The 50,647-nt window shown below is 48.2% G+C and overlaps 4 protein-coding genes across 5 annotated transcripts in view; all 4 read left to right on the top strand.

The window, feature by feature from the left end:
* LOC308045793 (E3 ubiquitin/ISG15 ligase TRIM25-like) overlaps window positions 1-3,780 on the top strand; it is a gene marked incomplete at both ends in the record, with an annotated part of 5,546 nt that extends 1,766 nt beyond the window's left edge. The window contains 4 exons of the mRNA XM_080353302.1: window positions 634-867; window positions 962-984; window positions 1,848-1,990; window positions 3,275-3,780. Of these exons, the coding sequence (XP_080209428.1) occupies window positions 634-867; window positions 962-984; window positions 1,848-1,990; window positions 3,275-3,780 (906 nt within the window). The remainder of the gene's footprint in view (window positions 1-633; window positions 868-961; window positions 985-1,847; window positions 1,991-3,274) is intronic.
* A 1,669-nt stretch (window positions 3,781-5,449) lies between these two features.
* LOC308045983 (uncharacterized protein) lies at window positions 5,450-13,239 on the top strand. Of its 2 annotated transcripts, XM_080353569.1 has the most exons (8): window positions 5,450-5,863; window positions 8,199-8,294; window positions 9,305-9,538; window positions 9,661-9,683; window positions 10,847-10,983; window positions 11,417-11,447; window positions 11,663-11,694; window positions 12,839-13,239. In XM_080353569.1, exons 2-8 carry the CDS (start codon window positions 8,217-8,219, stop codon window positions 12,934-12,936), a joined length of 633 nt encoding a protein of 210 aa, XP_080209695.1. In that variant the 5' UTR covers window positions 5,450-5,863; window positions 8,199-8,216; the 3' UTR covers window positions 12,937-13,239. The 2 variants fall into 2 exon arrangements, with proteins under 2 accessions (XP_080209695.1, XP_080209694.1); XM_080353568.1 differs by lacking the exon at window positions 11,417-11,447.
* A 3,784-nt stretch (window positions 13,240-17,023) lies between these two features.
* Window positions 17,024-26,514, top strand: LOC308045868 (sulfate transporter-like; the record flags this gene model as incomplete). Its single annotated transcript, XM_080353377.1, has 3 exons — window positions 17,024-17,095; window positions 22,165-22,818; window positions 25,009-26,514. Exons 2-3 carry the CDS (start codon window positions 22,186-22,188, stop codon window positions 26,512-26,514), a joined length of 2,139 nt encoding a protein of 712 aa, XP_080209503.1. The 5' UTR covers window positions 17,024-17,095; window positions 22,165-22,185.
* A 10,099-nt stretch (window positions 26,515-36,613) lies between these two features.
* On the top strand, window positions 36,614-39,683 carry LOC308045792 (sulfate transporter-like; the record flags this gene model as incomplete). Its single annotated transcript, XM_080353301.1, has 2 exons — window positions 36,614-37,291; window positions 38,088-39,683. The coding sequence occupies 2 exons, from the start codon at window positions 36,614-36,616 to the stop codon at window positions 39,681-39,683; spliced, it is 2,274 nt and encodes a 757-aa protein (XP_080209427.1).
* Window positions 39,684-50,647: the final 10,964 nt, after the last annotated feature.

The following is a 50,647-nucleotide window of genomic DNA, read 5'->3' as shown; positions in this document are numbered from 1 at the left end:
GTAGGCATGAGGTTGCCCCAAAGTGTCTGGTTTTCACTCCAAGCATGCAAATGCCCATCTAAAAGCTCTGAAGGGGCAGGGAATTTAACGGCAGGTCTCCAAATCCTAGCTCATTCTGCTCGGGCAGAATTGGCACTTGCCTTTGTCCCCCAGTAAAGTGATGCGACTGGAAGTCCTGGCACTGCACAAAGAAAACGTTCCCTTCTGTTCTGAAGACAAAACTGCACCTGTTGGCACTGTCCTGTGTCCGAACAGAGAAGCTTGGGGGGGAGGAAGGAAGCACACAAACTGTTTTTCCTCACCATCCTTAAAAGAAACAAAAGCAATGTGCCTATAGGAAAATACCGGTATAGAATAAGGAAATATATGAATAGCGGGAAGTTTTCAGCAAGCATCCTGCAAGAAGCACTGCTTTGTCATCTTGCTCTTGTCAGGTGCCACAGGGAAGGCAACCGATGTGGCTTGGCCTTTCTGCTGCCTGTGGGACACATTGGTTTGCTGTCATATGGAGAGGCACAAAGTTAGTGGTTACTTCTTTCAGCCCAGAAGAGACCAGGCTCTTTTCTGAGTGAGAGTTAGCATGGAGAATGTAAGATTCAGTCCCTAATGCTGTTGCAAGTGTTTTCTTAATAGGCTGAGGAGAGCCTGCGGAGGAATCAGCTGGAGAGCCTCTTTGAACAGATGCAGCTGCAGCTAGAGAACACAAAAGCAGAGGTCCTGACAGCTCTCAGGCAAAACGAGGAGCAACAGCTTTCTAAGATTCGGACGCAGATAGAAAAACACCAAGAGGAGAAGGATGCAGCCAGCCGTGACATACAGGAGCTGAATGTTCTGAAACATCAGAAAGACATGCTTCTTTTTACCAAGGTACCCATCAGCATCTCCCTTCTGGAGATACTCAGCTCTTGGGCTAGCCTTTCCCCTCACTATGCTAATTCTATGTTCAAAATATCTTTTACAGGCTTTTGAAGCAATTCGCACCAGGTAAGTGCTTCCTGCGGTGGTCGAATCTTGCATTACACGCTACTCGGGATGCCGGAGGGTCCTGCGGTGCAGTAGGACTGCACACGGACCACACACGGACCACATGCTGACCTCGCTTCCTCGCGCACTGCGAGCAGCCCCGCGCTATTCACAGCGGTCTCGTGTGGCTCTTCAGATACCACATGGCTGATTTTTCTATACCCTCCGCACCTGTTCTCAAAACCCATTCTGAGGGCAATTCCTGAATCTTCAGGTCCCTTGTGAGCACACAAAGGACGGCTGAGCTTAGATATCCTGAGTCGTCCCCCAGTTCGCATTGCCTTCAGCTTGCAAGAAGCAAATGCCGTAGGAGGCGAAACATGCAGTTAAGTCACGAGTCTACGAAGTTCGTGGCTTTTCTCTGGCCCAGCGCTGCGTGCCCACAGGCTCCCCCAGCCCTGCATGTTGGGTGCGGTGGTTGTCCCTTGGCTGTGACAACACAGCCCTTCTCATTTGCTGTCCCAGAATCTGCCCCGACACCGCGTTACCTGCTGCTGCAGGGAGGCAAGGACTGCAACAGCAGACGTGACGCTGGGGCCCGTCCTGGCTAAAGCTGCGGCTGAGGGGGCTCAGACAAGGTCCTCCGGGCACAGATACTGTCCACGGAGTGAACTTCATCCTAATGATGTTGAAGAGATTTGGGGATTTGGGAAAAGATGGGTCAGAGGGGGTGTCCCTGGCAAAGCTGCAGAGGGAGCGGGGAGAGAAGCTGCTGTCTGTGCGTCCCGTCGAGGCCGGGCGGGGAGCGCGGGATGCGGTTGTTGGCTCGGTGATGGTTTTCAGGTGACTTGCTGCTCTCCTGATGTCTTTCTGCACATGTTAAGGAAACGCAACGCAGTTCCGACGGCAGCCGGTGTAACACTGCCAACACCACCCATTCTTTTCGATGAATTAACAACAGACATTACTCTAAGGCTTTTCCAGCAATTCCTCTCAGACACGAAGGCCTTATTTAAAGATTTACCTGGTAAGTGACCATTTCACTGGGTGACAAGCAAAACAGAGAAACTAATAAAACGTATTTAAGAAAGGACTGTAATAAGACACCAGGTACACCAAATACCTCTAGAAGAAGTGATAACTAGCATTGTGTGGTTATTTTCACATATGTGTACATAAAAGGGTGCTTGCCCTGGGCTTTAGTGCTTTGGGACATGCCTTGGATAGACTTTGTTAAAATGGGCCCTGGGTAAAGAGGTGCTCATGTCCCAGGAGTTTTCTGGGAGTATTAAGAGAATAGCAACACCTGCCTGTAGGATCACTTTGATTCAAAGCATGGGGAAAGCTGAGAACTCATCACAGCAGCAGCACATAGAGGTTGTCTGATGATGTAAATAATCTACTCTTCCCATGTAAATAATTCCACTCTTTTGTAGTGTTTTCTAAGATCAACATACAGTCCTGGTGCTGTGCATGGTGGGATGCTTGTCCAACTGAACCAAAAAGATCAGGGTTCCCTTGTTCTTGCATGCTTGATGATGCTCGAGCCCTGGATGGCAAGACGCACCCTGTGCTCGTGGCCACTCGCCAGCTCAGCCCCTGTAAACGTAGTCCAGACCTATTCGGGCTAGAAAGCCCCAGATCCGAGTTCTCCTAATTTTCCATGCCATCCAAGCAATTTTGGTTAGTTGCCCATGTCACTGCTGCTGTTTCAGTTTCTGGAAGGAGCAACTCCAAGAGCAGAAAGTGTCACAATATTGAAGTGCATTAAGTGCAAGAGAAGGTCTGAATAAAATCATTCTGCATGTTCCGGAGTGTATAATTATCTGCTTGTGACCGGCCATGCCAGGAACTTTTGAGAGTTCTAGAAAATAGCCAGATGTTCCTAAGGAAATACACCTTTATAAAATGGCTTTGCTACTGTTCACATGTTTAATCTGGAAGGTTTTTAAAAATGCATAATGAAGCTCTGCAGGGCAATGACAGAAAACTAAAATCTAAGAGTTGCTGTAGCTGGAAACATAAAGCAAAAAGACTTTAGAATAGTGAAAGAGCAGCATTTCTTAAAATGTGCTATCAAGCCCCTTTAGAATTACCTAGGAGGAACCAAGAGAGGTGCAGAAGGTGTTTCACTTAACATGTGCTTGTAATGACTTGGTTGGGTTGGATTTGAGTTGGATGGCTTGGATAGTATGACCGGGATGGCATGGATTGGGAAATCCAGCTTTCAGCAATGGACTTATATGCAAATCTGCACAATTACCTGTTAATCATAATGTGATTTTTTGTGTGTGTGTGTGTGTTTCTATAGTTTGTGAACATCTGACTGTTTCAGTAAAACACCTAAATGGATTTCATAGCAATGCCACCAGAGTCTATGCACCCCCACGCATCCTTTATGACTTTCTACATGACTTACATGCCTTTCCAAATAACCAGAGGGCCACCGAACAAGTGCAGAGCAACCAGAGCTTCTCAGGGGGCCGTCACTTCTGGGAGGTGGACACCAGCAATGCAACTGGCTGGAAGCTTGGAATTGTTCAGCCGTCCGTTGAGTGCTACCTGCAAACGTTTGCGGATCGCCTCTGTGTGTTCAAAGGTCAAACAATGATTGCAGACAAGGGCTGTCCTGTGGCCCTCAAAGTGGTCAGGGTAGAGCTAGACTGCAGAAGGAATACGCTGGCATTTTACAATGCCTCTGTCAAGGATGGAGACCCTGCTGAGAGCCTCAGGCTTATAGAAACACTAAGCATCCCTTCGATCTATCCTGCCTATGCTATCTTCTACACCTCTGATGGCTATCTGCAGCTCCTGTAGTGATGTGAGGACAAGGTGCTGGTTTGTAATTCCAGGCCTAGGTACCGGGACTGCTGCTGTGCGGAAGCTGTGCTAAGCTGGCGTATCAGAAATTGGGTTTTGGGCTGCTGTGATGGTTCATCAGTCTGAGGGCAAGGCCTCTGTGGGGCATCTCACAGCACACTTCTGCTTGCTGCAAGAGCTCCTTCTTTGTTCTGTTAATCACGATAGAAAGACTGTTAAGATGTGCTTTTTTTCATCGACTGTATCAGATGCTGTGCAGGTTATTCAAGTAATTTAGTTTGCAAAACTCAATGGCAATTTAGTTTATAGAAAAGGTGACTATCTTTGCTCTAATGCATAGGCTTTTACCTCTGCTCTCTTCCAGCTGTTACGCACAACCTAAGCCATCCATTGCAGAAGCAAAGCTGGCCTAGGAGGCGAGTAGAGACATGGCAATAATATACCTGGTTTCCCTTGTTCTCTGCTCTGTCCTCTCCTGTGAGCTCTCTGATAGATCACTTACCTACTTCTTCCCTCAATTTTGATTTTCTCCTCACCTATGCAAAAATGTCACAGCAAAGGAAGTAATAAAGAGGAAAACTCCTGTGCCTTTAGTCTGTGCCTGGATTATTTCAGTCTTATGGTTGTCCAAACACCTTGGAGAGGAAGAGATTAAGTTCCCACCTGCTGCCTGTGGTTCTTCTGCCTTCAGATGGAGCCAGAGTATTTGTAGAGTCATAGAATCATTTTGGTTGGAAAAGACCCTCGAGATCATCGAGTCTGGCGGTTAACCTAACACTGTCACTAAACCATGTCCCTAAGAACCTCATCTGTGCATCTTCTAAACCCCTCCAGGGATGGTGACTCCACCACTGGGCAACTTGTTCCAATGCCTGATAATTGCATGAAGAAATCCAGGGAGGAGTTCTTCACCCTGGCAGGAACAGTGAAGGACCTTGAGGGACACTACGGTTTTGCATATGCTAAAATAAATCTTTGTTCAGTCTTAGAACTGGCTGTGTCTTGTCTTCTGCATTTTTATTCACCAAAATGATATGGAAAACCACACAGGTAGAGATGAGACTCCCAAACACATCCGCAGCGGCCACTGCTCTGCCTGGTCTTGGGTGCTATGGAGGCAAAGCGAGGTAAGCATGGCTCATGACATGGTGCAGGGATGGACCTGTCCTAGTGTGGCTTTCCAAGAGCCTTTCCTGGCCCCTGCTTCCCTGTCAGCTGGCTGCAGGTAGGACACCAGCCTCCACAAGCTCCAGTAGAACTTTTTCCTGGGTTGTCCCTATTTTACCTATAATCGTTGTGGAGAAGAACCAGAACTCCTGGCTTACCCTTGCCAGGTCCATGCTCTTCTCACCCAGGGTTTATCCTTCATTCGCAGCCCCTGGCGCGGGACGGAGGATTCTCCTGGGAGGGCAGAGGGCTGTGGCAGCGTTGTCCACCTCGTGCCCTGCTGGGGCCATGCTGGAGGCTGAGGGCAGATGTCCACAGCGGCACTGCAGCCCTAAAGAGCTGTTTGTGGGTGGAGCGCGGGACGGGGAGCGTGTCGACATGTCACGGGGCAGAGAGGAAGGACTTGCAGCCTTTGGGCTGGGTTTACAACCCAGGCACAACGCCCAGGGTGTCTTTTTGGTTTCGTTTCTCTCTGACTGACTAAGACGCCATTTTTGCAGCCATGGCAGAAGAATTCGGAGGAGGTGCCAGCCTGGAGGCTGAACTCAGCTGTCCCATCTGCCTGTCAGGCCAACAGAATGAGGGCTCTGCAGAGGGGAAGAAGGACGTGGTTCCCTGTGACTACTGCCTGGATTAGTCCCAGCCGGTGGTGAAAACGTGCCTGAGCTGCGATGTGTCTTTGTGCCAGGCCCATCTGAATAAACACAACGCCAAGGCTTCCCATCAGGACCACGTCCTGGTGGAGGTGGGCGCAGGCGGCGGGGCAGCCGAGCGGCGGTGCCCGGAGCATGGCAGGCTGCTGGAGTGCTTCTGCCGGGACGAGGGGCTGCTCATCTGCGTGCTCTGCTCCATCGCGGGACGCCACAAGGGCCACAGCATTGTCACCCTGAAGGAGGCACACAACAAACAGCTGGTAAGGAGCTCTCCTCTCCCCACAGCCCTTGCAAGGTTTGCTCCAAGCTCCTGAGCCGGAGGAGGCTGCAGGAGGGGAGGAATGGGGCTGGGGGGTGAGGGCAGGCGGGCAGCAGCTCCGGGGCTTTCATGTCTGCCCCAGCGGGAACTGGAGCTTTGTGCTGGAATTTGCTTTTCATTTGCCCCTTTGTGTTGTGAAATCAGCCAGGCAGGCTAAGCAGAGGGAGAAGAGCAGAGAAGGGTGTTTGGGGCTGACCGAGACGAGGGCGGGTAAACCCTGCAGCGTGTGCTGAGCTGCAGGGCCCCCCTGCCACCAAGGACGTGCCCCGGGCCACTGCAAACTGCTGCTGACAAGTGTATTCCTGGCTGGGATTAAGAAATATTCCCGCAGGGGTTAAGAAGTCTCTTCCTCCTGTAGGAAACAATTATTTTCCTAATATAATAGGCCCAGGCAGGATCTCTTGGCAAAGCATATTTTAATAAAGATTTTGCAAGACCGAGTGTTCTACCTAAAGGCAGGCACACCTAATATGGCAAAAAGTCCCTGCTTATATCTCCCCAAAATCCCCGACGCAGTTTCCCTCCCCTGTTCCCCATTGGTTGGGTACTGCAGAGTTTACAGACTATCCTGACCTGCACAATACCCTTCCCCTATCAATCTATTTAAGATATGGATTCCTGGTACTTTGGCTACACTTCCCCCTAAATTAACTTATCAATACAGTTATCAGTATGTATACAGGTGTCAGTACATATTCCGGGAAGAGACTGTGTATTACATTAAGAATTCATAGTCCGATGTCTCTCGGTCCTTCCCTCCTGCTGGGGTCAGGTGCCAGGTCCTCAGTTATGTAAAACCAACAGTTCTTCGTTAAATGTTCCTTACACTCCACAGAGCCCCGGGTCCCCCACCGCTGCTCAGCTTTGGGTCGCTGCTCAGCTTTGGGTCGGGAAACAGGTTTCCCCACTCGAGATCGTTCCCTCTGGCTCCCTCCACACTCGGCCCTAAATTGTGCTGAGCCAGCATCCCATCAGGCACAGAGGTGTGGGGCCTTTAAATCCCCTGCTGTCCCTGAAATGCTCCAGAATCAGCTGAGACGGAGAGGATAAAATGCATTTGCTATGCTCACTCACTGCCTTGCGTTTGGAATTTCTGGGGTCAGTTTAGAGCCCAAGCAAAACACCCCGGTGCACTGGTAGGAAACACCTGGCTCGCCCTGGGCCTCGGGACAGGTCACAACCTCCTCGGGAATTAGCATCCTTTGCAGTTATATGTATGGCAAACTAACTTCCTCCCCCGCGCTACATGGAACAAATTCAGGGATGCCAAAGAGAAGTGAGTTGTGTAGGACAGCAGCCATTTCTTTCATCCCTGGAGCTGGTAAAGCAGCAACGCTGCCCTGTCTGTGGAGCAGCCGTCTCCATGGGTAAGCTGAGATTGCAGCTGCGTATTCCTCTTGTGGTTTGGGTCGTTTTTAACTCCCCAGGATAGCCAAGGAAATCAGAAATGCAGCTATTTAGGAGGAATGATAAAAAGGGTTTGATGCAAAGAACCTCAGCCAAATTTGATTATTCATTTTTTAATTTTTCAAAAATTAAAACTTTTCAGCTGTGACAACCGTCTTGTGGAAAACGTAAGCTTTCTGGCTTCATTTTTATTAAAGAAATGGGAATCTGGCAGCTGTGTCTGCAGTGGCCATTCAGGGGTGCTCAAGGTGTGAAAACGCTGCTGGAAGCAGCCAGGAGCAACCAGAACCTTGCAGAGACTGTCTAATGTCTAAGGTTTAATGTCCCCTCTGAAATGTGCTATTGTGCAGTGTAACAGCACTTAATGAGCAAGGCATCTGTCAAAATAAACAGCTCGGTGAGTAAGTACCACTGTTTCACCGACCTTCAGAAACGATGGCTTGCTTCTTACCTAATCCCAGATCCCACAGTTGCTGACAGATGTGAAAACGTAAGGATTTGGATCACATTAGGCGCATGTGAATATTCTGGCAGGAACAGAGCTTTAACGGATAAAGTGACATTTTTTTACTTAAAGTGACATTTACTTATTCAAAGGGTAAGTTGTTTATTAACTTACCACATACGAAGTTACACATAAATAAAAATTACACATCAGCTTGAAAGATTTTGAGATCCTATCAGTGCTGCCGTTATGCTCTGACTGTATGAGGAGGCGAGGGACTGCGGTTTATCACAGGGCTCGCTGGTGGAAGCGGACGGGTAGAAGGTGCATGTGCCATTTCACCAGCTCCACAAGCCGATAGTCTGGTTTAAAGCTACCTGTGCTGCTTCCCTGCTACGAACCTCAGCCCTGTCTTTCCTTCTAGGACGAACTCTCGGCCACCATGACACAGCTGCAGGAAGATAAAAATGCTTTAACTACTGCCCTGAAAGAGCTTCAGAAAAGTGAGAATCAGGTCAAGGTTGGTACCCAGTTTGTCACTAATTCAGAATATCTTTCCTCCACAGTTTCCCAGAAATAAGTGCCAGCCACCTAAGGGTTAGGCTTAGGTTAGGGTTAGGGTGAGGTTTAGGGTTGTGGTTAAACTTAAGTTGGGGTTAGGGTCAGGGTTATGGTAAGGGTCAGGGTTAGGTTAGGGTTAGGGTTAGGATTCGGGTTATTTTAGGGTTAGAGTTAGCGTTAGGGTTAGGCTTAGGTTAGGGTTAGGGTGAAGTTTAGGGTTATGGTTAAGCTTAAGTTAGGGTTAGGGTTAGGATTCGGGTTGTTTTAGGGTTAGACCTAGCGTTAGGGCTAGGCTTGGGTTAGGGTGAGGTTTAGGGTTATAGTTAAACTTAAGTTAGGGTTAGGGTTAGGATTCGGGTTGTTTTAGGGTTAGACCTAGCATTAGGCTTAGGCTTGGGTTAGGGTGAGGTTTAGGGTTATGGTTAAACTTAAGTTAGGGTTAGGGTCAGGGTTATGGTCAGGGTCAGGCGTAGGTTAGGGTTAGAGTTAGGTTTGTGTTAGAAGCAAATGAATAGGGATACAGTCCAAAGTAGGGAAAACAGTGGTGTCAGAAATCACAGCCTCCCAGTGCAGCTCCAGGGGAAGAACCAGCTGCGAGTCTCCCCCATTTATTGTGGTTGCACAGACCAGGCTGCAGGACTGGCGGACCACAGATTGTACATAGCATTACCTATTTTTAAAGTTTTTTATCTGTTAAATGAAAGAAAAACAATTTGAGTCTACAAGTGGGATTTTCAGTGTGTACTGATACAGTTCTCACATTGCCAGCTGGTATTTCTCTGATTTTGTTACTATATTGGGATTAATTTTCATAACTCTGTTTAACCAGATATTCTAAGCACATCTTTGTCCATTTCCTTTGGAGGCCAGTGCAAAGGATAGATACAATCCTGATTAACAAACAAGAGACATTAAGCTGAAGTGTTGAGTTCCTGAGCCAGTGCAGCATTTTCTTATCTGTTCCTTTAGACCAATACAAAAACAGTGACTTCTCAGCTGCAAAAGCTGTTTGAAGAGATGAAGACAGCGATGATTCAGAAAGAGAATAATATCCTGAGTGACATTCAATCCATTGAGAAAAAACAACTGGCAGACATTACCAAAGTGAAGAAGAAAATGGAAGAGAGGAGAGATGAGGCTATGAAGCATCTTTGGTCTTTGCATAAGATGAGAGAGGAACCAGATATTTTCCTCTTCTTCAAAGTAAGCAGCGGTATTCTGCTTTTCTTCATTAATATGGCTGATTTCTCAGCCAGCCAGCTGCTCTTTCTGGAAATCACACTAACAATTTTTTCCCTTTTTTTTTTTTTTAATCCTGTTTGTAGGAATTTAAAGTGGCCAAGGACAGGTATGTTCCACCTGAAAACACCTGTTTCCTTCTTTGAAAGAATATGGTGTTCGTAAGTGGGATCAAACCCCACTGCCCATGCCCCTGTGAGTCGGCACCCTACACCACAAAGCTGCTCCCTATCCCAGCCGAGCCCGCGGGCACCACATCACACAGTTCACAATGGAGAGACCTCTGCCTGCTGTTCCAGTTGTCCCTTTCGGATTCAGTTTTCTTGGCAGCTACACGGTGGCCGGATTCTGATGAAAACCACTGGCTTTTATTACCAGAAAAATATTTTTAGAGATGGAGCCCACGGGGTTCATTTTACAGCAACGCTCTTGGGTGCGTATTGGTGACCCTCACGCAGCTAAGTCCCAGTGAACAGCCTTTGCCTGCAGAGGTAGCTGGCTCATTTCCCACCCGATTTTGCTGCTTCTTGTGGACAAGCTTAATAGCTAGACAGATTTATTATCCCTTCTCTTGCAGCTGATACATTTACTGTATAACTTACAACTTATTAATTGACGTCTGGGCATCAGCAGTAATGCAGTGGTGCAAAACCACTGCAATAGTAAGTTGCAGATCCGCAGGAGAATTTGCTGCAGCACTAAAATTGTCAGGTGCATGAAGGAGCAGCTCACACATCGACCTGTCGTCTCTGTAACTTGTACAAATCAAAGCTGACTTTGAACTTGGGTTGTAAGGATAACTTTGAATCACTGTGTACCTGGGGTTACACTGGCAGCAGAACAGTCCATTATTCACAGCCATGCCACAAGTCAAAATCCAGCCTGTAGGATCCAAGTCATTTTCCAGAAGCCTGGACACCATTTAATATGTTTGGCATTTTCTTTTGATCATGACAGCAGTTGTGCTGGAACAGCAACAGCCTGCCTGCAGTAGGACAAAGCACTGTTTGCACAAGGGTATTAGCAAAATGCCTCCTCCTTTCTCATTTTCAGCGTTTGAAAGTGCCCATCCAGGTTTGGTAAGCAAGAGGCATTGCCAAGTAAACAACAATAGATAACAATTGCAACTCAGCCTTTTTAGAGAGCTGTTTACCTGATGCTTCACATTGCCAAAGCACACTCCTCTTTGTCGAGTCCTCGCTTAGTGAAGGAGTTTGTTAACTTTCTAATGACAAATGGTTTTCCTTGGTGAAATGATTCCCTGCACCCTAGGGTTGCGAGTCAGGATTTCAGCATCGCCATGGTGAATGTGGTGGTGAGGCAGCTGTACGACGCCTGGATCGACAAGTACCGACAGCAGATGCAGAACTTTATGAGTGAGCTGGACCAGCAGCTGCAAAGCGTCAAGTGTGAGTGACCCGTCCCCAGCGACAAACAGCGAGCCCTGCGGCTCAGCGAGCCGCGTTGGTGGCCACCGCGCGCTGGCTCCTTCATATGGGGCGTGTGCGAGGCCGCGAGGGGCTGATGGGGGTTTGGATGGGATCTTGGGGGTGTTGGTGAGGGGAGGGTGAAGGGGGCAGAAAGACCATGTCTGGGGATAACAAGGAAAAGGTCTGTTCCCAGATGGCTAACGCCAGCATCTCCTCTCTCTGATGGGGTTTCCTCCTCCCACCCACCTCCCGAGTCTTTGGGTGCTCAGTCATGCTTTTGAGAAACATCCTTTTCACTTGCCCACCCCAATCCCCACCTAGTTTATCCCTGACCATGAAATCCAGGGCCACAGTACCAAGTCCCAGGCTTGAATGTATTGCCACCTTTGTAAAACAATCTTCTCCATCTTAGATGAACTCACCAACCAAATATGGAGCAGCAGGTAAGTCCTTTTCTTCGTGTACAAGTGTTCCCTGCAAATTTCTCCAACTGTTGTTCATTTAAGGACTGTGTGTCCTGTCCTCCTCTGCTTCAGTCTCAAACCCATTCTTCATCTCAAAAGAGGGGGTCAGAGCTATTAATGTGTCTTACTTCGTTATTAACATGATGTGACTTGTGTTTTACGAGGAACTAACACTCAGCATTGTTTCTTTCCAGTGGGGCTTCACATACTTATACCTCTTCAAACTGTAAGTGTTCCAAGATCCTAGTTATTCCTGGGGACTCTGGCTATGAGTCTTGCAGAGAAAATACCTAATAACGTGAACAGCATTTTGTTGCGTGCATCTCCTCTGCGTGCCAGGGGCGAGACCAGCAGGAGTGCAGCCTGGGGGCACAGGTCTCAAAATCTGCAGGGGGTAGATTCTCTGGGAACTCAGCAGAGACATCATTGATCTTCAGCCCCAGGGAGGCGCTGGGTTTGCTTCAGTTCTCCAAGTCTGAGCCGGCCCCGAGGAAACACCGTGAGGGTTCCCACAACCGAGCAGAGCTGCAGCAAACCCAGCGCCTGGGGTATCCCCAGACAAATCCAAGTGTTGCGGGAGTTATTCGATCTGCAAACAGCATTTCTCTTCAGACAGTACTAGGCCACTGGTCACATTTCTGCCGGCTAGAGTGGTGCATTTTTCCCACAAGCTTTTGGAAGAAAACTTATTTAGAAGTTATTAGAAAGACTTTTTTTTTGGTTTTTTTTACATTTTTTAATTACTGCAACTAAAGTTAAGTTTGCAAACATGTTTTTCTTAACTCATAAATTGCAAATTAAACCCTGCTTTCTTCACCACTTTTTAATTTTGGGAGGGGAAAAGATATTCTCTTCTGACAAGTGTTTCGCAGGGGCAGGTTAACGGTAACAGTTTGCTTTGGAAGGGATGTGTTTGAGAACAGCTGGTCAGTGAGGGGGTTGAGGACAATGTAGCCTTGCCCTAAATACAACCATATTTGTTTTACCAGACACATTCGAAAAAACAGCAAAAAATGTTTTCTTTTTTCATTAATTCATGGTTGGAGAGCACAAGAGGTGTTCAGTGCAAGTAAACAATTAAATGAAGTTTTAATTACACAGCACAACTTAACAATACAGTTGCTTTCACTTAACATAATTCAAGCCTCGAATCTAGAGGTATGTTTTTAAATCAGTGTACATGGCCATTTATTTGTCTTGTGAACGCAGTCCTCTACAGTCATATTAACATCGATGTTCTGTACAGAACCCGTTACTGAAAACAGGGGAAGGCGGAGAAATACTTTTTCTGATGCAATGCAAAGCTCTACTTGGAAACAGGTTGTCAAATGTCATTAGCAGAGCAATCAAATATTACTTTCTCATTACAGCAAGTGGAGTGTTTCTATCTGGATTCCTGGCACAGCCCCTGTCACTCCCAGTGTGCCCTGGATTTAGTACAAGTGAATCAAGCTTCTCGTTCTCATAGGCGCAGGAGTGAGGGAAATATGCAAAAAAAGAAGTCAGAACTGAGATGGAAAGAATAAGTTAAATATTGACAAAAATGTCCTCTAATACTGGGGACCTGCCAAGTTTCTGGACTTCCCCTGTATTCCTGCTATTAAAAGCAATTCTGTAGCATATGAAAGCTTAAAAATGAAGTTCTGAGAATTAACACGAGCATAAGAAAACTTCCAACTGCTGTTTGCTTCCAAACTGCGGCGTATGTAATCTCACGGTACTAATGATACTTGTGCACTATTAATTCTGGTGACTGTGTTGTCACTATGTGGCTGGATAACCAAATAAATGGCTATAGACAGAGATAAGCAAGGCTGTCTGATTTTGTACCGTCCCCAGGAATTCATCGTCGAGGGCACTGTGGGTGGCTGCAGCACAGAGCTCTTCAGGACCATGCCCCACATTTGGATTATCACATTTAACACAAGTAGTCCTTGTAGCAAAGAATTAATTATCTTCGTGTGAAATGAGCTCAGTCAGCCTCCAGGCCACGTTTAAACACCTCTCCTACGGAGCACTCGTAGAGCCATGCGAAATACTGCGGTCCACAGTGTCCAAAGACACTTCACTGGCCACATCTCCATCTGTACAGATGTTCTTTGGCCATCAGGCACATGCTGTGCATCCCAGATGTGGCTGTTACGGCACATGGCAACTCCACGGAGGGATGTGGCGGTCACCGCCGCTCTGTGCTGCTGCCGCCTGCTCCGGGCCCAGCTGTGGTTCGGATTGAACATGTAACTTCACAACCTCGGTGTTTCTCCTCCAAATGATAAAAATATTCTACTGCAAACTAGGGTTGCCAACATAAACATGTTTTAAGAAGAAAAGGCTAAAGTTCCGCGTGCTTCTATATACATTGGGTTCCATGACTACAACTCTATTCTGTCACTTGTGATAATCAACATATACCTAATTGCAGGGATTAAAAACAAGAAACTCAGCAAAATCCATCTCGGATTTAGAGTAACACCTCCCTTCATGCTTTAAATGCCAAGCTGTAATGGATCCGCAGCCCTTGCTCTACTGCGCACATCAGTTGTCAGCACAGCAGAAAGTGTGTGGCCAAATTTTGGGAGCTCAGCACTAGCTCAAGGTGACTTTGCAAATATTCGCTGCTGCTCGAAGCCAGTGAGACATGACAGGCAGCTCTCAAAGGAGGCAAAAGAAACGAGCTTGTCCTTTGGCACTTTTATTACCTGGGCCTCTCTTGGGCTGCTGGGTAGTTATGGCTTTCGCCTCACGTGAAGGGGCCGTGCGTGACCCGTCAACGTGCTTCAGCGCGGCTGCTGCCGACAGCGCGTCACCGCACTGCTGCGAATCACTATGGACAGCCAGAGATTTACACCAGCACGGTGTTTTAAATCGCTCCCCCCTCCCATCTCAGAGCACATCCCACATTGACTATGCTTAGGAAACGCCAGCAGCTCTGTAGCCTGTTCCAAAATGCCAGTGCAGCGTTTCCTTGGCGAAACCCGCGTTACAAACGTGGATTCAGCCACGGGCTGCTGTGGGAGAGCCGCGACACCGCTGTCCCCATCGCTAGCAGAGCGAAAGGACACCTGGCAGCAGGGTGCTGAGCAATTCTTGTCCCCACCAGCACCTTTCTGGGTACAGAATCATAGAATCATTTCAGTGGGAAGGGACCCTCGGGATCATCAAGTCCAACCATGACCTAACTCTAGCACCATATGCAGCCACCTCCTTGCCTGCAGGCAATTCTCGTTTATTAAACACCATTTCTGACAGTTTTGGAGAAGCCACGATGACGTTTTCTTTCCGCAGGGAGGATGAGGCACTGACTTCAGCCTTCCTCCAGGCCAGCCATCACCTCCTGAATCTCTGAGCCCCTGGCACAAATGTCTGTGACTTTTCCAGAGAAGGATCCTCCCAGCAACCTCCTCCGCAGCCGACCATCTCACAGTCACGTTCACAGGAGGCTTTCAGAAGCCTTCTGACCCGCAACACCACGTATTAACGCATTGTTAGTTTTTGACTCTACGAGACACTGACCGTGGCATCCACTGAGAGCGTAGCAATTGTGCACACATATTTGTACAGAACACTCTATCTTGACAGCAACACATGGACAGAGCTTCTTTCTTTTCGATACCTTATTTTGATTACCTACAGACTCCGATTCCTTGCATCTTTCCTTATTTATTACGCTTCTTTCCCCTCCATCCACAGCATTTTTACTTGGAATTTTTCTCATCCTTGACGGAAAATTTTAGAGGGGAGGAGAGTGAAGTAGCTGATTTTATTACTCTTTCTTTTCTTTTGCTAAGTATTGCGTGAGGTGGCTGACTTTATAATCAAATGCATAAAATTGGATGCATTTCAAAAGCTAGGACAGGGTGCGGGGGCTGTACAAGGGCTGCCCGGGTGTATGTGGAACAAAACGGAGCATTTTTCAAGATGGTTTTGTAGTCTGAGAAACTGGCCTCTGGGGATTCGCTGTCATAAAGATGACGGCGCAACCTGGAGAAGCAGAGGCAGCGGGTTCGACGGGCAGAGTGAGCGCGATGGGCGGATGGCAAACGCCGTTTGTGTGTCAGCATCCCCCAGCTCACCCTTCCTTGGCAGGAGATTCTGGAGCGTGAGGAGCACGTTTCTCCAGGGCCAAAGGTTCCCTTAGCACAAAAGTACATTAACCATAAAACTTAATATACCTGGAGAAGAAGAAAGCAGTTGGAAGTAAAATGGTTTACTTATCTTAAATATTTACTTGGATTTTTCCCTCCTACTTTTTAGAAAATCAGTGTACAGTAAAAAAGAAAAACAAAACCTAATAACAGCAGTGATTCAGAAAAAAATAGTAATTTTTAAAATATAATGTTCTTTATCTGCACTCCAAGAAGATACCATGTCCCTGCTTCTTCCATGAAGACATAATGTACTTGGTGATCCGAGTTGTTCCACAGCCAATGCCTCTAGAACGACAATGAAAATGCTTTAACACCTGTTGCTTGGTTTTGTGGTTTCTTGTTAGATTTCGGCAGAGTCCCTACAGAAAAGGTTCTTTTGGATGGTTTTGTCATAGATGTCACTCCCCTCAGGGATTCGCTCTGGTAGTCTTGGAGTCACCACACGCATGTAACCCAATTAAAACTCCCGTGGAAGTCCCTAAGAGGACTCGGAAGGCAAAGCCACTGATGCTTTTGACGGTGGGTAACGAGGGGAAAGGGAGAGAGAGTTTCTTTTCCTTCCTTTGCATCTTCCATGTTGTAGTTACCACGACATGTAGTTAAACCCTTGTGGAGATGGCTAACGTTTACCATTGGAAGTATTCTGTCTTTCTACAGCAGGATTTATGGGATTTGCCTAACGCCAAAAGACATGAGCATGGATTCTGCAAGCCCAAAACTGGTCTCGCCTTCTCCGATGGGAACCCAGCTCAGGGTTCCACCCAAAATGCAAATATTAGGCAATGTTCAACTTCAGAGACTATCAAATCGTCAAAGATCCTCTGTCCTTCCCAGGTGGAAGCAGCTCCCCAGCAGATCTGGACACTGGAAAAAACACCACTGAGGAATCTTAGACGATTATTTTTAATGAATAGTAGTGGTGCCCTAAAGCAACATCAGGCCATTTTCTCTCAAAAATTGGGACCGTTTCCCTATGACAGCCATGGGAAGTTGAAGGTCACTTTATCACAAGTTAGCCACACATAATTAATCTTTCAACTTAAAAGCGTGAGCGTGACTTAATTAACAGAAACACGGATTCTTCACTAGAGTTCCTCTGGTTTGTTTTTTTTTGCTTCAGGGTGGAATTTTTTCAGGGGTAAGGAGAAGGATCAGTGAGTCGCTCTCTGCACCAGGTTTTTTCAGGCCGCTCGTAATTCACAACACACTTGGAATTAATTAGCAAATAATTAATTAATTAGAAAGTAATTGGCGCGTTAGGGTGGAGGCGCCGGTGCTCGCCGCGCTTGCTCCGGGCCCTTCCGTGGCCTCTGGGCGGCCCGGCCCTCCCCTCCTCTGCCCGCCGCTCCGGCGGGGAGGCGGGCGGGAAGGAGCGAGGGGGCCGGGCCGGCGCTGCCCAGACGCGGGGAGCCGCTGCAGCCGGTCGGTCCCTCCCTCCTGTCCGCCCCAGGTCTGTCTGGAGCCGCCGGAGGCCCCGCGGTGAGTGGGCGCTGTGGGACGGGGGCGAACGGGCGGGTCCCGGGGGAAGGGGCGAGCGGCGCTGCGGCGGCCGGGGAGGCGGTGGGGTGTTGTGGGCTCGGCTCCTGCTGGCACCCCGGCTCTAGGGAGCGGCTCGTAAAATAGCGGAAGACAGAAAGTGAGCGGCGGGGTTGGGGTGTCTGCCCACCGCGGGGGCTGCGTGTGAACGAAGCGGTGCTGAGGTCGAGAGGATGAAACTGAATGTTGTATCGAAAGCGTTACGACTTCCCTTCTACTGTCCGGGAAACTTACATGTTGGTTGGTTCCCGAAGCGATAGACGCGCTCTCGGCAAAAAAAAACCTCGCGGTTTCAGGAGTATAAAAAGTGCGTGGATTTCTTTGTGCTGTGTGTTGTTCTTGGGGATTTTATTAAAACAGAAAAATAACAATTAAACACTCCCTTAGGGCAATGCAAGCCCTGTGCGTGGCGCTCCGCTCGGAGCTGGGCGGGTCTCTTGCCCAGCCCTCTCCCGGCCACACGCACCCGCGGCCGCTGCTCCCCCCGCAGCGGGGCCGGGCACCGAGGGCCGGCAGCAGGGTTGGGGTTCGGCCGCCGGGCTGGCGGCGGGGCCGGGGCCGGAGCCATTGCCCACGGAAGTGCCCGTGGGGCAGAATCCTCCGCCCGGCCTCACTGCAGCTCTCCACAGAATCCCGGAGTGTCAGGGGTTGAAGGGCCCTGGAAAGCTCATCCAGTGCAATCCCCCCATGGAGCAGGAACACCCAGATGAGGTTACACAGGAAGGTGTCCAGGCGGGTTGGAATGTCTGCACAGAAGGAGACTCCACAACCCCCCTGGGCAGCCTGGGCCAGGCTCTGCCACCCTCGCTGGGAACAAGTTTCTTCTCATATTTAAATGGAATCTCCTGTGTTGCAGTTTGCACCCATTGCCCCTTGTCCTGTCACTGGTTGTCACCAGCAGAGCCTGGCTCCATCCTCCTGACACTGCCCCTTTCCATATTGATCCCCATGACTGAGTCCCCCCTCAGTGTCCTCTTGTCCAGCTCCAGAGCCCCAGCTCCCTCAGCCTTTCCTCACACGGGAGATGCTCCACTCCCTGCAGCATCTTGGTGGCTGCGCTGGACTCTCTGCAGCAGTTCCCTGTCCTGCTGGAACTGAGGGGCCACAGCTGGACACAAGATTCCAGGTGTGATCTCCCCAGGGCAGAGCAGAGGGGCAGGAGAACCTCTCTGACCTACTGACCACCCCCTTCTAACCCACCTCAGGTACCATTGGCTTCCTGGCCACAAGGGCCCAGTGCTGGCTCATGGTCACCCTGCTGTCCCCAAGACCCTCAGTGTGTTATCGAGCTGGCTAACGGTGAGCGTGGGAGCTGCCTGAGCCCAGTTTGCAGCTTCACCGCTGCTGCCACGCAGGAAAACTTAATGTTTGAAGTAGGAAAAGGGTGAATATTTCACACCAGCAATGTTTTATTGTCTGGCCTTGCAGGTTTTCCCACTTGAGTTAACGGCTGGTGGTTTTTGTGCCAAGAATAAGGTGGCTCTATTCCTAAATGTGTTGCATGTTGCTGTATGGATTTCAGTGTTCATATGATTTTTAAGTCTCTTGTTGAAATCAGTGTTTGTGGCCTGAATGTTTTGGCAGAGGATGTTAAGGAATTTGTCAAAAACCTGACTTTTTTTTTTTTCTGAGTTATGTGAAGTGTTCCAGCACCTATCTCGGTGTTATCGTGGCAGCATTGAATTTCCTTATTGCTCCACAACTGTTAAGAGATTACATGGAAAAGGCTGTTGTCCAACAAGAGTAGAGACAAAGAATTAGTTATTCATTATTTGCTTTCCTTCTATACTCTGAGTGAGACTGTGCAGGGACCCAGAGGTAGTTGCCCGATCCTGGTTCAGTTTGTGTGGAACTTGAATTTCTGATTCACCTGCTGCTTCTTTACATCTCTTCAAAAGTCGTTCATCTCTCTTTATATAATGTGTTTATGCATTAGTATTTAAGTGCATGCAACTTCTCATGTATAGCAAGTGGGTACACAAGGGTGGGTGGTGATTGCATACGGTGATGACTCGTGCATGTGAAATTTAGAGAAATAACCTGAAAAACTGAGATCGGTGTGATAGAAAGAATACTACCTGTTTGGTTTCTACTCTTAAATGCTCATGTCTTTAGTTTAAGCTTGTCTTAAGTTATTCCAGCGGGTGAGTGAGCTCCACAATCCATTATTCTCTTACTGTTAAGGTGACAGAAATGGAGCTGGAGCCGGCACAGCCCTGTGCATCGGGTGGTGTTTCCCACAGACTGGTGCTGGGACGGTGCTGGTTCACCTCTGCCGTGCCATGGATCGGTGAGGAAGGCCCAGAAGGGATGCAGAAGTAATCTGTAAAGTCATCAGATCTCAAGAATGCAGCACCTCCACATATCTTTTATTTTATGGCAGTCACTTGATAACACAGAGATACTGGAAATTTCCTCAGTTCTGGGTTATAGTTTCTTTCTTTGTGTCTTAAGTAAAGCTTTGTGGCAGTCAGACACCCCTGAAGATCTTAGGCCAAAAGCAAATTCTAGACATACAAATTAGTTGCGTGTCAATAACAGCTTTCAAAATAAAAAAGCACAGTAGCTCCTTTTCCAAGTTAGATATACAGAGTGCCCTTGAGTATACTGAACTAAAGGCTGTTTTCTTTTCAAAGAAGAAAATCTAGTTTTACTAGGCAAACTTGGGCTCAACGGCTACAAAAGTAATACAGAGCGTTGCTTTCAGGCAGAAAACGGTGAAACCGATGCTGGAAATTGTGTCATTTCCTGGTGTCCTGACGTGGTGAGAGGCAGGGACTGTGTGATCAAAGGCCCTTTTCACGCTGCATGGGGAAAGCTGTGGTGCAGGTCAACACAAAGACCCAGTGTCTGCTCAGAGCTTGGGAGCCAAAAAGATTTTCACTTAGAACATTTCTGTATTGTCTACACAGGACTAAAAAATCCCGGGTATCATTTACCATGCAGGTGATTTATGGCGCTGCACAGGACTAAACTGAACTGTCTGGGGTTTGTGTTGGTGTTCCGGACACACCGAAAAGCTCGCGGGTTGGTGAACTGTCTGCAGGTCTGGGATGAGGGAAAGGCGAACTGGAAGGATTTTAATTACTGAAATATTTACTAAAATCTCAGAAAACAAACTCAGTCGAGTAATTTGCTTTACATAAAAAGCAGCATAGGGTGAGTCCTTCCCCCAGCTTTTACAGCATCGAATTGCCTAGCTTTGGATGAAGAGCTTTTTGATTTGTAACTCTTGTTGTTGTGAAACTGCTTGAGCAAATACAACTACAGAATGTGCCTATGCAGAGTACTGTGGACACATGGGTTTTTTTGCGTGCTATATTTGCTTCGTTCTCACTGTGTAGTGTTTGCCTTCTTTTTTTAGCGCTATAAATAAACCCTGAGCAGACTTTGCGGTGTTGTCTGGGTGGGTGAGGTTGGATATCTGGAAGGGTAGGGATGGGTTCTTCTCCAATGGTGATCACTGTGTGATCTTGAGTGTGTGACTTCTGGCAGTGCACGTTTCTTTATAAATATCCTAATTCTTCATACAGTTCTTCTGAGCCTGGAATTAATCTAAACACAGTAAAGATACTGAACCGGAAGGCCTTAGCTAAGGGAAGTTCATCATTATAAGGTGTATCTAGCTATGCAATACAATAACTTTTCATGGCCAGGGGATTGTAGGATAGATGCTTGGAACAATCAAACATACAAGTATACAAAATGGAAACTTTCTTCTCTTTCCTTCCAGTGTACTAAGTGATTGACTTGTATAACAAGCAAAAATGAAGACAAAGAAATACATTTGAAAATTTACCCCTAAAAATATATAAGTACTAAAGTTCTGGGTGGGCTAATCTTTGGATGCAGAGCTCTTGGTTCTCCAGTTGTAAGGACCAGGACCAAAAGGAGGACAGAGATACCAGGACTTGTGTTCAAACTATACAACTTTTCACTTAGGTCTCTCCTAACCCAGCAGTGCGTTAAAGCTTCATTTTTCCTTTTGTGAGTGTGACTTTCCCTAAGCAGCTCCTCTGCCTGCGCTCCGAACAGCAGCCGAATGAGGCATGTTCTGCTCAGGTTTTTTTAGAGCTATTTTCATCTTTCTGGTGTGCAGACCTCACGTGTGGTCCAGGTAAGTTGAATACAGAGTGGGAGGTGTGGGCATATGGAACAGAACAGGAGCTGGAGAAAAGCATCGATACTTTGCTACCTGCCGGCTGGGGAGAGCCAGAGGTAGGTATTAATTAATAAGGCATCTCATATGGAGCATGAGACCTGGTAATGCGATTCAGTCTGCATGGGACAGAGCCTAGGTTGTCTGAGTTGTGGTAATAGAAAGGCACACAGTGTCCATCTTGTGCAGAAAATCCATCCCTGCCGATGTCACTGTTCGCAATTTTGGAGCCAGGGAGGTCTCTATTCTGGACGTGGTAGCCATCTGTGCCAAAGGGAGCTAGCTGTCTTCGCTGAGCTGGAAGGATTCAGGAGCTCACCCACCACTGTCTCTGGGTAAACACCTTTTGGGTTAAACATGAATGCCCACCTCTGTTATTTTCTGTTGGGCAGCTGTCAGCATCTGCCCTGTGTGTTCAGATAGACCCCGCGCGCTGGAGCGTGGTCACTGTAGGGAGAAGCACGCTGTGGTGTGAGGTGGAAGAGCTGGGTTACTTGGCTTGAATTGCTTTCTAATCACGAGGCTGTTCTAGAAATCTGAGTGTTTTTATCTGGAAAGAGAAGCCAGTCTAAAAGTACAGTACTGTAGCTGCTTCTATTCTCGTGTGGGTTCTTTTGCTATGGTTGGGATCAGTTACTCAGGCTGTTTTAGGACGGTTCATCTCTGAGAAGTGATTCATTGCTTAACGGGGATATAATGGAAAGGATTTTTACAAGTTGGCTTGGCAATAGCTTTCTCTGTGCTGAACTTTTAGCCCATTGTTTTAATAAAGACTTTATTTAATCTACTAAAGAGCCTCATGTAGCACATTCCTTTATGATTTAACGCAAATGGTGGTTCTTTGTGTTTTTAGGGAGTCCTTGAGGTGGCAGCAATGGCAGAATTCAACAACGTCCATTCAGTGACTGAAATGCCAGAAGGAGATGATGCTAAATGCAGTTTCCATCACAGAATGTTCTTGGAGCCCCAAGAGAAGAAGAGGAGCATGAAGGCTCTGGTGGTGAAGCAAGCGAAGAAAACTTGCAGCTGCACTCCAGCCAAAGCTAAAGACTATATTCTCAGTTTCTTTCCCATCTTGCAGTGGCTTCCTAAATACAAACTAAGAGAGTACCTACTGGGAGACATCATGTCTGGTGTGATTGTGGGGGTCTTACTAGTCCCACAGTCAATTGCCTATTCTCTCTTGGCTGGACAGGAGCCTATTTATGGCCTTTATACATCCTTTTTTGCTGGCATTATTTATTTCATATTTGGAACCTCCCGCCACATCTCAGTTGGCATCTTCGGTGTGATTTGCCTCATGGTGGGACAAGTGGTGGATCGTGAAATACAGAGAGCTGGCTATGACCTAGAGCCAGCTGTGCCCAGCGTCCTCACGGACACAGCCGAGTACGTCAACGCCACCGTTCCGCCTGGGAATCACACACCGCAGCAGCCGCTCTGTGATAAAAGCTGCTATGCAATTACAGTGGGAGCCACCATGACCTTCATAGCTGGAGTTTATCAGGTAAGAGCAGGTGGACAAGCAGGCATTCTGTGGAAAAAAGCTTTAATTCTTCTTGAGGTGATCGTCCACATGAACAGCCTGCTGGGCTTGCACGTGTCTTCGATCCGCATCCCAGGGGAGCGGGCACGGGGAGGGCTGGACATCTCTGGTTACTGTGGTGCATGAAACTCCTCTGTGTCCTTTCCTGGTTTTCAGTAGCGTTTTGTGCTTGCGTTGCCACTCTGGGGACCATAAGGACTTGCACATAACCAGCTGCTGCTCCTGTGCAATCTGCTTTGGCCTCCATTTCCTTGGGCTAAAATGTGGTGTGTCAGCTTTTAATTCCAGACTTGAGTCATTTGCCTTTTCTCAAAAAATGATCCGGACAGTAAAAGTACATCTGGTTTCCTTTTATTTGTCACTGTGCTTGTAAAACTTGGCTGTTTGCCCATTCAAAGCCAAAACAATGCTGTTATATGAAAAAGATACTACTAAGATGATAAAATGTTTGAAATAAAGCTTTTAATTATTACCGTATTAAAATATATTGCTCAACAATATTTTACCAGTCTGTCTCTACTGACTTCCTAGAATTCACTGCTGACTGAAATTAAAGCAGGTACCTTTGTTTTTAGAGAGTCATGTGTTAACCAGAGTGGGTTTAGTTTTAACGCTACTGCAGAGCTGTGGTGTTTCAGTTTGTGAGTTCACGTTAATTTGTTCCTACAGTGGCCTGCAGGGTGGTGGTTAATCAAACTGTAGAGTAGAAAAGGAAATGTACCCGTGATGCTCTAAACCGCTGGTTTTAGACACAACCTGGGACTTTTTCTTGCACTGCAATTTAGTGTTGAGTAACTTCAGAAACATTCTGGGGCTCTTGAGATACACTGGATTTTGTTTCATCACCGTAGGATGGATGTAGTTTTGGAGCTATGAATTATGCTTAATGTTCTTTGCAAGTACAAGTGCAATTAAGTAACTTTATATGAAGGAGTCAGATTACTTAATCCTAAATACTTCTGAATGTTAGGCCTATTCCACTTGCTGTCTCTCTGCCCATTAACCAATAGGTCTTCACAGCCCCAAATATATCTTTATTTTTAATTGGAAACTCCAACCAAAATCGCATTATTTGTATCAGAAACTTTGCAATCAAATGGCAGAATGCAAGCCTGCTCGTACCAGTTGCCTACAGCATAACTAGGTAAGACAATGCTGCTAATGTTTTACAGCCAGAAAATTCATCTGAATTAACTGGATTACCGAGGCTGTGCGGGAGCGTTTCGTAGAGCTTGGCGCTGAGCCGATGTCCAGTCGGTCCAGGTCTCAAACCTGCCTTCTCTTCAGTAATGCTTCCTGCTTCTTGTGAAGTTCCCAGCTAGGACTCTAGCTTGCTTTATTTTGCCTTAATTACCTAATAAGCTCTATCTACTTGAAGTTTAATACCTGTAAGTTCTGGCCTGCAGGTAACAGTGTAGACAGCCCTTTTGTCCGGCGTGGGGAGTTTAAAGGCTTCTAGCAAACTGCTTTGAGAAGGTCTGTGCTCCATTTGGCATGAAGGTTGATGAGGGGACATTTATGCACGTGTGGGCTAGGTATCCATAAAACTAGTGATTCCCATGAGAAAGCACTGAGGATTTGTCCGTTCAACTAGCATTAATAAAAATTAATGAAAAGGCGCTTAAATTTCCCTCTCTTTATGTAATCTGCATCACAAGAGTTGACAGCTCGTGTATTATCTGAATCAGATGCACCAAACTTTGTGCAGTGCGAAGGACAGCTGGTCTGCTGTGAGCCGTGATTTTACTGCAGGCTGTGAGCTCAAGTGTAAGGCAAAGAAAACCAAAAACGTTTTGGATCCCTGCGAAGTTCAGAGGCTGTAAGAACTTGAGAAAGCAAGAGCAGAAGTAGCCAGCATTTCAAATGCTTTTTCCCCTGGGTTTCTTTGCCTGCTGAGGTAACCAGAAGTTAAAACTGAACCAATGAGCAAATGATAAATGCAGATTCAGGGTGTGAAGGCCCTTCTCTGTGTTAGAAATGCAGTTAGTTCATGTGTGGTGCACCAGGACCAGCTGGATGCTGGAGACTGTTTTCCTTATCCTCCAGGGCCATGCACAGTGGTTTTGAGTCTCTCCTCCCTCCATAGCCCCACAGTGGTGACATGTGTCAGATTTGCATCCTAACCTGTCGTGTGTCGTTGCTTCCTTCCAGGTGGCCATGGGTTTCTTTCAAGTGGGCTTTGTCTCAGTGTACCTCTCCGACTCCTTGCTGAGTGGATTTGTCACAGGTGCGTCCTTCACCATCCTGACCTCGCAAGCCAAGTATCTCCTGGGCATAGACATTCCTCGGAGCAGTGGCGTCGGCTCCCTCGTAACCACCTGGATAAACATCTTCAAAAACATACATAAGACCAACTTCTGTGACCTCATCACCAGCTTCTTGTGCTTTCTTGTACTTATCCCAACCAAAGAGCTGAATGAACACTTTAAATCCAGGCTCAAGGCTCCAATACCAGTTGAACTGGTCGTGATTGTGGCAGCTACTCTGGCATCTCACTTTGGGAAGCTCAGAGAGACTTATGGCTCGAGTGTTGCCGGGCACATCCCGACTGGGTTTCTGCCACCCCGCCCTCCAGACTGGAGCCTGATTCCTAATGTGGCTTTGGATGCTGTCCCCATAGCTGTTATTGGCTTTGCCATCACCGTCTCCCTCTCGGAGATGTTTGCCAAAAAGCATGGTTACTGCGTGAAGGCCAACCAGGAAATGTACGCCATTGGCTTCTGCAACATCATTCCCTCTTTCTTCCATTGCTTCACAACAAGTGCAGCTCTTGCCAAGACTCTTGTGAAAGAGTCCACAGGCTGTAGGACACAAATGTCTGGCATGGTCACTAGTTTGGTAATCCTGTTAGTCCTCCTTGTGATTGCACCTTTATTTTACTCCCTTCAGAAATGCGTCCTTGCTGTCATAACCATTGTAAACCTCAGAGGAGCCCTGCGGAAGTTCAAGGACTTGCCAAAAATGTGGCATTTGAGCCGAGTGGACACCGTGATCTGGTTGGTTACTATGGCAGCCTCAGCACTTATCAGCACCGAGATCGGCCTTTTGGTTGGTGTTTGCTTCTCTATGCTCTGCGTCATTTTCCGGACTCAGAGGCCGGAGGCACCGCTGCTTGGCTGGGTGGCAGAGTCCGAGACATATGAATCCCTGTCTGCTTACAAGAACTTGCAGACCAAGCCAGGAATCGTGGTGTTCCGTTTCGAAGCGCCCCTCTACTACATCAACAAAGAGTGCTTTAAATCCATCCTCTACAAGCAAACCGGGGTCAACCCAGTTTGGGTGAAGGCAGCAAAGAAGAAAGCAGCAAAACGAATGCTTAGAGATAAAGAGGTGGATTCTGGTGGCAATCAGACCAGCATCTCCGTGGATTTTGTCTCTGAACCTCTTGGGTTTCACACAATAGTGATCGACTGTTGTGCGGTACAGTTTCTGGACACGGCAGGAATACGCACGCTCAAAGAGGTCTGCAAGGACTACAGGGACATCGGTGTGCAGGTGCTGCTGGCCCAGTGCAATCCCTCGGTGAGGAGTTCCCTGATCCGAGGAGAATTCTTCCAAGAGGGGGAGGACCCCCTGCTCTTCCACAGCGTGCACCAGGCCGTGGACTTTGTGCTGGGTGCGCAGGGGCACAATGGGACCAGCGCTTCCAAGAACTAGTGGTGGGAAGGCAGCAAGCTGGAGCAAAGTCTGGCGAAAAAATGGCTGTGGGTCTGTATGTCCATGCGATATACCTGCACTCAGCGAAAGAGAGGCAGGGTGGTTAACACCTGGCTACTGCGCAGTCTGTTTTGATGCTTTAAGTCTGGTCTGCCTGCTATAGTGATTCAATAGGTGGTGCTGAATGAAGATGATTTTTAACTTGGTTACGTCCAATCTGTGAATCTAAGAGTTTTCATATGGTGGTTCATCTCATTTCTCTTCTCTCCTGAACTTTCCGTGTCTCTGTTCCCCTCTGAGTTTTGATCACCAGCATTGAAGTCTTTATTGCACCCCTGTCTCTATGGGTGGGGCAGGATTTTGAATAACGAGGGGCAACTCATTTCTTGTCTCTGGTTCTGGCATTGCCTTTCCGTGTTACCACACCTTTGTGTTTTCTACGAAATAACTGATGAGGACTGTTTGCTTTGGTCTTTACTGTGGAGTCATTGGTTGGTGATTCCTGTAACCACCCTAAATTTGAGACAGATAAATAAAATCCAAGCATGCGTGAGAAGGTGTTAATGAATAGCTTCTAACCACCTACCACCTCCAGAGGCCTTGGGCATGTCTCCTGAGAGCCCAATGCAGCCAGGTGGTGAGGGCATGGTTCTCTCCTACCCTGTTTCCCTGAAAATAAGACAGGGTATTACATTAATTTTTTTGCTCCAAAAGATACGTTAGGGCATATTTTCAGGGGGTGTCTTATTTTTCCATGAATAACAATCTACATTTATTCTTGAATGAAAAAAAAATATCAACATTTATTCAAGTATAGTCATGTCGTCACGTTCTGGAATATCATCATAACTCTCCAAACCCTGAATTCCATCATTAATTTCTTGTGACTCTGTTTCCTTTTTCCAGGTACGACAATCTACATTGTTCTGGGTCTCGTGTTGTCTCTTGAGTGCGATTCTTTTGGGGGTGTCTTCTTTTCTTGGTGTGGGGTGTATCTGTCCTGCTGCATTCTATTGCCTATTAATTTTACTTTTTTACATGTATAGCTGCCTGGACACTATTTTAATTGATTTTTTTTAACTAACTGTAACTAGGGCTTATTTTTGGAGTAGGGCTTATATTTTGAGCATCCTCAAAAATCCTGAAAAATGCTAGGGCTTATTTTTAGAGTAGGTCTTATTTTGAGGGAAAAAGGCCGTCTACATGGGCATATACATGCCGAGAAAGTTTGCCTCTTTAGCTCGAATTTTTTTTGCATGATTTTTATTCAGAGGTGACAGTTTAGAAGTCTGATTCATGCTTATGGTCAATCATTCATTTTCCTAATATTTAGGAGCTCTTTAGGATTGTGGACATTAGAGACGGAAACGTCTCCCATTCTTGAGTTTCGACAGAAAACGGTCCCTCGTAGCCAGTTTTATGTGCCAGGTGGACAGAATCACAGGCACCAAAATGAAAAGGGCCAGTAGATTATCCAACATCTGCCCCAATTTCTCCATGTCGCACAGAATTCATGTGTAAATCCAGGTTTTATTGAGCTCAGACCCTTTACACATGCTCTGTCATGGACTTGATGTAACGGGGATGGACAGGCCAAGAAATCCAGGCATTGCAAGAGGCGTCAGGGATTCTTTCAATGTTATTTGACCATATGAGTGTAAATTAAACTTTGTACTTCTAAATTATGCAGAATGGTGAAGAGTGCCTGTTCTTCATGCTAAAATACAAGCAGTAGGTTCTCTTAAACCAACAAAATCCAATTATGAAGGCAGAGTTGAGACATGTTTTTACTGAGTACCAGCTATATGTAGCATTTAGGACCTCCTTGGAAGACGGTGGCTTCTCCCAGGGCAGTTTACACTCTGAATTGCAGGTTCCTTGCAGCTTTTAGAAGGGGAAAGCTGTTGTATAAAGGCAATACTCTCATCTTTAATTGTTCAAAAATCATGAGCTAGGAGTCAAAAGGAATAGAATACAAAAGGAATATAGATACAATATGAATGGTGAAAAGTTCTCTAACTAGAAACAGATTTTTGCATTTAGTATTGGTGGGATTTTTCTGAGCTAGGACCAGTGACTGTTCCCTTCGTTCTGACAGCTGAAATGGCACGTATAGGTTCACTCTGGGAGTTGGGACCTCAAGGATGAGGTGTCAGAAAGGACCGGGGAACCTTTGTATGTTAAATGAACTTACTGCACTTTTTAGGACGTTGTAGCATCAAATAGAAATGCCAGGGCAGGCTGTGGGCTGTGTTCAAAAGTAGCGTAACTGAGATCTGTGCTTTGTTTTTCTAGAACTGCATTGTTAAGGAAACAGGTTTCCCAAGTGTCAGCGAGAAAATGCTGAAGCTTCTGCAGGACTGAACACAAATATTGTTCTTTCTCGGCCTTACGGCGTGTTTGTAAGAGGAGAAGAATCCCAAACAGCTACTGCTGATCGTGGGTTTTTCCTCCAGGAACCTCCTGAGTGATCTTTTTACTGTGGGCTAAGAATCCTATATGCGGTTTGGGTAATTCGGTATTGCCAGAGTAGATTAATTAGCCTAAGCCATATAAAAGCGGTGAGTGGCATTAACACCTACGCAGGGAGTGCATGCAGGATGGAAACGATGTTTTAATGCCTCATCGTACGTGTTTTGCATTGTGTTCCCATTCAAAGCCCCTGGGTGGGTGTGGAGAGGGATCTGGGTGCCACAAAAGCATCTCTAGAACCGTTACCAGAAGGCATCTCTAGAACCTTAAACAAAAGCCTTAATACCATTTTTAAACGCTTCTGCCTTTGCCAGGGAGGGAAGAATAGCAATGTTACTTCTGAGAAGTATGCGCTTCCCACAGCGAGGGGGATGTGTATTTGTAGCTCCTGGATGTTTGTTTACATAAAAGCACAATAAAACAGCCATAAATTGATTTTTTAAATGAATTAATGTAGATTACAGCTGAGAGATATGCCGAAATGGTTTATGTTTAGCTAGAGCACGTTGTATTTGGCCTCAGTGCTGTTTGTGCAGCCACAACGAGCAATACAGCCTCCAAATTCCATTTCAAGCAAAATACAAAGAAACCATGTTAAAATGCAACAGCAAAAGCAGCCAGCCAACCAAAAGAACAACTTTTAACATTCTTACTTAAGATAACATCCAGAGGTCATAGTATAAGTCTATATTAACGCACACAGCACTGGTTAAAAAGGGAACAGAAATAAATGCAATTTGCCAGAGAGTTCAATATAATAGAGAGTCCTTTGGAATTAACCAAAGATTAGAACTTATAATAGCTGGAATTTCCTAAAGCAGTGGGTTTTCAGCAATTTTTCCTTAGTCTGGGAATGACTTTTTAACAGAGACACGAATCCAATTGAAACTGACTGGCAGGAACTGTGTTTTGCTTGAAAATGTTTATGGACCCGGTGGAACTAATCCAATTCCACATTAGGAATCAGGGACCACTGCTTGAAAACTATTGCCCCGAAGAATTTGTTTTATAAAGGAATTTCATGTGTGTAGGTGTATGTGTACATATATATACACCTTTTGCTGCTGTATGATGGATGCAGCGGATATATATGTATATATCTCCAGTTAGGCTTTTGTGATACTCCTGTTTCTGTCCTCACAGCTTAATGTATAATCCACAGGAGTCTCAGAACAGTTGTTTTTGGGTTTATCCATCTGTCTAGAACAGGAGTGTCCATCCCAGGCGCACCCTTCAGTACCTGGGGCCGGACTGGAAGATGGTATAAATCAGTTGATCTCCATTCCCAAATGTACTAATCAGCAACTAGCAGTCTAAATGAAGAATTAGGAGATCATTAGCACATTCATTAATGGCAACAACACAGCATTACGGAAATTAGCACTCGTGGTCTCAGCTGTACTAGAGACTCCTGGAAATGTCAGGCTCTGTTGTTCCGTTTGCTGCTGCTATAGATAGCAGTGTCAGTTCCTCCTAATGTGGCCGTTGCACTAATAAATGTTTCACTTGTGTGAATGCTTTGATATGGAAACAACCTTCAGGCCACTTCATAAAACAAGATAAGGTACTGCAGTGGGGCGTGTGGTGCTTATTTTGGATTTATAACAGCATCGCCTACCTTAGTCTTGCATGATTCATTGATCCTGATTTCCCTGTAAACTCCTCTCTAGTTCACTGGGAGACTCGCATCCACCTTCTTGGCGGTTCTCTCTGTGTTTTGCTGTAAGACATCGCATGGGATTGACTGTAAACAGAAGACTCATGGCCTTTGTATGTTGCTGTTATGTGTGACCTGCTACCCAATGTTCACGCCAGATCTTTTGATGAGACTAAAGTCCCTGAACAGGGGGTAAAATAACCCCTGCCCTGTGGGGAGCACCACTGTGCGTGTCCCCCCACAAGCCTTAGCCCGGTGTTGGGCTGTGCCAGGGTCTGTGTGGCTGCAGAAGTGACGGTGCCACCCGGGAATGCCACCTGGGGCTGCGGTGACAGTGGTATGCAGCCATGTGCCTTTCTCCAGGAATATAATAACAACCCAGGCCCCAGTTCCTGCTCAGTGCTGCCACGTGAGTCGCTGTCCTGAACTACATATCTAAGGGATTTCTGTTCTCATGCTCATTTATTTTTATCTAATTTTAGTCTTAAATCCACCTAAGACTCTCCCAGCCAGGGCAGCAAAGCTTCACGGCCGCTGTGCTCCTTCCCCATCGGGCTGCAGCGCTGAACAGAAAGGTGCTTTCTCTTGGGGGAGAACTCAGCTGTTCCTTCATCTCCACTCGCTTGTGCTGAGAGACACTGGAACCCGCTGCTGGTGGGTCTGTGCTGAGGGGCCGCGGGTGGGAGAGCATCCCGCGCCGCACCGGGGTTTTCAGCTGCATCCCGCAGCCTTGTGCTCGGGTCAGCGCTGAGCTCTGCCTGGGCCAGGTCCTGGATCTGGGACTCGCCTGGTGGGGTCCAAGTCTTTCCGTAGCCAAACCTCCCCGAGAAGAGCGGTGACCCTGTGCAGTTCCTCAGCCCGTCACCCGTGGGCTGCACTAACCGGCTGTTCCACACCGTGCCCAGCTCCCTGCTGTCATCTCCAGTGCTGACGGTGCGAGGAGCTTTTTAGGGGGTTGAAGTCGCATCACCCACGCATCTCCATCTCAGAAGTGGTGCAGGAGCACTCTTCAGGCAAGCAGTTTGTTTCAGGGCATTATCCTCTGTGTTTTTCTGAGTTTGTGTTGTTTTGGGTTTTTTTCCATATGCTTTGGAAAGGTGATTGAGTGATTGAAGTGATTTACATTTAATTTTTCTTTTAATGGGCATGGCTAAGCTAATGAAGCTGTGACGCAGGTAGCAGCCGTCTGCTGCTCGTGCCATACAAGGTGCTTTGTGTCTGTGCTGCTTACTGTGCTGAGTCGCAGTGTAGGATGCCGTTGTGTGACTTCAATGCTGATGTACCTGTCCACGCCAGAAGGGCTTTGCACTTCTGCTATGCTGGCATAGATAAAAGCAGCGATGACTTTAGTGCAGACTTTGCACTGTGGATGACCTTGCTGAGTCCCAAGAGTTACGTGTGCTTGGTTATTGTGTTTGTGAGCCTCTGTGGGATCAGCTGCTAGTGTGAAAACCTGCCTGATCTTTACTATTTCAGAAAAGTTCCACCTGAAATGGAAGTAACTGAGTCTTGCTTTTTATTTTGAGGTTATAACAATGCTAAATTGATGCCTCTGGTTAGGCAAAATGGCAAATATTTAATAGAAATATTTAGGTCATATTATGATTAATATGTTTATATTTTATGTTCTAGAGATTGTGTAAGCCAGGGCATGTTGCTGTTCTCTAAAGTGCAAATACACAAGATACTACAGCATTGGATAGAGATTCACGTCTCCATTGAGTAACTTCCCTGCCAAAACTATTTGAATTCCAGCTCTCTCCAAAGCACTTGGCTCTTTGTGCGGCTCCCAAATGACCTCGGGACTGCACAGGAACATGGGAAGCAAAAGGTTTTGCTGGACTTGGGTCCAAGTTTATCTATTTTTTTCACTTGAGGAGGCAAATTTTATGTATATTTGAAATGCAGCTGAAGCATGGTTAAAGAGAGGTAAAGCCTCACTTTAGCTGGTAAGCACATGATGCCTTGAGTTCATCAGCCACTTGAGTCCCTGACCATCATCTCTGGTACCTCGGGATGTTCTGGGGCATGACTTTCAATATTTTTTTAAATTCAGAATAATTTTAGATATTTATGACATAATATTTTTCAGAATAAAGAAAATGGCAAACTTTGCCTGGAGCAGCTTTTACAAGTTGTCCAATCAGTTTCACCAACCAAGACCTTAGGAGTGCAACAGATCACACCTTTTGACTGACCTTAAGCAGTTTACAAAATAATTTATTTGAATGAAATGTGGCAAAGTTGCGTAGTTATGTATAAAAGATCACCTTGCTTTTTACTGTGACTGATCTGTGCGGTAACAATGAGGTCTGCATCTCCCCAAGCTGGGCGGTGCGATCCAGGGTGCCAGGCAGCGACTCTCTCCGTGGTGTCGGTCTGTCCTGGTGGTGTTTGGTGACACGGACCTGCCTGGTGCCCGGCGCGGGGAGGGACGTGTTGCCACCAGGGACCCCCGTGCTCCTCAACCCGCTGCACGGTGAGGGTCGTGTTTTCTCAGCCTTCTTGTGATGTCCTGCGATCGGCTCTGGGTGCGGCCTCTGCATCTCGTTGACTCTCCTTCACACTGTCTCTGATTTGCATTAATCCCCCTTTTTAAATGCTTATGTGCCTTATTGTAGAAGATTTGCTAGCACTAGAGTTTTCTATCAAATACGGTAAAATCGTTGGGATTTCTTTATCACCATTAAAATATATGTATGGATTTTCTGTTGTCGGGTGCTTGCTTGCTACCTTGGATACTGCAGCTATGAATTCTAAGAAGAAAAGCCACAGGTGTTTGAGCAGCGAGTCCCGGTCCCTGCTGGGTGTCCCCTGTCCCTGTTGGGTGCGTGTTGTCCCGATGGGGTGTGCGGTGTCCCCCACACCATCTGCTGCACTTGCAGGCTGGCGTGGCAGCTCCTGCCGACATAAACCAGGGCACCTGGTTTGTCTCCTGAGGAGGAAGAGGTGATAAGCAATGTGACGATGACCAGGAGCCGGTGAGCAGCACCCTCCTGTGGGCCAGGTCTGTATTTGTGAGGTGCAAGAAATGTCAGGTTTGGTGCTACCTGGACTTCACAATATGTGTAGTTACAAAGCCTGGTATTACATTGCAGTAATTTTTTTAAGGCTGAATATGTATTTCAGTGCTATTTAGCATAACAGATTATGACTTGGTTGGGTCATGGCCAGGGAGAGTCAGAGCAGAATTAGAACAGCTGTGGCTGCAGCTCTGGGCGGTTACTGCAAGAATTATCTCTGCATACCTGTCCTCGAGTTGCACAAAATGTTTTCTTGATCCAGCATGGCTCAGCTTTTCCCTTAGGATGCCTTTTACCTTAGGTGACCGCAGTGCACATGCTATGATTTTCGTGCTGGTGCCAGCAGAGTGGTAGGAGCGCTCCGTTATGGAGAATCCCGGCAGGAGCTTTCTGCTCTCTTCGAAAAGCACAGGACAGGCACTGCCTTCAGCTGCGTAACTCTGACCCCTGCTGATGCAGAGCTAACGGGCTTCAATCAGCAGCACCCTTTGCCTGTCTCTGCCTTCCCTGTAGTTCTCACCATACACGCTCCTGTCCCAGACAAGACCCCCACCCCATCCCCTGGCTCACAGCCCCGTGCAGGCGTTCCAGGGGAGCAGCCCATGCAGAGCCTGCCCAGGACCTGGTGCGCAGCCGGTGAAACAGAAAAACCCAAAGGCAGATTGTGCTGAGCTGGGTTTTAGCCCAGCCTGGCCAGCTCTTCAGTGAGCAACTCACCAGTTCTCCAGCGAGGGAATTTCAAGATGAAAGTATCGTACGGAAAATGGAAATTCGGGTCATTTGCTGAGGAAGAAGACGGAAAAGGAAAATGAGTGAATAGAGACAACATCAGACAGGCCATGACACAAGATAAGCCACAACTAGGAAGGATTATGAAGCAAATGAAGGAATTGTGTTTTAAGGACAAGAGGAATGACAAGGCTAGGCAAAGATTGAGTCTGTTACTGAAAGAAGGGAAAGGGAAAGCAGAGCTGTCAACAGATGTACCTGAAAAAACAAGAGCTGTGGAGGAATGGCAGAGAAAAAAGAATTCATATAAATAGATAAATACATTGAGCAGCTGGCTCCCCTTTCCCTGCTGCCGGAGAGCACTGATGTTTATTTACTCCTAATTACCAAGCTACAGACCTCCACTGATGAGATAAATGTAACTCAGGATGCTCATCTTCCAATCTTCCCCTCTCCTTCCCTCCAGGTGTCTCCACAGTGTCTCAATCAAAGGCTGGTGAAAATGTCATGTCTCAGTACCCCACATCACCTCTTCGAGCACCGTGGGCTCTCAGCACCCTGTCCAAGCTCAGAACAGGGTGTCAGGATGGTGCTGCCTGAGTACCAGGTGTGTGTCCTGCTCCAGGTGGCAGTGGCACACCCAGCAAAGTCTTAGAGACCAGATCGGTGGAAAAGTGGTGGAAAAGAAGAAGTGGAGACTGAGGTGAGCAGAGTGTGTGTGGAGAGGTCTCAGACTGTTACCGTGGGTCACAGGAGCAGAACAGTCACAGGGGCAGAACAGTCACAGGTGGTATTGATGAGGCTATTTCAATTCAGGATGATGAGGCATTGCCTTCCGTTCCTGGCCACTAATGCAGTTGTTCACCTTCAACCATGAAAGAAATGTGGTGCTGCACTTTACCAAGCTGTGCGTGCTTCTGCAAAGCAAAATCCCTTCTTATTTGTGCTGTGGTCTCCAGAAGGCACATGCACGATGTGGGTTGTGCAGGTTTGCAGGACGCAGGCAGTGGTGCTCTCTCAGTTCAGGGCAGGCTGGGCAATAGCACACACAGGAGGCTTTTTGCATCGTTCCCCTTGTTTAGCAAACACGCGTCCAGATACCAGCAATACTGTTATCTGGCAGGAGCACTTCTCTGAACACCTTCAATCATTCTTAGTGGCCAGAACAAGTTTTCATCAAAAATACTCGCCCAGAACGATGTTTGTTTTCAAAACACAGCTCTGTTTGGCTGGCTGCACCTTCACTGGCTGGGGCGAGATAAAAGGGCCAGTGCTTGGCTGGGTAACGCAGGTCTGTTCCCAAGGGAAGGAGCACACGGACCAGAAGGAAGGCAAAGGAAACAGGTTTGTGGTTGTGAGCGTTGCGTTTTCTCTGTTCATTTTTTGCTGCAGGGGGAGGAGATGGGTCTGTCCACAGCGGAGAAGCTCTGGGCAGTGAGAAACACCCGGTGTGTGACCCCGCAGGCAGCGGTAGGAGGTTTGGGTTGGGACTAGTGATGTGAAATGAAGCCCTAGGGCAGGGGAACGGGGTTTCTTGTCATCCCCGTTCAACTTCCAAACTGCAGCCGCTCTGGGTCTCCTCTAAGGAGAATCTTTCTCTGCATGTTGCTCAGTTTTGACAAACTGCGTGTTTGTTGCAGCTGCTTTTTGGCTGGAAAAACTTGGAGCAGCACTGGGAAGCGTCTCCGTTACTTAATCAGAAACAGTAAGACTGTTTCATTCTACAGATAGGAGCCCCTATGATGGAACTGTTTGATGCAACCAGCAATGTAATTTAAAATGTTAAGGGAAAAATTCTTTTGCATATTACCTTCCTTACCCATGTGTCACGTTGCTAAAGCATCGCTTGGAATCTCTCAACATTTTCAAAGTAGTTTTTGCTGAAGTGGAGGTGTCATCAAGAAGCACAGGGTTCCTGAAGAGGCTTTAGTTTCTGTGAAATAATAGTTTCTGATCGTAACGCATTCTGCTGTCCTGTTTCAAAACAAGGGGTATGTCAGGAAGGGGCACAGCTCTGTCCCTGCTGTGGGCATCTGTGCCAGTGTGGCTGCAATTTAAACCGTGCTCTCGGGGTTGTGGTTAATCAGGTCTGCAAATGAAAACAAACAAATCAACCACACCGCAGGAAGGTGCTTTTCTGTTTGATTTGTCTGAGGTTGTTTCCCTTTATTTATTTATCCATGCAATTTCCCTGAGCCCCAGAGCTAAACAAAGCACAATGTACATAACTGCAATAGCTCACGACTGCCTGCTCTCCTGCTTTAGCTCTCCTGGGGCCATGGAGGACACGTCAAGCCACAAGTCAGGACAGAGCAAAGATGTACAGAGCTCCCCAACACCAGAAGAGGGTCCTGCCAATTTTATTCATGTCCAATTGGAGGAGTATGAGCCCACAGACTTCAGCACCAAGGATCTCATCCTAAAGAAAGCCAGAGAGGTCTGTACGTGCAGTCGGCAAACCATCATCACCTTCTTCTGTCGCTTGTTCCCAGTGCTGGACTGGCTTCCCCGTTACAGCGTCAAGACGCAGTTGTTTGGGGATGTGGTGTCTGGGCTCCTGGTGGGGGTAGTTGCCATCCCTCAGTCCATCTCCTACTCCCTCTTAGCCAACCAGGATCCCATCTATGGAATCTACACCAGCTTCTTCTGCAATATCATCTACGTCGCTATGGCCACGTCGCGCCATAACTTCGTGGGCCCCTTTGGTGTCCTGTGCCTGATGATCGGGCAGTCTGTGGACCGGCACCTCCGGCTAGCAGGGTACAGTGACAGCAGTGCTGGCTCTTCGCTGGGGGGCAACTCCACCTCTGTCAGCAATGGGACAGGTCTCTGTGACAGGAGCTGCTACGCCATCACTGTGGCTCTTTCCTTAAGCTTTCTGGTCGGCCTTTACCAGGTACAAATGTTTGCTGTTGTGCTGTTTTCTCCCTGTCCTTTCACTTCTAGGAACTTCTCTGAGCTAAAGACCCCTAAGGTCCAGTCCTGGTTCAGATTTACAAGTTGTGAGAAACCTTTGCTGACCTGACTAGACCCTGACACCCTTGAATCAAATTTAGTTGATTTAGAAAGCCCCAAACATGGTTGAATGTGAGGTTTTGTTTCCCCCATGTGACAGGCCAGGTCCTTGGATGTGTCTGAAACATCCCTTAGGATCAGACACAGCAAGGGAGGGGAGAGAACCTTCCCAGCAGCCCGGTCCTGGCTCCTGGTGCGGGTCAGAGCAGCAAGAACGTCCCTCAGGGACCCCCATCAGCAGGGGCTCCTGAGGTTGTGCTCCCTGGCACTGCCTGGCCCAGCTGTCACCAAACAGCTTCAGGCTCCTTCACTGGAACAACCAAAATTCAGTGCCTGGCACTGGTTTTCTGGCACCGAGCGGCACTCGGAGCTGCCGCAACGTGGTGGCTGCCTGTAGTGTCAGTGTTAGTGATGCACCCTTATTGCTGGTAAGGAGAGAGGCAGGGACCTTGTAGGCTTCTTTCTCTGGCATCTTTAGCCATAGATGAGTATTATAGGTAGGTCTCTTTAGCTTCCCATACTGCAGATTAGCTACTGCTGACAAAGTCCTCTGCCACACTGAATGCCCAGCAGACAAACAGCCAGAGCTGCTCAAGAAGCAAAGCGACATAAATTGCCAGCTACCTCTCCCAGCCCTTCTTAATCAATGCTTAAAGTGTGGCTGCCTTGCTTTTCAGATCCTGCTGGGGATTTTGCAGCTGGGTTTTGTGGCTGTCTACCTGTCAGAACCTCTCCTCAGCGGCTTTGTGGCCGGCTCCAGCCTCACCATCATCACCTCCCAGATGAAGTATCTCCTGGGACTGAAAATACCTCGTCACGAAGGGGTGGGGTCCTTCATCCTGACGTGGGTTGACCTTTTCAGATACATCCAGGGCACCAACATCTGTGACCTGGTCACCAGCCTGGTTGCTTTGGCCATCATAGTGCCTGTCAAAGAGATCAATGACCGCTATAAGGAGAAGATGAAGGCCCCATTTCCCATAGAGCTGCTGGTGGTCATTGTAGCCACAGTGATATCTTACTACTTTAACTTTGAAGAGCGATACAAGTCTGCTGTTTGTGGGCATATCCCCACTGGCTTCAGTAAACCCACTCTACCAGATATAAACCTGTTTTCCAGCCTGGCAGTTGATGCTCTGCCTATTGCTGTTATTGGCTTCACCATGACCATCTCCTTGGCGGAAATCTTTGGCAAAAAGCACGGCTACACTGTCCGTGCCAACCAAGAGATGATTGCCATTGGCATGTGCAACCTGGTCCCTTCTTTCTTCTACTGCTTTGCCAGCTCTGCAGCGCTGACCAAGACTCTGCTGAAGGAGTCTACAGGGACCCAGACCCAAGTCTCTGGCCTGGTCACCTCCCTGGTGCTGCTGCTGGTGCTGCTGTGGGTCGCCCCGCTCTTCTACTCACTGCAGACCTCCATCCTGGGGGTGGTCACCATCGTCAACTTGCGGGGGGGCCTGAGGAAGTTCCGTGACACCCCCCGCATGTGGCAGCTCAGCAAGCTGGACGCGGTGGTGTGGTGGACGACCATGCTGTCCTCCACGCTGATCACCACAGAGATCGGTCTCCTCGTGGGCGTCTGCTTCGCTCTGCTCTGCGTTATCTTCCGCACGCAGAGGCCCAGGGCCACGCTCCTGGGCAAGGTCAGCAACACGGAAATCTATGAGGACCAGTCCACTTACAAGCAACTCAGCAGTATTGCCAACATCAAGATCTTCCGCTTTGAGTCATCTCTCTACTATGCCAACAAGGACTATTTCAAGACTGTTCTTTACCAGAAAACTGGGGTAAATCCTGTCCTGCTGGCTGCTAAGCACCAAATGGTGGGGGCCCGGGCAAATGCAGACACAGGCAACAAGAAGAGCTTTTTTGGCACCAGGTTTGCCTGCCTGAAACCTGTCAAAAAAAGGACTGAGAAGCCTCCAGCCCATGCCTCTCCTCCCTCCATAGATATGCACACCTTAATCCTTGACTGTGGGGCAATGCAGTTCATAGACACTGTGGGTCTCTCGGTGCTGAAGGAGATACACCATGACTACAAGGAAATCGGTGTCCAGGTGCTCCTGGCCAACTGCAACCCTTCCATCCGCCACCAGCTCCGGGAGGGAGGTTGGGCTGGCAGGACAGACAGCGGTGCTCAGCTGGCGTTCCACAGCGTCCATGATGCTGTCCAGTTTGCTGAACAGCAGTACAATGAGCAGCAGGACAGCAAGGAGAAAAAGGATGCTCTCCTGGACACTGAAGACCTGGACTTCCAGGTGTCCTTGTAGACTTGTGTGTGAGGAATGGTTTCTAATGGGGATGGGCTTGGGACGCAATTGAAGGCAGTTGTGGTCTTTGTGCAGAGAGAGAATGCAAAAAAGACTTTGGCATGGGGTGAAAGGGTTGGGGAAGGTGTGATTTTCAGGAGAGAATTCCAACAGGCACATAACAACAGCAAAGCATTTTCCTTAAAAACAAAGAAGTTTCAGAAAACAGGGCTGGAGGGGCCTCTGCTCTGGGGCAGATGTGGGGACATGTCCCTTCTGCTGGGCTGGGACTGGCAGCATCTGGCTGGTTCTGCTTCTGCATCCCAGGGCTGAGTCCTTGCTCCGCAGCATTGCCAAGTGCCAGAATGACTTTTCTTCTGTGAACTCCATCTGCCATAAACACTCTCTGTGTTGCAAATTTAATATGTGACTATTCCACCGGCTTCACCCAAGAAACGCGGCACCAAGGATATCCCACTGAAGGGAGCTCTGGCTTTAATAGCTGCTCAGGAGACTGCTGTAAATAAAATATATGCAAAAGAAAACCTGGCCGTGCTGAGGGAAATGTCTACTTGTGGTCAAGAGACTAATTCAAATGGATTAAAGAGCACAGTATGCCCAGCTGCTTGCAGGTCCTTGGAACAAGGTTAAGTGTCAGGTGAAGCTGGATTGACTGAAGAGGCCAGAGCAAGGCTTGCAGGGCTGGGTGGACAGGCGTGCATGGCACCCCACGGCTGCAGCCACCAGCTTCTGTCCCCAGAGCTTCTGTCACCATCCATCACAGCGTGAGGCAACTCCCCAGGGAGGTTGCATCAGCCATGGAGCAATGAATAAAGGGGCAGTGTGGTGTCTGAGCAGGAGAGAATCAGCAAGTCAGTAGAGAATAAAGGCCTTGTTACCTGCAGGGATTATGACCTTCCTTTCCCTTTGGAATAGCTTTGCTATCATTTTCTTTATAAGACAGTTTATGGGGAAAATTAGATTGGTTTACTTAGACTTTAGATGTTTTTATGATCTCAGTGGGGTCATAAAGCCACAGCAGGAAATAAACCCAGTGCTGATAATTCCTGGGCACAGCCTGGTGTGAGATAGTGCGGATGAGATCACTGTCAGAGCAGCGGTTCCCACAGCCTTCTGAATGCGAAACGGCTGTTTAATTGAGCAGGTCCCATTCAGAGCTCTGAAAATGCCAAAGAGATACCGGGCAGTTTTCATAGGATGCCTTCCCTTGGAATGGGGAACAGAGGTGGCAAACTCCTTCCATCTCCAGTCCAGCCCAGAGCAGGCTGCTCACCCAGCTCTCCCTGCCCATCGGCTCCAGCATCACCTTCCCGTCCGCAAGTCAAACCTCTGGGTGACCCAGCGTTCTTCTGTTCCCCACATGTCGCCAAGGTAGCTCAAGGATAATTGCTCTTTTTATATCAGTTCCTATTAAGAGGCCCTGAGTTGTAAATGACACAGAGGAGAGATGAGGAAGGACAAATGACACAGTCCAAGGTCAGTTTATAACCAGTGTCATGCGAGATCAGGCTGGCCCCTTGCTGCCTACACCTCCTGGTGGAAGCAGATGTGGGTGGGAAGGGACTGCAACTGTGGGCCAGTTCCCAGTGACAAAAGGGCTCCTGGTGAGGGCACGGGGCACTTATCTGCCCCAGCACCCAACTGCAACAGCCCAAGTCCCCCCGTTTGCCTTGACATCTCCATTGGGGCTGACCCACCGCACCTCCCACCCAAGTGGACCTGCTGCTGTGTCCCCCAGAGCATCTCGTGTGCTGTTCCCCTAAAGCTTCGCCAGGGGCTGGGAAATGTCACGCAGCCAAAAACGAATGTTATCCCTCCTGGTAAGCAAGTCACCTGCTATTCTCCTTCTCTCTCCCCCCTGCCTTGCTGTGGATCTATAAATACTCCAGGAGTGTGACAAATAGAGGATTGCTGCTAAGGCTTCGTCAGCTGCAGTTGGAGCTGACTGTGCAACAGTTAATTATGCCTCGCTAGCAACTGGACAGGTTTAAATCCTTTGGAAGCTTTGAAATGCTCCCTCTGGGGAGGTTTAAGGCATAAAGGTTGTTGCAGATGATGCGCGTTTGCTTCCTTTTCTAGAAGGCAGATGTGATTGCTGCAGGGAGGGCTGTTCTCCTCATTTCCATTGCCTGTTCCTGGAAACACACTCTCTGTACGATGGCAAGAAGCTGCTTCTGCAGACCTCTAACTGCAATAAAGCAGTTAGCGTGCTGCTGGCACGTGCATAAAATTTACACATGCAAGCTTTCCCTAGCAGACAAAACTGTTAGAAAGGGAAAACATTGAGCTGCAGGCAATGGCAACGCATTTCCTGGGGAGTTAGGGCCAGTGTTAATGCCTCACTGGAGATAACCCGGTGACAGAGGAATCACCAGACAGTGGCTTGGGCAGACGTAGTCCAGCTGTGGGTGAAAAGCTCCGTGCAGGAGCGATGAGTCTGGCTAAAACCACTTTCACAGCTTCTTTTAAAGGGGGCTCCCTGGGCTACAGCGATAAGGGCAGGTTCTGCTGGCTGCCCTGGCAGCTCAAGACCTCAGCTGGGGACACCACAATGCCGTCCCGAAGCGCTGGGGCTGGGCTGGCCTGGGGGGTGTCTGGGTTTGGCAACAAGCATCTCCCGGGGGCCCAGGTATCACAGTATCACAGTATGTTTGGGATTGGAAGGGACCTCAAAAGATCATCCAGTCCAATCCCCCTGCTGGAGCAGGAACGCCCAGGTGAGGTCGCACAGGAACATGTCCAGGTGGGTCTTGAATGTCTGCAGAGAAGGAGACTCCACAACCCCCCTGGGCAGCCTGGGCCAGTGTTCTGGATAGAACAGGTAGATGAGGGATGCTCATGGTGCGGGTCCACCCAGCCCTGTCCTCTGCCAGCACGGCCGAGCCTGGCACAGCAAACCCCTTGTGGGAGATTTTCGGAGGCTGGGGAGCTGCAACACTGGTACCAGAGTTTCCAGACTGTGGCGGGGGTTTGTCATGACATCCAGGGACCAGTTCCCAGTTAGAGACAGCGTGTTAGGGGAAGAGTAACACACCAAGGAAAACCATCGATGTGATGGGATGTTGGAAAAATAAAAGTCAGGGAGAATGAAGGAAGAGCAGAGCTCTGCTGGTTGAGCACAGCCGGGGCAGCTCCCAAGGAGGGGACGTGCACTGGCCGGCCCCCCGAGACATCCCGGCGATTCGCTAACGAACTGGCTCCGCTGCTGGCAATGCCGATTTGAACAGCAAAAGTGGGAGAACTTGTGCCAGTGGGACTGAGGAAAGTGAGGAAGGGGCAGGAGAGAGGGGGTGGACATGGACACACGGACACACGCTGCAGCGTGGGGAGCGCTGGGCTCCACGCTGCCTTCTTGGCAGCTGCTGCCTGGCTGGCTAATTACTGCACGTTATCGTGTCCTTTGAGAGCTTGAAGAACTTGTAAGTAATAATAATAACAATGATAACAGTCAAGATTAAAAATCATTAATAAAGCAAACTATAGAGGAGACTGGATGCTCAGCTGCATGGATAACCCAGGGTCTCCCCCAGGGTCCCTCCCTGGGGAGGAGGCCAGTGGTACATGGAGATGGTCATGGTCCACTTGAGCAGAACAAGGATTTGGAGAGATTGCAGAAGTGCCGCTAAACCTTCTGTCTCCGATATATTATTACTGTCTCCTCCTTTGTGGGCTGCTCGCCCAAAAATACCTTAATTTCAATTAAAAGACGCAAGAGGAGAGTTGACAAGCAGATGCCCGACCCTGGGGACCTTATTACCGAGACTGGAGAAGCCGGTGAGTGCCTCTGTTCTGATGGCTCTGCTTGCTGCACCAGTAGGTGGCACAAACTGGGGGATAGTGGAAGCAGTGAATGATGGCCCAAACCACCTGCAGCTGCTATCAAATCAAGCTGTGGAGGCAATGATGTTCCACAGAGGGCTTAAAGGAGAGCTGGGTCTTGTGAGCACAGCTGAAGGATGTGGTTTCTGATTTATTTATTTGTTTATTTAAATCTAGCAATAACACAGGTCTTGGAAACTTGGAGAGAAGCTCTTTTCCTCGGTGCTGTCATCAATGAAAAAAGGTGAGGAGGATAAATTGTTTGTTGTAATCCCAGTTTCTAGCAGCCAACAGACAGAGGGCACGGGGGTGGCCAGGGCAGGGTCCTGGACCAGGGGTTCTTTTGATGGGGACGGGGGAGCAGAGGGAGTTTTGTGTCCATCTGTCTGGCATCAAGGGAAACCTCCGAGATTCTTGACCTTCAGGAAGGGGAAAAAAATGGTGAAAGCAGGGCAGGAAGATGGTAAAGAGAGCGAGAGAGGTGGCAAGGTAGGGAGGGAGCTGAAATGAGCTTCATTTGCTTGGTCTGAAAACACCTGAGGCCCAGATGAGGGTGAGTGTTCAACTGGACTCCAGTTCCAGCTGCACCAGAGCAGCTCTGGTCATCTGCTGCCCTTGGGTTCTATGGCAAAATCCTGCATTTTTGCCAGGTCCTGCAGTTTTTGGGGTCTTTGGTGGGTGTCTGAAGAGCCCTCGCTCCTGAGAATCATTAAAGTCTGTGAAGATGGCTGTTACATCTTAAAAAAATCAAAGTATATAGCCCACATAATTATGGGAAAAGCACAGAAAAGGAGCTTTTTTTTTTTTCAGCCTAGAAGCTGAAAAGAGTCCAACAAGAAGAAAATCTTTCTTGTATTTTCCTCTTCAGTGACTGAGAAGTGTGTTTCAGCAGATAGAATTGCGGTTTCTTTATAAAGTCGACACAAGATTAAATGTATTGTAAAATACCTGCCAGGTCAGATAGCAGCTGAGACTCAGAGCAGGTAGTGGATAATAGATACTAGAGTTCAATAAAGCAAAGGAAAAAGAACAGTGGTGAAGGCTGATATCTCCAAGTTGTTTGCATTTCAAACCGCCTCTGCCGGTGGTTTTTCTATGTTAACTCATTTTTTTTTAAGGAACATCTAATTGAATCTTTGCACTTCCAACAAAAGCCAGCCCTCTTCTTCCAAATCGATATTTTCTCTAAATGCAAGGGTTGTTGGTGTCACCGGGAGGTGACAGCCCGGGACGCTGCTCTGCGCGAGTGGGGACGCAGGGACGGGGCTGCTGTGCTTGCTGTGTGCTGCTGGGGGGCACTGGGGCGCAGAAGAGGGTTCACTGTAGGGATTTAAGTCTGGAGAGTATTTATTTCGAGACGAGGTAGCACACCAAAATTAAGTTCAAAATCAAGGCAGGCGAATGTTCGGTGCCGAGGGGAGCGGGGGCTCGCAGCCACTGGATGGCATCGTTGTTTCACACGGATCGGAGCTGCCGAGGAGCCGCTGCAGGAGCCTGGGCACCAGTTTTTGGGAGGCTCTGTGGTTCACTCTAACCGTGACGTGGCCGTGGCCTGAGTGATGCTGCACGTTGCCGGATCTGCCACCGCAGGGCAGAGGGCGTTGGGAAGAGGCTGGTGAGCGCCACGCTCAGCTGTCCCCATGGGTGTCACCGCTGCGGCTGGGCTGGTGTCAGCTCCTTGCCGCAGAGACCGGCTGGAGGACGGGCCCAGCCTGCGGCTGCCAAGGGTGACAGAGGATGAAACCTCCCTGTGTGCCCTTTGCTGCCCTGGTGCAGATCAAAGGCAGCTGCTGCTGCTGCTGAAGCACCCTTGGTGTGATGAGGGAGGACTCAGGATCCAGGGGTCAGCAGCCATGGCCTATGGCAATCCAAGGTTAGGGGCTGGTGGCATCCACATGAGATGTTGCAGACACCCTGGAGCCCTTTTGTGTTTACCCAGGTCCTGTGCTTATCTCCTACCACCCTTCCATCCCCACCTGTCCTGGTCGCTGTGACTTGAAAGCAATGGGGTGGTTCCTCCCTGTGCTCTGCCCACAAGAGGGGAACATCTCACTGTTTGCTGTGGGGAAGAGGCAACTCAGCACATAAGGAAGAAGCCAGCGGGTGCGACGGTCCCTGCAGCTGCAGTTGCAGCAGATGATGCTGAGCAGGCAACGTTTGAAGGAGACTTGCTGCTCTCAAGCCTTCACATGCGGATTGGAAAGAGAAAGACCAGAGAATCTGATGCTTTGTTGGTGGAGTGAGCTCCTAAGAACGCTTCCTTGAAGTGTGAGACAGCCCTTCTACTAATACTGCTTTTTAACTACCGGCATAAGCATCTCCTGCCTCTCCGACTAAGACATATACTTGTTTATAGGCTTTGGAGCTGTCAGTATCTCCTCATCTAGTGCAAGCACTGCTGAAAGAAGCAGGAACATTAGTGCATATTCAAGCATGAACTTCAGGAGAAGCCCCTGGAAGAACCTGTGTGTTTGTATGAGCAGGGAAGGACCATTCCCTCTTTATTTCTGCACAAGGAACAGAAAGCACCAGCTGAAACAGGCATGTTGTGCACTCCAGATACACAAAAGGGCTTTTCACACAAGGGGCAAGTAATCCTGGATCCCGTTGCTGCCAGAAGCCAAAAATGTGTTTGTAATGCAGCAGGAGGAATTAAAGGAAGAATAATTAATTGAGGCAGCAGTGTCCTCTCTGGCTGAGGGATTTGTTTAACCACAGATCACTGGAAGCTCCCCGAGGACACCGCGTGCTTGCTTGAGCCTATGTGCCCGACCCCCTCTCAACCTCTTCCTTAGGTACCCGCTAGAAGCCACTATAAAGATAAGGTATGGGATTAGATGAACCACCCTCCTTCCCCAAGAGTAACCGGGCTGAACACTCCTGGGATGCTTTAGGCTGCTGTGGCTGGACCACAGGCAGCCGTTTATTTATTTTCTTATATATTTTTCCCCCCTTACAAACAGTTTTAAAGCAAATAACTGACTGTGCATGACCTCGAGGAGGAAGCAGAGCAGCTGCTGGTGTGAAATGTGGTTTCCTTTTGCTGAGCCTTCCACCCCTGTGCCAGGCCTGGCCTCACGTGCCCATTATTCAGCTTTCAATATCTGCCGTGTTTGGGAAGCTGTATAATGAATTCCCCTTCAAGTCTGTGCGAATGCTGCTGTGTGTTTTGCCAAAATCAGCGTGGAAACTGCAAAAAGGAGAAGCGAAGACGGCTGGAGGTGAAACTCGCAACAGGCGGGTTAGATTTTGGTGGGGAAATTCTGGTATTTGTTTCTTAGAAGTGAAAATACTTAGCTGCCTTCTGCATTTCTTGGAACCCAGCTGTTGCTCTCGGTCCCAGCTATGGAGAGGGAATAGCCACGTGGCCGCCTTGTCAAAGCCCAACCGAAACAAATGGGTGTCACAGCTCCGAGATGGGCAGCTCTGGTTTGACTTTTATTCTGCTGAGCTGCTGCAAGTCACTCTGGACACATAAATGGGGAATTAATGATTGGAAATAAAGCTTCTCCACAAAGCAAGTGAAGGACTTAGGAAGTTCAGCAGCTCTGGGGACGCTCGGTGGGAAAAGCCACAGCGGCAGCTCGAGGGTTCCAGCACAGAGCAGAGGGTGAAGGGCCCAAAGGCCAACAAGTGGGCAGGGAAAAGTCACTCTCCAGGTTTATTTTTGTTTGTATTTTAATAGTAGGGCTGCTCACAAGTGGAATGATGTACGTGCTGCCATGGAAACAGCAGCCTTGGTCCCCAGCGCAGCTCACAGCCATCTGCAAGGGAATAATTGTTGGCCTGTTTGTGTAAAACCATCCGGGGTGGTGCCGGGCGGCATGTGGCCAGCCAAGGGGAAACCTCTCCGAGACACGACAGGACATGCTTGTCACGCTGAATAATGGGATGTTCAAACGCCAGCAGACAGGATCGGCAACGTCCTGTCTGGAGATGAGCTGACGTGCAAAACCAGCACGAATCAAATCGGTTTGAATGAGTGTTTGATTGCCAGGGGCTGCAGCACTTTGCATGCGATGCTCATGGGCATTCATGCTTCTGGGTTTTCAGTCCATGCGAATGCTGAGATCCCCGTGCAAGCAGAGGTCTGCGTGTGCAAAGAAGAGTCTTGTGAGAGGCAAGAGCATGGGAAATGGAGCCAGGTTAGTTTTCTGCATATGAACAGCTCAACTGAACACCATGGGCTTACGAAGCTCTTGGCGTGAAGCTGAAGCATGTGCAGAATACTGAGCGTTGGCCAGCATTTGCCAAAACTGCTGGGGGACCAACTCCTGCCTTTACTCAACCATGTGTTGGACTTCAAATCTGTGAAGAGCAGGTTCTGTTCCAGGGAGCTGCTCTACCTGAAAACAGATGCACATGGAAAAGAAATGCACAAGAGAAATGGCAGAGAATTACCTGATCCACACCGACCTCCTCCCTGCTTGGGCAGCATGGAGGCTCAGGACCCTGCCTGAAGAGCTGATTTTTCCTTGTTGGCAGAAAGAGGAGCTCAAACAGTTTCTGAACGTGTGTGCATTGAACCTGCGGAGCTGAGCCTGCACACCTGCAGCCCTGCCTGGCACAGCTGGTCATTCATTTCAGCTGGTTTGTGAAACCCCTTCCTTCCTGCTTGTCCTGCTGTTCTGAACTCGTTTTCCTCTGAGATCCCCATGACTGCACTTTACATTGAGGGGGAAAGATTTTCAAGCTTCTAGGCTCAGGTGCAGAAGTGAAGACACTTTCTGGGAGAATGTGCAGGGGTTAACCTGACTGCAAACATCTCATCCGGCCAAGCAAAGAGGAGAAAGATTACTTGGCTTTAATCTACTTCATCTTCAAAAATATTTAATAAAAGAGGGAAAATAAATTTGTGGGGGCTTGTGGCATCCTGAGAGCAGACAAAGAGGTAAAATTAATCCTATCGATAATCCATGATGAATGATTCACTCAGCTCTTTTATTCACAGTTGCATACAGTTATCCTCATTCACGCAGAGATGCGGTGCTCATGGAAATATAGACAGAGTCAGATGCATATAAAATATGAAGCCCAGTGAGGGCTCCTGCTCAGCCGGGGTGACATCCAGCATGTCTTGCACGTTGTCCACGGCCGTGGGGCCTCGCTGGGCTGAGCACGGGGCTGCGCAGCCGCCCGGCTCTTGGGAGCTCCAGGAGGTTTCTGCAGAGCTGTGTCCCAGGGCTTGGCTCCCCGCTGCTTACATTGTCACAACAAGTCCATCCCAGTGCTCTAGTGGGGATAAGGATGGGAAGGGTTGTGTGTCACCCTCCCTTGTGACAGGGTGGGCTCATAGGAAGACGGGCTATAAAGCCAACGCAGCCCAGTGTGCCTCATGCTGGGAGAGGTGACGCTGGTGTCCCCAGCCCTCCCCTGCACTGAGGCTTTGCTCTTTTGCCAGGTTACACCAGAATCCTTTCTCTGGTTTCAGTGGGGTGGTCCCAGCCTCCCGCTGCACAGCAAGACAGACACCCAACCGCCCCATGGTGCTGCACAGAGGGGTGGCGGGAGATGCGCTTCTGCCTCCCAGGCAGCTCTTTTTCCTCCAAAACTTCTTTGCAGGAGAAAAGAACCTGGTAGAAATTTTCATTAGAAATAGGATTTAAAAAAAAACACAAGTTAAAAAGAAAGTGGTGGAAAGTTCTGTCGCGCTTCTGTGGCCTCCAGAGAGAGGACTGAGGTGGCTCAGCACTCCGAGAGCCTTGCCCAAGAGGAGTCAGAGGAAACGCCAGACGATGCTGATGAGCAGGAGACACAACCCCATCAGACACCGCTCAGGTTTGGGGAGCACCGTGGGTGTGCGGACCGAGAGGAGAAACCGGGACGTGCACAGAGCCAGCAGCAACGCCAGCCTGTGAGGACAAACCACGGGACAGATGTGGCTTCATCAAAGGGAGGAGAAGAGACAGCCCAGGATGCAGCCCCAGCGCTTCTCCAGGTACCCGTGTCTGCTCAGCCTGGGGATGCTTTATTATCAACTGCCATGTCACACTCCCTCATCCTTCCATTTCTGGTGGTTTGTTTAGTAGTTTCCAGCTCATGAGCTGTAACGTGGAATTTGTCTTCCAAAAAAAATTACTCATCCCTTGATATCAGACTTATTTAATATTCCACCTCTAATGACTGGAACCAGGATGGGGGTAAATGGTCTTACACATCTCTGGCCATTCAAAAGCTGGGGCTGGGTGATTGATATAGAAAGGTTTGTGCACAAGACAGCTCAAGCCACCCATTTTTTTAAAATCATTTTGCAACCTTCAGATGAAACCTGAATTAACAATGTCTGTATTATAAACAGTCATAGATCCACTGTTGAAATGAGTGCAAATGTTCTCCTTTAAAGCTGAAAGTCAGACCTGCCTTAAACTGCATTTTAGATTCATATATCTGGGTAGTGTTATAAATGAAGTATGGTGAATAAATCGAAGTGCTTCACAGGCAGTGAGATTTCATACCACAAATGTCAGATTTTGATTGTTTAAAGGGCTGTCTGTTTAGGTATCTCTAGTGTGACCCCCCTTTTTGTGATCACTGTGGTTTCGAACTGCTTCCCAACCTATCTCAGGCTGAGCACTTTCATCACGACTCTGGGAACCTGGATGCACGGCAATGCTGTAGCATCCAGAGCGCTCCCTGGACCAAATAATGTAAAGAAAGGAGGTGGTGACGACAATGAGACATAATTCTAAGTAAGGACGAACACCAAATCAGCTGGTGCTGTAAATCAGACGTAGACCAGAATTTTCTTCTTCCCACACCTCTCTGCAGTAGTTTGCCTTGTAAAAGGGACTGGGACCCAAACCACTGAGAAATCCAAGCTGTTCAGCTTCAATATCTGGACTATTCAGCGTAAGTCTGGGTACCGATAGATGCTGTGGCCCAGGCAGTGTTCTTATTGCAGAGGTGACCTCCTAGTGACAGCAGGGGAGCTTGCATTTAAAATGGAATAGCAAGAAAGAAGTTCTTCCCCAGCAGAGTGGGCGGACTGCATGATCTACCAGCAGGTATAACCCTAAGAAACTTAATTTATCCAGGCTCTCTTTTTAATAAAATCCATCCCACGCAACTGGGCAAAGGAGACCACGCTGTGTTCAAAGGGAACACATGGCGCACACCAAAAAGCCACTCTGTTAAGTTGGTTTTAT

This window comes from Nesoenas mayeri (assembly GCF_963082525.1).
Source record: "Nesoenas mayeri genome assembly, chromosome: 14".
In the NCBI taxonomy this organism is placed as follows: Eukaryota; Metazoa; Chordata; class Aves; order Columbiformes; family Columbidae; genus Nesoenas; species Nesoenas mayeri.
The sequence above is the reverse complement of the archived record's forward strand: the minus strand, read 5'-3'. Positions and strand labels throughout refer to the sequence as shown.

Bases quoted from the DNA above. Each gene is read 5' to 3' on its own strand.
- LOC308045983 (XM_080353568.1), top strand. From the start codon at position 8,217: ATGACACAGCTGCAGGAAGATAAAAATGCTTTAACTACTGCCCTGAAA. The intron at 8,295-9,304 runs GTTGGTACCCAG...CTGTTCCTTTAG, and splicing joins AAAGTGAGAATCAGGTCAAG to ACCAATACAAAAACAGTGAC. The intron at 11,695-12,838 runs GTAAGTGTTCCA...TTCTCATTACAG, and splicing joins TACTTATACCTCTTCAAACT to CAAGTGGAGTGTTTCTATCT.